General features: G+C 45.4%; 1 protein-coding gene across 3 annotated transcripts; it reads left to right on the plus strand.

Annotated features, from left to right (window-relative positions):
• The first annotated feature begins 37,002 nt into the window (after nt 1-37,002).
• Nucleotides 37,003-58,839, plus strand: RXRG (retinoid X receptor gamma). Of its 3 annotated transcripts, XM_007535278.3 has the most exons (10): nt 37,054-37,520; nt 44,925-45,166; nt 47,248-47,380; nt 49,397-49,576; nt 51,168-51,328; nt 51,461-51,590; nt 52,104-52,236; nt 54,125-54,216; nt 54,979-55,084; nt 58,401-58,839. In XM_007535278.3, exons 1-10 carry the CDS (start codon nt 37,472-37,474, stop codon nt 58,546-58,548), a joined length of 1,374 nt encoding a protein of 457 aa, XP_007535340.1. In that variant the 5' UTR covers nt 37,054-37,471; the 3' UTR covers nt 58,549-58,839. The 3 variants fall into 3 exon arrangements, with proteins under 3 accessions (XP_060054175.1, XP_060054174.1, XP_007535340.1); XM_060198191.1 differs by lacking the exon at nt 49,397-49,576 and having other exon boundaries at nt 37,052-37,520; XM_060198192.1 differs by lacking the exons at nt 52,104-52,236; nt 54,125-54,216 and having other exon boundaries at nt 37,003-37,520.
• The last annotated feature ends 12,913 nt before the right edge of the window (nt 58,840-71,752 follow it).

Below are 71,752 nucleotides of genomic sequence, written 5' to 3' on the forward strand. Positions count from 1 at the left end.
TGAACCAGGTCCTTGAACATGGTAACATGAGCTCTGGACAAAAGAAAAACCTTAAAGGTATCTAGGAGAAAGGTTTTCAATACCAAGATGGGAGCTCTGTTTAATAGGACTCACTATTTAGAGACTAATATCTTTATTTCTTTTTCTTTCATTTTTTTCTGGAGTGTTGGATTCTCAAGTGTTGGTCCCTTATCTCTGTCTCTTTCTCATTAATAAATAAATGACAATTTTTTGTAGAGATTTATTTATTTAGCAGGAAGAGGGAGGAAGAACATCACTATGGCTCATGTGATGACAGGGATTGAACTCAGTACCTCATGCTTGAGAGTCCAGTGCTCCATCCACTGTGTCACCTGTCAAGTAATGATATTAAATTTTATTATTGTTATTATTATTATTATTAAATAATGGTGGGGCAATGTTTAGGCCTTTCTGTCCTAGAAGTGGCTCTTATTTTGGAAAATCCTACCTTCAGTGGTGAGAAAACTTGGGCTGTTAGGATAACTCAGGTTTAAGCCTTACCCCACTGCATTGAGGGAAGCTGATGGTCTCTTTCTTCCTGTCTCTCTCCATCTCTATCTGAAAAATCTGGCTTGAAGGTATGAAGCCCCAGTGATGACAAAGTAAGAGCAAAAAAAAAAAAAAAGAAGAAGAAGAATTAGCACCAACATTTTTGGTGATGGAAGAGGACCAGTTTCTGACCCACAGAAGAGCAAGTTAATGGTGATTTCAAGGAGATGAATGATCTGGAAACATTTTCAAAGAAATTCTGGCTGTGCTGAATTTGCTGAAAGCCTTTGCCTTTGGGGTTCAAGGAGGCAGAAAGCCAGGAAGCTGTCTGTCATAGCACTAAGGGAGTTATACCCCAAAGTTGCTGAGGACTCATTTCTAGGGCCTCAGCCCAGCTGGTTGTGTGTGTGTGTGTGTGTGTGTGTGTGTGTGTGTGTATGTGTGTGTGTGTGTGTGTGTGTGTGTGTGTGTTTATGTACTTCTGTCTGGCATTGAACCTTGAGCTGCCAGGGAGAGCCAGATGGCCCTAGGAGCTTGCTAGGAGCTGGTGGGGGGGAAGAAGAAAGGGGCTGCAGTTTCCCAATGTGTCCTGACTGCCCCTGTCCAGGGAACCCCCAGCTCTGCTTTGAGTTCACAGAGTGCAGCTGAGGACTGGGAGGAATTGGGTCAAGGGTCAAGATTCTGGGATTCAACTGAGGTGGGGGAAGGGGGCAGCTCTAGCAATGCTTTTTGGGCTTGGGATCCCAAGATATTTTGGCCTTCTTCCTCCTCCCTCCTTCTCCCCCTGCTTCTCCTCCTTTCTCCTCTCCCTGCCTTCTTCTTTCTCTTCTTCCCTTTTCCTATCTCTTCTTCCTCCTCCTCTTCCCTCTCTTTCCTCCTCTTTCCCTCTTCTCTTCTTTTTCCTTCTTCTACCCCCTTATCCTCCCTCCTCTCCTGCATCCTGAGGCTGCAGAGGCTCTGAAACCTAGAGCCTAAATTCCAAGCCAGCCCCCTCAGCTGCCAGTAAACCTCAGGAACCTTGTCCAGAGGTTGCACCCTGGACCTGCACCCCAGCCAGCCCTCAGCTGCAGGTGTGGGGGCCAGACAACGGTGAAGGGGCCTGCAGGGAGCTGCAATGGAGTCAGCAAAGTGGGGTGGAGAAAAGTCACAGGGGACTCATGCAGAAACCCCCCCTACTCCACAGCTGTAGCTGCCGCCAGCAGGGGGTACTGTGGGTGGAGGTGGGAAGTGGAGCTTTGGGAGGCTGAGTTCAGGTTCCAGCTCAATGTGTGCTACACAAAGGATGCTCTGAATCTCTTTCTTTGTCTCTAATAAATAGGACATCCTCCTGGGCATAAAGGCCTCAGTTCAATCCCCCCTGTGCCACATGTGTTAGTGATGTTTTGTCTCTTGCTTTGGCTCTCCTCTCAGTCTACCAGTGGTGACATAAATACAATAAATCTTAAAAAGAAAAGAGTCAGAGCTGTTTCTAAGGAGCCTGCAGTGTCCTCTCAGAGCCCTGTCTTCACTTGTCCTTGCTGTCAACCTGAGGGGAAGGTGAGTGACCTTCCTCGAGTCTGAGGTCAGCTGTGAACCCTGTGGGTTTGGACAGGAAGAAAGGCCTCCACCAGCCTGCTGCTCCCCCAGGAGATTTACTCAGGTATTTTCTAAAAAATATTTTCATTTACTTACTTATTTATAAAGACAGAAATTGAAAGGGAAGGGGAGATAAGGAGGGAGAGAGAAAGGCACCTACAGTACTGCTTCACCACTCCTGAAGTTTCCCCCTGCAGGTGGGGGCCAGGGGCTTGAATCCAGGTCCTTGCACATAGTAACATGTGTACCACTGCCTCACTCAGGTATTTAATGATCCTTATTGTTCTGGCCCCAGGTCCAAGGCCATAGGGCAGAAACCTGTTCAGATAGTTTCCTGAGGATGAATTGACAAGTATTCCTCCTCCTCTTCCTCCTCCTCCTCCTCCTTTTCTTCCTCCTCCTCCTCCTTCTCTCTTTCTCTCTCTTTGCCACCAGGTTTATGTTGAGGCTCAGTGCCTGTGTGACTCCCCTTGATACTTTTTCTCTTCTTTGGATAGGAGGTGAGAGACAGAGAAAAGTAAAACGTAATAGAGACAGACACTTGCAGCATTACTTCACCACTCATGAAGCTTTCCCCTGTGGGTGGGGGACTGAGGACTTGGACCTGGGTCTTTGTGCATGATAACATGTGTGTGCCACTGCCCTGCCCCTAGGGAGGGAGGGAGAAAAGTAAAAGTCAGGGGCAATCTTAATGGTTTCTATCTTCTTCCAGGAGACTGTTCTCTGCACCAGAACCTGGAGGGCTTTGGGACCAGTGTGGGGATGGGCAGGACTCAGGGTGCAGGCCTGGGTAGCTAGGCCCCCAGGGCTATAGCAGTAGCTCCCTGCCCTTGCCCCTTTGCTTCCTGGGCTCTGTGCCCTCAGTGTCTGTAGGGAAAGGGAAGCCTTCATTGCTGCCCAGCTGGGCACTTGGCACCTCCTGGTCACTGTGGATACACCTCCCCAGAGGAGGGGGAAGCAGGGGAAAGGAGGGCAGGGACCCAGCTTAGATGAGAGGGGTCAGTGAAGAGAGGTGAGAGGGACAGGAGGACTGAGGGACTGAGAGTTCTAAGGCTTTGCTGAGGGTAGGTGCATGAGCAGCAGAAAGAAGATGCATTCCAGTCTCCTTGCTGCTCCAGTTGTCTTTCCCCCACCACACCCAGTGTACCACCACCCAGACCCCAATTTTTATTTTTTATTAGTAATTTAATAGTGATCAACAAGATAACAAGATTGTGGGATAAGAGGGGTACAATCCCATATAATTCCCAGCACCAGAGTTCTGTATAATATCCCCTCCATTGGAAGCTTCCCTATTCTTTATCCCTCTGGGAGTATGGACCAAAGATCTTTATGGGGTGCAGAAGGTGGAAGGTCTGGCTTCTGTAATTGCTTCTCTGCTGGGCATAGGTGCTGGCAGGTTGATCCATACCCCCAGCTTGTTTCTATCTTTCCCTTGTTGGGTAAGGCTCTGGGGAAATGAGGTTCTAGGACATCTTGGTGAGGTTGTCTGCCCAGGAAAGTTGAGTGGCGTCATGGCAGTATCTACAACTTGGTGGCTGAAGAGCATTAGATATAAAGCAAGACAAACTGTTTAATATTCAGGAATCTAAAGGTAATAATATAGCAGATAAGATTTGTGGTTTTCATGTTGGGAGAAGCTAGGAAGTTTGTTTAAGGTATATTCCAAGGGGCCCATGACTTTACTTATTTTGCCTGGGCCTGACAGCTAACATGTAAGGACGTACTACTCTTTAAATGCTTGATGCCCAGCCTGAGGGGAAGATTTTTGTTTTTTGCTTTGTGATTTTTTATTAGTGATTTATTTATTTTCTTATTTCTTTATTAGGGAATTAATGTTTTACATTCGACAGTAAATACAGTAGCTTTTATTAGTGATTTACTAATGATTAACAAGACTGTAAGATAACAGGGGTACAATTCCACACAGTTCCCACTTTTCCAGCACCAGAGTTCCATATCTGATCCCGTCCATTGGAAGCTTTCCTATCATTTATCCCTTGCTGGGAATATGGACCAATATTCTTTACTGCAGTACAAAATTTTATGGGGTACAGAAGGTGGAATGTCTGGCTTCTTTAATTGCTTCTTCACTGAAGGGAGATGATCTTTATTATTATTATTTATTCCATTTGTTGCCCTTGTTTTTATTGTTGTAGTTATTATTGTTGTTGTTGTTGGATAAGACAAAGAGAAATGGAGAGAGAAGGGGAAGACCGAGAGGCAGAGAGAAAGATAGACACCTGCAGACCTGCTTCACCACTTGTGAAGCGACCCTCCTGCAGGTGGGGAGCCAGGGGCTTGAACCAGCATAATAATGCTGGTCCTTGTGCTTTTCGCCACCTGCACTTAACCCACTGCTCTACCACCTGACTCCCTGGGAGAAGATCTTTTTGAGACATGAACCAACCATCTTGCCAGGTTTACTAGCACCTATTAAATTTGCTTTTCTGTACCAACTCTTTTTTTTTTCTTTTCTTTTTTTACTAACTCCAGCCCGGCCTTTCAGCCAATACAACTCTCACCAAAATTTAACCCCTCTGAGGCCAGGCAGTGATACACCCAGACATTACCAATCCCAAGGACTCATGGTCTAGCCTCTGCATCCCACCTGGGGCGGGGGAGAGCAAACAATTAACTGCTATGAAGCAAGCCTGCAGGTGTTATCTTTCTCATACTCTTTTTTTTTATTTAAGAAAAGATAAATTAACAAAATTATAGGGTAGGAGGGGTACAACTCCACACAATTCCCACCACCCAATCTCCATATCTCCCTCCCCTGATAGCTTCCCCACTCTCTATCCCTCTGGGAGCATGGACATTGTGGGTTGTAGAAGGTGGAAGGTCTGGCTTCTGTAACTGCTTCCCTGCTGAACATGGGCATTGACTGGTCGGTCCATACTCCCAGTCTGCCTCTCTCTTTCCCTAGTAGGTTGGGTCTCTGGGGAAGCGGAGCTCCAGTTTCTATGAGAGTGAGCATATGTTCACACGTATCCATACTCCTTTTAAAAAATTGCCACTAGTTATCACTGGGGCTTGTCTGCACTAACTCTTTTACTTATTTATTTATTTTGTATTTTTGCCATCAGGGTAATGGCTGGAGCTTGGTGGCTGCATAGCTCCACCATTCCTGGTGACTCTTTATGCTTTTTTCTTTCTACTGGGTAGAGGATGAGAGAGAAATAAAGAAGAGACAGAGAGACACCTGCAGCACTGCTTCACCACTTGTGAAGCTTCTGTTTACTCTGCAGGTGGGGATCAGGGGCTTGAACCCAGGTCCTTGTGCATGGTAATGTGTGACTGATTAAGCACATGGTGCACTTTAATATGAGAGGGAAGTCCCAAAGAGATTGAGAGAGAGGTTTGCCATCCTTCAATCTGGGTGGCTGGGGACACTGATTCACATGCACATATGACCAGACAGAGGGCTCTCAGGTTGCTGGGACAGGGCACAGTGGTTGCCAGTGGCATCTTTCTTTTCTTTTCTTTTCTTTTCTTTTCTCTTCTACTCTTTTCTTTTTATTTGTGATTAAATATTGATTTACAAAATTACATGTCAATAGGGGTATAATTCCACACCATTCCTACCACCAGAGTTCTGAATCTCTCTGATCCCTTTATTGCAGTCCACCATAGTTCTCCCAAGGTTGCAGACATGAGTTATCCATCATTTCTACAACTGTCTCCCTACATTTGTATACAATTTCCCCCTTTTTCTTCCAGGTCCAATACTCTGTTTCCCTCCAAGCCACACATAACCTTATTACTATATCCAAATATCCATCCCCTTTTCCTCTCCTCTCTCCATGTGCTAATGGATTTGGAGTTCAGAGTCCTCTTATCTTCTTCCTCTCATCACTTCTCCCTGACTGGGGTTATGGATCAAGATTGTTTTGGGCTGCAGAAGGTAGGAGTTCTGGATTCTATAAGCCCTTCTCCACTGGACATTGGTTTTGGCAGATTGATCCATACCCCAAACCTGTTTTCTATCTTTCCCTTGTGGGGTAGAGCTCTGGAGAGGCAAGGTTTCAGGTCATCTTGGTGAGCTTGTCTACCCAGAGAAGTTAGGATGGAATCACAGTAGCCTCTGAAACTTGATGTCTGAAAGGTGGAAAGACACAAAGTGATACAAAATGGTTAATGAACAGGAACCAAAAAGTAGGAACAGAACAGATGAGATTAGGGATATTAGGGTGGAAGAAAGCTCAGAAGTCCATTTTAGGTATGTTTCTAGGAGTCCATGACTATGGTAGTTTTTGCTTGAGTTTGATAGCTAAAAAAAAGTTGGATAAAAATATTGTCTGAGGGGAGCCAGGTAGTAGCATAACAGGATAAGCTCAGGTGGCACAAAGCACAAGGACCAGAGTGAATATTCCGGTTCGAGCCTCTGGCGCCTCACCTGCAGGGGAGTCGCTTCACAAGCAGTGAAGCAGGTCTGCAGGTTTTTATCTTTCTCTCCCCCTCTCTGTCTTCCCCTCCTCTCTCCATTTCTCTCTGTCCTATCTAAGAATGATGATATCAGTAACAACTATAATAATAACTACAACAATAAAATAATAAGGGCAACAAAAGAGAATAAATATTTAAAAATAAAAAAATATTGTCTGAGAAAATGGTTTCAGAGCAGAGAAAAGGGCTAGAAAGTTGGGCTAGGGCAGCGAGTAGTTCCCATTCTTGAAAAAAAAAAATTCTGGATAGAATTATTTACTTCCCTCCACTTAACTCAGGGCATGCATATATATATAGAGAGAGCCTGAGTAGCCTGTGTAGCCTCTGAGTCCTTCTTGGTCTGAGACTGAAGCTCATGGTCATAGCTGGAAACATTACAGGCTGCCCTCATTTTAGGACCAGTCTTCCTCAAGTGGCAGGGCAGGGTACCCCAGCCTCCCCTTAGGAGACTGGGACAGTCCCTACTATAGCTACTTTATGGTAAGGGCAAGGTCCTGCGAAGGACCACAAGAGGGCTTGTGATGATGTTCCTGATAGAAGTGATCAGTGGTGGTGCAGAGAGGGGTCCCTTAGATGTCTAGGTCCATCATATTTGTGTGGGAATCCAAGGATTCCCTGACTAGGGCCCCAGATGATGAGGTGGTGTGATATTGACCAGAAGGTCCATTATTAAGTGAGCCAGTCTCTTGCAGTGGCATCACTTTTCCAAAGAAGAAGGACAGGAACTAATGAAGGAGCCCTGTGTCCTGGAGATGGTGCTCAGGAAGGCAGCCCAGCACCTGAATCAATAAAGACACTGAGTTTGTGTCACACAGGGTGGCCCCTTCCATGGGGGCATGTGAACTATCCTCAGCTTTGGACTCTTTGGGTATATTGTTGGCCCTGGGGGTGCTGGGCTTGGTGAGGGACACCAGTTGAAGGTGGAGTGCCCCCATTACAAAGACAAAACCCCACCTGCCTCTCCTTTTTAGGTAGCCAGCTTTCCATTTCACATGGGTCAGCATTTGTTCTCATGGAGAGATAGGATCTTCAGAGACATTTTGCATTCCTGTGTGCACAACACACACAAGCACATGTATGTGTGTACACATTCATAGGCACACATATGTGCTCACACAAGAGCACACACACACACACACACACAACTGTGTTCTTTACTGCAACAAGGAACAGAGACAACTCCACTTGGGTCCTGCCATGTGTCCTGGGGGCCGGAGCCACTCCTCATCCGGGAGGACATTGTCCCCTTTTGAGGCCACTCTTGTCTGGGAAACCCACAATTCAGATCTTTGTGACCATAGAAGAATCAATGCTTGTCCCTGTCCCCTTGTGCCCCTCCCTATGAACACCCCCCCAAAGGTCAGCAACAGTGATGTCATGGAAAACCTTTGCTTGGGGGAAAGAGCTGGGAGCCAGGGAGGATCCCCTTACAGTTGCCTCTACTAGCTTCCCAGCCCACAGCCAGGGAGGGAGAGCAGTGGGGGAGGGTGCATCACAGGGGCCTGAGTGCCCTTGAGGGGTGCTGTATTGACCTTGGATCACATCTTCTCTGCCATCCACAGGGGACCTCATGGCTTCCCCTAGGCTGCAGTCTTCCCACTCCCTCTGCCTGCAGGGCTGTCTCCACTCCACCTCCCAGTGTCCCTTTCATCACCTTCTCCCATCTCCTGCCATTAGCAGTGCTCATAGTTACACACACACATTTCTACTCACACCCATACATATACACAGAGACACATTAACACATGAAAACACACAGAGACACACATTCCCACTCACACCCATAAATGGACACACACACTAATAGACACACAAAGACACAGATGCACACTCCACTCATACACAATGTCACATACATGCAAACACTCACAGATATACATGGACATACAAATACCCTCACCCCCACACTCACACTAATGCTCTCACACATGTACGCACTCCAAACATATGTACATGTACTCATAGAACACGCACAGTAACATACATCAGATGCATAATCATACATACAGACATAGTTACACATACATTCACACTAAGAGACACATGATCACATTCACATGCCTGTACAGCCATGCAAGCACATGCGCTAACAGGCAACACTTACACACTCACATAGGCAAACACTCACAGTCACACAAATTTACACACAGGAACACACTTACATTTCAGACATACAACACACACACACAAAGACATCCACAGTCACATATGCACAGGGATACATGCACACCCTCCCATTCATACACATGTGCACTCACACCGTCTTACCCCTCTGAGATAGAAACATGTTGAGGAGGCCCAGAAGCACCCACCTGTGTCCCTGAAGATTGTGGGTACAGAATGTGTGGGTTCTCTGGGGAGTTTGGGGGTACTTCTTGCCTTGTGGCCTGCCCCAGGGTGTGCTCAGTCTGCAGGAAGGGGCCAGATGGGTGGGGAGGTTGAGCCCACCTGGGTGTGGCTAGAACCCCAGGCTTCTGTCCTCAGCTGTGTCCCAGAGGCCTGACAGGCCAGGGAGGACTGCCTATGAGGGGAAGCAGTGTTCAGTGTGTGTGGGGGGGGGGGCAGGCAGAGTGGGGACCTTATATGTGGTAGTGCACAGCTGCCATCCTTGGGGTACTTTTTCCTCCTCCTCAAGATGGGCCTTCACAGCTCCTTGTCACCAAATCCACTCACACTCTTTGTACCCCCAGAGCAAGGGTCAGAGATGTCTGCCTTGGTCCACTGACCACTTCCCTTCCCATCATCGCTTCACCACCCTGATGTCCCTGTCCTTGCCCCTCAGATGTCCCTGGCCCTGCCCCTGCCCCCTTGACATCCCCATCACTGTTTTAAAACATCTCTATCATTGACTGTCAGTTGTCTCTGTCTCTGTTTCTCAAAGATTCTTGTCATTGAATACCAGTTGTCCTTGTCTCTCCTTCAATTGTTCCTGTCACTATCCCTCAGTTGTCCCTTTCTCTCTCTTTAATCCCTCTAATTGTTTTTCAGACATTCCTATCATTGACTGTCAGTTATGCCTGTCCTTCCAAGTCTCTAGCACTGTCCCTCAGACACCCATGCCTTCCCCATTCCCACCCTTGGTGGTGACTATCTCTTTGACACCACTCCAACCCTCACATTGGTGACTAATGTGATCTCCTGAGTCCCAACTGGTGACATTTCCCCAGACACTTCTTTGGCCCATCCACACAAGATTGTGCCCCTCGAAGCCCTCTCTGGTTAGAACTAGGGACAATTGCTGTGGATTGAGACAGGTTGAAATCAGGCCTGAGATGGGTGGGTTCTCCAGGCTGGGGAGATAGTCTGGAGGTGATTCTGACCCTAGGTTCCACCCTGAGAGTCAGCCAGACTGGCAGGGGACTGTTCTAATAGACCCCGGGAAGACCCTTCACCCCTTCACCCCATCCTGTCAGAACTGTGGCAGTCTTCAGATTGCTCAAAAGGCAGGACTCTAAAAATAGAAAGCTTTCTCATTGTCAATTCTATTTCCTTCCACCCACATGGTTTGAAACATGCAGGAAGAAAGTGGGGTGAGCAGGTGGGAAGGGCTGGGGTTAGGAGGGCAGCTTGCAGGGTGGGGGTTGTGGAGCACTCAGTGTGTTCTGATTTTGCACCCACAGATATGGGAACAATCAAGCTGTCCCCATGCCTGGCCACCACTGGAGCTGGAGGAGGGCAGGAATGGAAGGAACCAAGCCCTCAGCTCTCAAAGGTGTGCCTGCCACCTGTCTCTTCTTTCCTCTCCTTTCCTCTCCTCTCCTTCCCTCTCCTCTCTTTTCCTCCCCTCTCCTCTCCTCTCCTCTCCTCTCCTCTCCTCTCCTCTCCTCTCCTCTCCTCTCCTCTCCTCTCCTCTCCTCTCCTCTCCTCTCCTCTCCTCTCCTCTCTCTCCTCTCCTTTCCTCTCCTCTCCTCTCCCCCCAAGTCAGCAGTGCTGTGCTGGTGGGGAGGGTTGCCATGGAGCTTATGGAGTCACCTGAGACAGCAAATCAAAGGAAGAGGTAGCATTTGTGTAATTGTATTAATTTATTAAAACATAACACACAAATATACTGGCGATATCTCACCCAGTAAAGCAGGCACCTTATCATGTACACATGTTCAAGTCCTGACACCATATTTGTTATTATTGTTGTTGTCATTGCTGTTGTTGTTGTTGGACAGGACAGAGAGAAATTGAGAGAGTAGGGGAGACAAAGAGGAGGAGAGAGAGATGGACACCTGTAGATCTGCTTCACCACTTGTGAAGCGACCCCCCCTGTAGGAGGTGGGAAGCCTGGGCTGGAACCAGGACCCTTATGCCAGTCCTTGCGCTTAGTGCCATGTGTGCTTAACCCGCTGCGCTACCACTTGACCCCTGATTTTAAATACTCTTTATAGATTTATGTGTGAGACACACACACACACACACACACACACACAGAGAGAGAGAGAGAGAGAGAGAGAGAGAGAGAGAGAGAGAACAGAAAATTAAAGCATGACTCAGAAATCAATGCTTTAACTTACAAGTTCTCATTTTACAATGTAAAAAAAGAAATCTGAGTCATTTTTAGGTGTTTCTGGAAACTTGTGCTTCCAAAAGCCTTCACCCTCATTCAGCAGGAAATGCATCTGTCCTTGCAGTCAGCATGCAAACGGACCATCTCAGCCAGTCAGCTTTGAGAAGAGAGGTATCAGCACCTCTCTCTGATGCATGGATGGAATTAGAAGGCTCATGGTAAAAGAAAATGCCTCCAATAAAGAAAAAATACAGAGGCTCTCCCTCACAGGTAGGATCTAGAGAAACAAAGCAAAGACCCAGGCTCAATTCCCAGCACAATCCTCATCCAGAGCTAAGCAGAGCTCTGGTCAAAACAATACATTAAAATAAAATCCCTGAGCCCCCGGCTCCCCACCTGCGGGTGAGTCGCTTCACAGGCGGTAAAGCAGGTCTGCAGGTGTCTGTCTCTCCCCATCTCTGTCTTCCCCTCCTCTCTCCATTTCTCTCTGTCCTATCCAACAATGACAACATCAATAACAACAGCAACAATAAAACCACAAGGGCAACTAAAGGGAAAATAAATAAATATATTAAAAAAGGAAGAAAAATAAAATCCTAAGGTTTTTTTTTTTTTGGTATTGCTAAAAGGCCAGGGGATAGCACAATGGTAATGCAAAGGAGCCTTTTTCTGCCTGAGGCCCAAGGTCTCAAGTTCAATCTCCAGCACCACCAGAATCCAGAGCTAAGCTGGATGACAATGATGATGATGATAATAATGATAAAAATAATATCCTTGTATTAAAGTTTATTCCTTTCTAAACTTAGTCACAAATACAGTTTAGCTGTGTAGAGCAAAAAAAAAAAAAAAAAAAACATATTGCCAGGCAGGGGCATGATATTATTTATATACAAGTTTATTGTGCCAGAGACTCTGAATGCAGTAGCTATTAAACTCTTACTACTAAATTGAGATTGAGAAAGAGAGAGAGAGAGAGAGAGAGAGAGATCCTGAAAGTATAGAGAGGACTCAACCTTTGATGGAGGGGAATTGGTATATAGGTGGTAAATCTTAAACTGTAGCCCCCCTCTGCCCACCAGAGCATGCAGCTTTTGCAAACCTTTGCCATCTCAGGGAACAATTCAAAAATAAGGAAGCATGAAGGTTTGGGTGTTCTGGTGTATGGGAGTAGAAAAGGACCCAAGCTGGGAGTTGAGAGTGTTATGTAGATCACTATCACAGGGAGGTGAGAAATTGTAGTCCAGTGCTGTCCAGTAAAACATTAGCCCCCAATAAAATTATAGAATAGGCAAGAAAATGCAGTGATTCCAGCTGTCATTTGGTCATTGATACAACATAGTTGTTCAACAAATATTAAAGTAGGGTGATTTCACTCACTGGTGGAACCTATAAAACAAAGCAAAGGACAATGCAGGGTGACTCATCAGCGGACTGGGGGCTGTAACAGCAGATCTGGGGACTTGGAAGGGGGAAGGGGGAGCATTAAGAGGAGGATTTGGGTGTCAGTCCCTGCGGTGGAGCAAAATGGGGTTTGGTGGCTGGTGGAAATGCTCTGATAACTACCTTGGAGAGATAAGTAATGTATCCTCAGGAGAACAAACCTTGCATAAGTCAGAATTTCCTCAATAGTTTTTTTCTTTTTTTTCCAGAAGATGGTGGACTGAGAAGCTGCTAGTGGCTTCAGCTCCGACCACATCGACTAGGAAGGGTAGAATTTTCTGCCTTTAGTAGGCCAGTCAATACGGGGTCCTAGCGGTAACACCAAGGAGATGACTATAACTTAATTTGGGTTAAAAAATAGAGTAAAGAGAAAGGGAAAATATTTTTTTTCTTCTAAATTATTATTCCCAAAGCGCACCCCCTCCCTCTTCCCCCCCATAACCAGTCCCTGGGGACCAGAGATCTGCTCCTAGCAAACTCCCCTGCTGAGCTTCTTTCTTTACCAAGATGCCTGTCCCACCAGGAGATGTCATTCATTCTAAGTCTATTCCCTTCTGAAACCTTTGACCTTTTTTCTTTCTAAGTAGCCAACCAGCTGCCTCTGCTCAGGGGGCCTGAGGCAATCTGGAGCCATCCAAGCTGAAGACAGGATAGGTTTTTTGCTCTGTTCTATTTTATTATTAATACAAGATAAACACATACCCCTTTCACCCTCTCCTTCAGATTGACCAGAATTAACTCTTAGTGTATTTTCCATTGCTGGGGGACCCGGTGTCTTATTCACTGCTAAAATAACTTGTCTCACTTTTACTACAACCCTTACGCATTCTGTCCCCCCCCCATAGCTAATTAAATAATAAAAAATAAATAAGTAAATAACTCTTTCCTTTCACTGCTCTTTTATTACTGTCCTTTTTCTTATCTTTCTTTTTTCGTTCTCTCTTTCTTTTTTTCTTCTTTTTCTCATTCTTGTCATCCTTTCTTCCTTAATCCTTCAGCTTTCTGAATTCACTAATACACGTTTGGGAATTATTTGGGGGAAGAAATATGACTCAGAGTGGACTCTCTCTGCATGTATCTCTGCTCAACTTCCCTTTCTCCTTTAGCTACCCCTAGAATATACAGTGGATAGTAGATTTGCATAACTGTCTATTCCTGCTATTCTTGTCTAGTCCTGAGGTGTTTTTTTTTTTTTTCTTTCTTAACAATCAGCTGCCTCTGCTCAGGAGGCTTGAGGCAATCTGGGACAGGGTTTTTTACCCTGATTTATTTTATTATTAATATTATATAAAGGCATATATCTGCCCCCCCTTAGATTGACCAGAATTAACTCTTAGGGTATCTTTCATTGCTAGGGTGGTGGGCATCTTATCTATTGTGAGAGGAACTTGTCTCGTTACTCCTACCTCCTCTACAGACTCTCCCCTTCTTCCTCTTCCTAGCTAATTAAAAAAATAAAATAAATATAAAATAAAGTAATCATTTAAAAAACTTTCCTTTCACTGCTCTTTAATTACAGCTCTTGTTCTTATCTTTTTTCTTTTCTATTTCTTGTTTCTCTTTTTTTATCTTGTCATACATTTCTTCCTTCCTTCTTCTTTGTATTTCTGAATTTGTGAATTATTTTGGGGAATATATCTAACTCAGAGTGGACTCTCTATGTGTGTATCTCTGTTCTATTTCCCTTTCTCCTCTTACTACCCCTAGAATATACAGAGGATAGTAGATTTGCATAACTGTCTATTCTTGCTATCCCTTCTTTCCTTTCTCTTTCTTCTTCACTAGGACTTGGTTGCTATTTTTTCACGGACTGGAGACATTGTTTGGCTAACTGGTAGTGGTTAAACTGCTTCAATCCTTGCTTCAGTTGCTATTGTAATTCCTGAGGTTGGTGATTGCATTTGTCATAAAGGTATTTAATACAGTGTTGCTTGTACTCAAGACACAACAACTGAGGAACAACAGAGCATAAAAATAAGAAACACATAAATCAAAAAAATGGGTAGATAAAAAACAAATAAAACTTGGAGTCGGGCTGTAGTACAGCAGGCTAAGTGCAGGTGGTGCAAAGCACAAAGACCGGCATAAGGATCCTGGTTCAAACCCCGGCTCCCCACCTGCAGGGGAGTCGCTTCACAGGTGGTAAAGCAGGTCTGTAGGTGTCTATCTTTCTCTCCTCTTCTCTGTATTCCCCTCCCTCTCTCCATTTCTCTCTGTACTATCCAACAGCAACAACAACAATAATAACTACAACAATAAAACAAGAAGGGCAACAAAAGGGAAAAATAAATTAAAATTAAAATTAAAAAGCAAACAAATAAAACGGCTACTCCAATGAATGAAGACAAGAGCCCAGAAGAAACTACAAATCAGCCAGAAGTAACCATAGTTAAGAAAAGTATGCAAGCAATAATAAACTTATTAATCACAGAAATGAAAACATTGGAGGAAAGGAATGGCAGTATTAGGGAAACAACAGTTGAGACCCCCAAAGAAAATACTGATTATCTTGAGGCAATTAGAGAACTGAAAGCTGAAATAGCTGAACTGAAGAAAGAAGTTGAGGGAAGGGAAACAGACTAACAGAAGCAGAAAACAGAATTAGTCAGACAGAGGATGAGATAGAGAAAACTAAGAAAGAGGTGAAAGAGCTCAAAAAGAGATTGAGAGACACTGAAAACAACAACAGAGACATATGGGATGATCTCCAAAGTAGTAACATTCGTATAATTGGCCTGCCAGAGGAAGAGAGGAAGGGGAAGCAAACATTCTAGAGAAAATAATAGAAGAAAACTTCCCAGACCTGAATAACAGAAAGAACATCAAGATTCAAGAGACCCAGAGAGTACCAAACAGAATCAACCCAGACCTGAAAACACCAAGAAACATCATAGACACAATGAGAAGAAGTAAAAATAAAGAAAGAATCCTAAAGGCTGCAAGAGAGAAACAAAAAGTCACATACAGGGGAAAACCCATAAGATTATCTGCAGACTTCTCCACTCAAACTCTAAAAGCCAGAAGAGAATGGCAAGATATCTATCGAGCCCTGAATGAAAAAGGGTCTCAACTAAGGATAATATATCCTGCTAGACTTTCATTCAAACTAGATAGAGGGATCAAAACCTTATTATATAAACAACAGTTAAAGGAGGCAACCATCACCAAGCAGGCCCTGAAAGAGGTTCTAAAAGACCTCTTATAAACAAGAACATCACTATAATACTTACAATATATCAGAGCAAACAAAATTTTTTTTTGGAACAATGGCACAACAATACATTAAATCCATAATATCAATAAATGTCAGTGGCTTAAACTCACCCATCAAAAGGCACAGAGCTAGGGGATAGATCAGAAAACATAACCCAACCATATGCTGCTTGCAAGAATCCCATCTGTCACAACAAGATAAACACAGACTTAAAGTGAAAGGATGGAAAACTATCATACAGGTAAACAGACCACAAAAAAGGGCAGGAACAGCCATTCTCATCTCAGACACGATAGATTTTAAATTAAATAAAGTAATAAAAGATAGGCAAGGACATTACATAATGATTAGAGGATCAATCAGCCAAGAAGACTTAACAATTATTAACATCTATGCACCCAATGAAGGACCATCTAAATACATCAAGAACTTACTGAAAGAATTTCAAAAATACATAAATAGTAATACAATAATAGTGGGAGACTTCAATACCCCACTCTCACACTTAGACAGATAAACAAAGCAGAGAATCAACAAAGATACAAGAGAATTGAATGAAGAGATTGACAGACTGGACCACTTGGACGTTTTCAGAGTCCTTCACCCCAAAAAACTGGAATACACCTTCTTTTCAAATCCACATAACACATAATCAAGGATAGACCACATGTTAGGCCAAAGAGACAGTATCAATCAATTCAAGAGCATTGAAATCATCCCAAGTATCTTCTCAGACCACAGTGGAGTAAAACTAACATTTAACAACAAACATAAAATTATTAAAAGTCACAAAATTTGGAAACTAAACAACATACTCCTTAAAAACCACTGGGTCAGAGACTCACTCAAGCAGGAAATTCAAATGTTCATGGAAACAAATGAAAATGAAGACAGAAACTATCAAAATATTTGGGACACAGCTAAAGCAGTACTGAGAAGGAAACTTATAGCCATACAATCACATATTAAACACCAAGAAGAAGCTCAAATGAATGACCTTACTGCACACCTCAAGGACTTAGAGGAAGAGAAACAAAGGAACCCTAAAGCAACCAGAAGGACAGAAATCACTAAAGTTCGAGCAGAAATAAACAACATTGAAAATAAAAGAACCATACAAAAGATCAATAAAGCCAAATGTTGGTTCTTTGAAAGATTAAATAAAACTGACAAACCCCTAGCCAGACTCACCAAACAAAAAAGAGAAAAGACTCAAATTAATAGAATTGTAAACGATGGAGGAGATATCACAACTGACACCACAGAAATACAGAGAATCCTGTGAAACTTCTATAAAGAACAATACGCCACCAAGCTAGAGAATCTGGAAGAAATGGAACAATTCCTAGAAGCATATGCCCTTCCAAAACTGAACCAAGAAGAACTACAAAATCTAAATGCACCAATCACAGACAAAGAAATTGAAACCGTTATTAAGAATCTCCACAACAACAAATGTCCTGGACCAGACAGCTTCTCAAACGAATTCTACAAAACTTTCAGGAAACAGTTAGTTCCCATACCTCTTAAGATTTTCCATAAGATTGAAGAAATAGGAATACTCCCTTCCACCTTCTATGAAGACAACATCACCCTGATACCGAAAGCTGATAGGGACAGAAAAAAAAAAGGAAAACTACAGACCAATATCTCTGATGAACATAGATGCCAAAATATTAAACAAGATCTTGGCCAACTGGATACAGCAGCAAATCAAAAAGATTGTTCATCACGACCAAGTGGAATTCATCCCAGGAATGCAAGGCTGGTTCAACATCTGTAAGTCAATCAATGTCATTCAACACATCAATAAAAGCGAAGCCAAAAACCACATGATTATCTCAAAAGATGGAGAGAAAGCCTTTGACAAAATCCAACACCCATTTATGCTCAAACCTCTACACAAAATGGGAATAGATGGGAAATTCCTCAAGAGAGTGGAGTCTATATAGAGCAAACCTACAGCCAACATCATACTCAATGGACAGAAGCTGAAAGCATTCCCCCTCAGATCGGGGACTAGACAGGGCTGTCCACTGTCACTGTTACTCTTCAACATAGTATTGGAAGTTCTTGCCATAGCAAGCAGGCAAGAGAAAGAAATCAAAGGAATACAGATTGGAAGGGAAGAAGTCAAGCTCTCACTATTTGCAGATAATATGATAGTATACAGAAAAACCTAAAGAATCCAGCAGAAAACTACTGGAAGTTATTAGGCAATATAGCAAGGTATCAGGCTACAAAATCGATGTACAAAAATCAGTGGCACTTCTTAATGCAAACACTAAATCTGAAGAAGAAGACATCCAGAAATCACTCCCATTTACTGTTTGAGCAAAATCAATCAAATACCTAGGAATACAGTTGACTAAGAAGTGAAAGACTTGTATATTGAAAACTATGAGTCACTACTCAGGGAAATAGAAGCTGATACCAAGAAATGGAAAGATATCCCATGCTCATGGACTGGAAGAATAAATATCATCAAAATGAATATTCTCCCCAGAGCCATATACAAATTTAATGCAATACCCATCAAAGTTCCACCAAGCTTCTTTAAGAGAATAGAACAAACACTACAATCATTTATCTGGAACCTGAAAACACCTAGAATTGCCAAAACCATCTTAAGGAAAAGAAACAGAAATGGAGGCATCACACTTCCAGACTCTAAACTATATTATAAAGCCATCATCATCAAAACAGCATGATACTGGAACAAAAATAGGCACACAGACCAGTGGAACAGAATTGAAAGCCTAGAAATAAATCCCCACACCTATGGACATCTAATCTTTGATAAGGGGGCCCAAAGTATTAAATGGAAAAAGGAGGCTCTCTTCAATAAATGGTGCTGGTAAAAATGGGTTGTAACATGAAGAAGAATGAAATTGAACCACTTTATCTCACCAGAAACAAAAATCAACTCCAAATGGATCAAAGACCTAGATTTCAGACCAGAAACAATTAAATACTTAGAGGAAAACATTGGTAAAACACTTTCCCACCTACATCTCAAGGACATCTTTGATGAATCAAACCCAATTGCAAGGAAGACTAAAGCAGAAACAAACCAATGGGACTACATCAAATTGAAAAGCTTCTGCACATCCAAAGAAACTATTAAACAAACAAAGAGACCCATCACAGAATGGGAGATCTTCTCATGCCATACATCAGACAAGAAACTAATCACCAAATATATAAAGAGCTCAGCAAACTTAGCACCAAAAAAGCAAATGCCCCCATCCAAAAATGGGCAGAGAATATGAACAAAACATTCACCTCAGAGGAGATCCAAAAGGCTAACAAACATATGAAAAACTGCTCAAGGTCACTGATTATCAGAGAAATGCAAATTAAGACAACATTAAGATACCACCTCACTCCTGTAGGAATGGCATACATCAAAAAGGACAGCAGCAACAAATGCTGGAGAGGCTGTGGGTACAGAGGAACCCTTTTGCATTGCTGGTGGGAATGTAAATTGGTACAGCCTCTGTGGAGAGCAGTCTGGAAAACTCTCACAAGGCTAGACATGGACCTTCCATGTGATCCAGTAATTCCTCTCCTGGGGTTATACCCCAAGGACTCCATAACAACCAACCAAAAAGAGGTGTGTACGCCGATGTTCATAGCAGCACAATTCTTAATAGCTAAAACCTGGAAGCAACCCAGGTGCCCAACAACAGATGAGTGGCTGAGAAAGTTGTGGTATATATACACCATGGAATACTATGCAGTTATCAAGAACAATGAACCCACCTTCTCTGACCCATCTTGGACAGAGCTAGAAGGAATTATGTTAAGTGAGCTAAGTCAGAAAGATTAAGATGAGTATGGGATGATCCCACTCATCAACAGAAATTGAGTAAGAGGATCTGAAAGGGAAACTAAAAGCAGGACCTGACCAAATTGAAAGTAGGGCACCAAAGTAAAAACCCTGTGGTGAGGCGTAGACATGCAGCTTCCTGGGCCAGTGGGGGGTGGGAGTGGGTGGGAGGGATGGGTCACAGTCTTTTGGTGGTGGGAATGGTATTTATGTACACTCCTAGTAAAGTGTAGTCATATAAATCACTAGTTAATTAATATGAGAGGGGGAAAATTAATTGTATGTCTTGAAATTTTTAAAACAAGACTGAGTCTTTTTAATATATAGGCTGTGTATTTGATATGCAGACTCTCTCAAAAGCCTAGACCAAGTAGATCAGAAGCATCCAATAGCACAGCTATATACAAGATACTGGGTACTGTACAGCAAACCATAACAAAAGGACTTTTCAAAGTTAACCCAATTACCAAATAATGTGATGATAACAGTAACTATCGATTGTCTTTTTGAACCCTAAGACAGCAGGAACCTCACATCTCCACTATAGAGCCTCTACTTCGCCCAATCCTGGAACCTTTGGATAGGGCCCACTTTCCCATATGCCTCTCCCAATCCATATCAAATAATGTTGCATCTGCCAATTGCAACCTAATCAACGCGACGATTGCCACCTCAACATGCTTGAGCTCAGACTGTGTCCAGAGACTTTACGTGTGGAATGACAACCCTTCAGCTTCATTACTCTGTTGAGACCTTTCCTTTCATAGTATTCTCTAATTCCATCCCAGGTGGTTCACTTTATAACAAAGTCCCCAAACCTAGATATACACCAGTTTCTGTGAGAGAGAGCATATGTTCACATGTATCCATAAACTACTGCAAAATATATACCTGAAAGCAGAAGTACACTACAGTTTGCAGTGAGTATCCCCCTAACACTTCCTCTCCACTATTCCAAGCTTTGGGTCCATGATTGCTCAACAATATGTTTGGCTTTGTATGTCAACTCTCTTTTCAGCCACCAGGTTCCAGATGCCATCAGGATGCTGGCCAGGCTTCCCTGGACTGAAGACTCCACCAGTGTTTCCTGGAGCTCTGCTTCCCCAGAGACCCACCCTACTATGGAAAGAGAAAGGCAGACTGGGAGTATGGACTGACCAGTCAACGCCCATGTTCAGCGGGGAAGCAATTACAGAAGCCAGACCTTCCACCATGCTCCCAGAGGGATAGAAAATGGGAAAGCTATCAGGGGAGGGGGTGGGATATGGATATTGGGTGGTGGGAATTGTACCCCTCCTACCCTATGGATTTGTTATTTTTGCCTTTATTAAATAAAAATAAATAAATAAGAATTTTCTCAATAAAGTGATATTGGAATTAGGGAAAAAGAAACTTATTTCTCTCCAAAAGGACAGCAATCTTGCATAACATCATTATTACAATGAAAGAAAGGAGCAGGAAGGAATGCTTGGCTAAGGACATATTCACATTGTTGACATGACTGCTCCTATGTTTCCCCTACTTCCCAGGAAGTGGGGGTTGGGGAGAGGGAGAAAACAACCTCAGTGATGAATGGGGACAGAGTCTCAGTTTTGTGAATAGAGTGGTTTAAGAGGCTGATGGTCCCACAACACTATAAAATGGCATTCTTCAAATGGTCATGGTAAATTTTCTGATTTTTAAAAAATGATTAATTAAAGATACAGACAGAAATCGACAAAGAAGGAGAAGATAGGGAGTGGGGTGGTAGCGCAGTGGGTTAAGTGCACGTGGCACAAAACGCAAGGACCAGCAAAAGGATCCTTGTTTGAGCCATCGACTCCCCACTTGCAGGGGAGTCGATCCACAAGTGGTGAAGCACGTCTGCAGGTGTCTGTCTTTCTCTCCCCCTTCTGTCTTCCCCTCCTCTCTCCATTTCTCTCTGTCCTATTTAACAATGACAACATCAATAACAAAACAGTAATAACTACAATAACAATAGAAAATAACAAGGGCAACAAAAGGGAAAATAATTTTTTAAAAAAACCTAAAGAAGGAGAAGACAGGGAGGGAGGGAAGGAGGGAGAGAGAGACAGAGACAGAGACACACAGAGAGAGACCTGCAGCATGTTTCACCACTCCTGAAGCTTCCTCCATGCAAGTCAGGACCGAGGGCTTGAACCTAGGCCCTTGTGCATGGTAATTTGCACTAAACCAGCTGCACCATTATCTGGCCCAAATTTTGGGTATCTCCACTGCTCTTTGTGGTCATCTCCCCTTTCTTTATTTTTTTTTAAATTATTTAATTAACTTACTTATTGGAGAAAGAGAAATTTAGGGGGGAGGGGAAAATAGAGAAGAAGGGAGAAAGATAGACATCGTCTATCTTGATTTGAAGCTTCTCCCCTGCAGGTGGATAGCAGGGGCCTGGACCTGGGTCCTTGCATATGGTAACATGTGCACTCAATCTGGTGCACCATTGCCCAGCCCCTTCTTTCTTTTTCTTAGAGACAGAGTAAAATGGAGAGAAAAAAAAGAGACTCCAATGTCTCAATGTTGCAGGTGTGCAATATATATCAAACTCTATTTCTGAATGCTTATTCCTGGTTCAGGGGTTACTTAATACATCATAGTCAGGGAAGGATAAACACTTCAACTGAAAAGTAAACCTTTGGAGTCAGGTGACCGCACAGCGGGTTAAGCACAGGTGGCACAAAGAGCAAGGACTGGAGTAAAGATCCCAGTTTGAGTCCCCCCCCCCTGCTCCCCACCTGCAGGGGAGTCGCTTCACAAGCAGTGAAGCAGGTCTGCAGGTGTCTATCTTCCTCTCCCCCTCTCTGTCTTCCCCTCCTCTCTCCATTTCTCTCTGTCCTATCCGACAACTACGACATCAATAACTACAACAATAAAACAACAAGGACAACAAAAGGGAATAAATACATAAATAATAAAAAAAGAAAAGTAAACCTGCTCCCTCTCCCTTGTCTGTGTCTTTAACTCATTATTTCTAGTTCTAGTTTTGGGAATTAATTCAGTGCTTTAACTACCTGAGCACTGACATACAAGTTCTGCTTGCCTCTTCCACTATGTGTAACATTTATTGGTTTCTCCCTGTGAAAAAAGGTGATTCTGTTGCAACAACTGCCCCCCATCTCCTAATTCCTAATTATGTTATTGTTCTTTACCTACATGAATTATAATTAAGATAATATCTTGATGTATGTGTGTCTTTGTGTGTTGTCACTGGGACTTCACAATTCTGGGCTGATATTTTCAAATGGAGAGAGTGAAAGAGACAGAGACACGAGATAGGAGATAGGGAAAGACATCACAGCATGGAAGGGTGGGGGCTAGCCTCAAATCTGGGTTGCATGCACAGTAAAGTAGGGACACTATTCTACCAGCTCAACTATTTATTTATTTGTTTACCAGAACACAGCATAGTTCTGGCTTCTGGTGATGCTGCAGATTGAATTTGAGACCTTTGATGCCTTGGGTTCATATGAAAGTCTTTTTGCATAACCATTAAGCTACCTCCCAGCCTTTATATTTTTTAATAAAAAATTGTTTTGGAGGAGCCAGGATTATGTATATAAGTGACCACAATATTGAAGCCCTCCCCCCTCCCCACCCATATGGAGCTCCCAGATGCTGTGAGGGCTGGAACCCAGGCCATGCATACACCAAAGCACCTGTTCCAGTGGCTATCCCACTGGCCCAACTTTATGTTTTTCAGTGATTCCACACTCACTCCCTTAAGACAGTATTTCCTGAAGCACTTAATTGTATTTGAATCCTGACTTCCTTCAGTTCCTTGGCCACATGTGCACTACTCCTTGTAAATATTTGCATTCTGTTCTGGAATCGCCAGTGGGGCCCTCTGAGTTTTCAGCAAAACACGTCTTGTTTATTGATCCCCCAACTGACAGGCAAATGACCGATCAGCCTGCCTTCTGCTTACATGTGGGTTTCAGTCATGGAAAGATCCAGGCCTGTTTCCCTCAGGGTGATGTCAGAATCTCCCTCCACTGCCTTTGAAGCCAGTGGGGTGATTGTACCCCAGAAAAGATGGATACCTGCCTAGGAAACGATGAGCCAAGGAGATCAACAGACAATGCAGCTGTAATACAGGCACAGATAGTAGTCCTGTGTCCTCAACATGTGAACTTGGAGCTGATAGGACATTATTTAGGATGTCGTCCTAAATAAATCAATTACAAAATTTACCATGGCCATTTGAAGAATGCCATTTCACAGTGTTGTGGGACTATCAGCCTCCTAAACTGCCCTGGTCACAAAACTGAGGATGTTGAAAAGAAAGGATCTGCAAAGGGACAGAAAAACTTTCCTGGATCAGGTGGGGACAGAAATGAGTACCCAGCCTTTTTTCTCCCTACTTCTCTGTCTGCCCCAGGAAGCCCCTCCTCAGCTCAAACATCCCGGGTTTCATGGACCGGGAAGACACCATAATGGCTCTATAAATAAACTCTCATGCCTGAGTCTCCAAGGGCCCAGGTTTAATCCTCAGTGCCACTAGAAACCAGAGCTGAGTAGTGCTCTGGTAAAAATAAATAAATACATAAATGAATAAAAATAAATCAAACAATAAAACCCCAATCTCTAGCTTTGGGGTCAGTGTTCATTCAGGGACATATTTCAAGCATGTAGTGTGCCTCAGCTTAGCCTTTTAACACTGAGTTGATGAAACTCCCCTGTATTATTTTTATTATTATTGTTTACACTTTTGTTTGTTTTATAACTGATAGGACAGAGAGAAGTTGAGAGAAGTTGGGGAGATAAAGAGAAATACAGACACCTGCAGCACTGCTTTTACCATTTATGAAACCTCCCCCCTGTAGGCGGGGATTAGGAGCTTGAACCCAGATCCTTATGTACGGTAGCTATTTGCTTAAACAGGTGCGCCTCCACCTGGCCCCTACCTGAGATTTCTTACGTAGCTGTTTGCTCATTTCCTCCCTGCTTCCCTGCCTCCCTCCTCCTTTTGTTTGATAGAGGCAGAGAAACAAAGGAAGAAGAAAGAGAGATAATCTAAAGAATCACTCTACCACTCATGAGGCTTCCCTCTCTACAGGTGAGTACTGGGGGCTTAGACCTGGGTCCTTGTGCATGGTAAAGTATGTAATCTACAGAGTTCTGGTGGTAGAGTGCACACTTTACCATGCACAGGTCCAAGCCTCCAGTCCAACCCTCTACTCCTATGGCTTTGTCAATGTTTCCTTTTTTATAAATAGAAAAATAAAGTAAAAAGAAAAAAAAAGTATGCACCCTACAAAGTGATTCAGCATCTGATCTCAAGGCCTCAAATTCTATCCCCAGGATCATATATGTCAGAGCCAGTATTATGACCACTGTCTATCAACTCTCTCTCTTTAGATAAATCTTAGACAACACTACTATCTAAAAAAAGTCTTTGGAAAAGGGAGCAAAAATAGGATGGAGGTAGATAGCATAATAATTATACAAAGAGTTTCTCATCCTTGGGACTCCAAAGCCACAGGTTCAGTCCCTTGCACCACTATAATATATATATATATATATATATTAGCTGAGAAGCAGATCACATAGTTATGCATCCAAAGCTTCTCTGTCTATCCAATTGCATAGGGAGGTGTGGACTATGGTTTAGTATCTTTGCAAATACTCCCTCCGAGTCCTCTTAGTGTCCTTCTAACTAGTTGAGCTACCAACGAGGAGACAGCATAGCAATGATTCAAGAAGACTTTCCTGCTTGAGGCTTGAAGGTCCCAGGTAATCCTCAGAACTACCAGAAGCCAGAGCTGCACAGCGCTCTGATAAAAAGGAGACTAGGGAAAGGGAAAGGGGTTGGTGAGGATGAAGGTGAAGAAGAAGGAGGAGGAGGAGAAAGAGAAGGAGGAAGAAGAAAACATATGCGGGGAGGGTGCAATGTATGATATGCCCATGACAAAATCAAGCAGCAAGGGAATATTCCCTTTAAAAATTACTAATATTAAATTTATTTTGATTGTCATAAATAGGCTAGGTCTGACAGGCAATAAGTAAATGCAAGCAGGAACTTGTAAAATCCTGAGAAGTCTACTAAAAACTGGTAAAATCCTCAGAGGTAACTAGTAGCTCCACAGCTCCAGGCCTGGAGTTCACCAGCCTTTATATCAGCCTGGACAGTATTTCTGAGATATCCCAAGCAGCTTTAAATTTCCATGAAATATTTAAAGAAATTGCAGGCAGCTCCTTCTTGTCCCTGTGGGCATATTTGTTCTTTAACTAATGGAAAAAATGGAAGAATCTTGCTTTGTTGAAGCTGTTGTTTACTTTTTTTTTTTTTTTTTTTTAGTGAAGAACATTCTTAGCTATGGATGACTGAAGCAGCTGCTCATAAAAAGGTAGGTGCTGCCTGTTGGGGATCCTGGGGATAGAGATGGGTAAATGGGTTGAATTGGAACCTCACAATCCATCCAGTAAAGCCTCAGCAGAGAGGAATTACAGAATCCCTCCCACCTCTGCACTTCATACAGATCTTTGGTCCATAGTCCTTTAGGGATAAAGAACAGAAAATGGAGGGGATGGGATACAGAACTCTGGTGGTGGGAAATATATGTAATTGTACCCCTCTTATCTCACAGTCTTGTCAATCATTATTAAATCACTAATAATAATAATAATAATACCCATTATGTGGATAGTTCTAGGAGGAGGTTTGAAGAGCCCTGGCCTCGGAGATAGAAATAATTGTGAAATGTAAAAGACTTGAGGGGCATTTACTCTCTCCTGACTACCCAAAATCCAACTCCTGGCTTTCCCATCCTCCCTCTTCCAGTATCCAAGGTGGATACTCCACTAAAGGTACATAATGATTTAGTTAACAGGCTCCAGTCTCTGAGAATAGATTTGCATGGGAATAGAGCAATTTTGTTTCCTGAAAAAACTGGAGTCACAGTCTGGCTTTTTGGGACCCTGGCAGTGAGTGCTCATTCTACTTCAGAACATTCCAGGGGACCACACCCACCTTGCAGCAGGGAGTAGCTTCAGCCTCCAGTAACCTCTCCTCTGCACCTGCCTCAGCATCTCTGCTCAGTAAACATAGCACTAGCTTGGTATTACTTAGCTTTGAAGCAACAGCTGTCATAAGGTCAGACAAAACTAGGAAGGGACTAAACTGTCACACTACTAGGTTGTTACTTTTGCTTCAGAATTCTAAAGAATTAAAGTGGGTCACTTGAGATAGAAAAAAATACATTTCCCAGAATTCCTGGTTCCAAGCAACAAAGAAAAGTGTGCCAGAGGAAGAAGGCAAGGGAAATGACAGGATAGGAGGAGTGGGCTTAGAATCTGACCTTGGACTCAGCCATGGATCCCAGGAGACAAAGGACTGAGAAGGAAGGAGAAGTTGGAAAGGAAGCAGCAACATGGAAAAAGAACTGGAGATGTACTTGGCACTGAGAACAAGGAGCTGAGCAGAGCTGAACTGAGGACATGTGAGGGCTAGACACCAAGGGGAGAAACAGTGATGAGAGAATGGTCATCACAGACATTTATTTTCTGTCTCTACTGTCTCTAGTTTCAGACAATAAAACAGCATTTTCATTCAGTTCATCAATATATTTGTTTCTTTTTTATAGTGTTTTTTATTAAATATTTTATTAATTTTATTTTTGAGAGAGATGCAGAGAGAGAGAGAGAAACACCAGAGCACTACTCAGCTCTGGTTTATGGTGGTACGGGGGATTGAACCTGGAACTTTTGGAGCTTCAGGCATGAGAGTCTGCATAATCATTATGCTATCTCTCCCAATGATATATGCTGCTTTTATGGTAGCCCCTTATAGGTATTAGATTTGAATCCATAATTTCTTTCTTTTTGCCTCTAGGTTTATTGCTGTGACTTTGTGCCAGCACTACAAATCCACTGCTGCTGGAGGCCATTTTTCCCTTTTATTGGATAGGACAGAGAGAAATTGAGAGAGAAGGAGGAGATAGAGAAACAGAGAAAGATAGGCACTTGCAGACCTGTTTGGCAGCTTGCAAAGCTTCCCCCCTGCAGGTGGGGAGCAGAGACTTGAACCTGAATCATTATATGGGTCCTTGTGCTTAGGACTATGTGAATGGACTAATGCAGGCAAAAGCCCTCTATTAATTTAGGGGCTGTGAGATCTCCACATAAGGAGAGGAGAGGGGGAGGAGGAGAGGAAAGAGAAAGAGGAGGAGGAGGAGGAAGAGGAGGAATGGAGGAGGGGAAGGAAACTGCATTAATCTGAACACTTTCTCTCATCAGATATGTTCCCTGGCAATTCAAGGCCTTTTGTTCTGTGTGCATGTCCTCAGAGGCCAGGCATTTATTTGTTAATAAGAGAGGAGGAGAGAAAGAAGCAGAGCGTCATTCTGGTACATGCAGTGCTAGGATAGAACTCAGGACCTCATGCTTAGTCACTGCACCCAATCCCAGGCTTTTCAAACATGTTTTAAGGGTAGTGGAGTCAGTCCTGAGGAAACCAGTGCCAGCCCTGGTCCTTCTTACAGGAAGCACACACCTTCTTGCCTCCAGCCTGGTGGGACCCTCAGCCAAGAGGCCTCACCAAACTGAGCCCCAGGAGACTGTTGGACAGGTCTCTGGTCATATAGTCCTAGCCAAACAATGCTCCTCTGTTTTTGAAAAGCACAACCTGTTTTTAATTCGGATTTTTGTTCGAGTCTTTAAAAAAAAAAATGGGGCTGCCAGCAGTATAACACAAGTTTCTGAGTAGCGACTATAACTGAGTCTCTGGAGAGGTTGGGGTCCCCCTAGCTGACTGGCAAGACCCTCAGGCTCACCCTATGAAGTCTGTCCTTGTCTGCCTCCCCCATCCTGCTGTCTGAGTCTCCACCCCCTCCAGACTGTCTGCTGGCTCCCCTTTCTCACTCAGAGCTCCTGTAATGCCCGTTGCCATGGCAGCAGGGTACTCTGCTTTATTAAGACAATCTCCTTATTAGGGAGGCTGCCCGCCTAGGCAACACCCCAGGAAGCTCCATGCACTGATGAACCTGCCTTTGGGGATTGAGGGGGGATTTTCTAGGGGTTAGGGCAGCTGGGACCCTCCTTGTGGTTCCCCAGTCACAGGAAGAGGGACTGAGGTCCTTTCCATGCAACCCAACTTTCTGCCTTCATCTCCTCCTCAGGTTCTCAGCACACCTCACACATAGCCAGTCCTGGCTTGATCCATACTTCCTGGAGCTCCCCCAACTACTGTGTGTGGTGCTGGGTCTGGACCCCCATGTGGTAAGGCACACTCTCTGCCAGGTAAGCAGTCTGCCTCCCCTACCTCCAATGCTACTTCTCTGGCACAGCTTTTTGGCTACCCTGGGAACCAAGAAGTCTGTGCTCCTGCTGCAGGCAGAGGGGACTGACACACAAGGAGGGTGGGATGGGGTAGGAGGGAAGCAAGGCCAGAAGCTTCCATGAGTGCTGCCAGCATGTCTTTTGTTATAGACAGACACTCAGACAGAAAGGCACACAGATGCACATTCAGACAGACAGGTAGGCAGGCACATTGAGGATCAGACACACACAGAGACAGACACACACAAAGAACACAGACAGACACTCAGACAGAAAGATACTCAGACAGGCACTCAGAAACACAGACAGAGAGCAGAGACAGTCAAGCAGGCCCTCAGAGGACACCTGTGCCATTCTGCATAACAGGTACATAGACTCTGTGTTAATGGCAGGACCCAAAGTCTGCTAGTGGCTCCAATGTGATGTCACTGACCCACTGTCACTGCTCTGCTCTGAGCTCCTTTCATAGTTGTGGCTTCCACAACCCCTCCAGGAGTTATGGCCATCTGCTCTGGCTCAGTGTCCTTTCCCAGTAACCATAGATAACATTGCTCAGGAAAGAATCCAGCTGAGAGGGTGAAGGAAAAAGCAAGTGCTCCAGGACCTGCTTCCCTTACACATTGTTTCACTTAAAAAGCACAGTTTCTAAAAACTGATCCATGATACTAAGGAAATACTTTCTTTCTCTTTCTTCCTTTTTCTTTTTTGAGTACTTGTAATGAGAGAGACTGTGTGGGATGTCTTTGGGAGTACAAAGGATGTTCTAGAATGTCTGACACACCTGTATTCTTTCTTTCTTTTTAATAAATCTTTTTAACCTTTTATTTATTTATTATTAGATAGAGACAGAAAAGTTGAGGGGGGAGATAGAGAGGGAAAGAGACAGAAAGATACCTGCAGCTCTGCTTCACCACTTGTGAAGCTTTTCCCTGGCAGGTGGGAACAAGGGGCTTGAACCTGGGTCCTTGTGCACTGCAATATGAGTGTTTAATCAGGTATGCCACCACCTGGACCCTCTTTTTTTCTTCTATTTTTCCCATTTTAAGATTCTTTTTTATTAGTGATTTAATATTGATTTACAAAATTTTAAGATAATAGGGGTATAATTCCATACAGTTCCCACCACCGGAGTACACAGTCCTATTCCCTCCACTGGAAACTACAGTAGTTCTCCCAAGGTCACTGATATGGGCTGATTCTATATTTATCTATATCCATTTTTTTTTTCGATAGTCCTGCCTTCATTTCCTTTCTAGTTTATCCCTACACCTATTACCATTTCCACGTGTCTTCCCTTTTTTCCTCTACACCCTCAGATAAGCAAAGCTTCCTCTGGTGTTTGCCAGAAGCCCTTGTGACCTGCCCAGGGGTTGCTGGGAAGGAGATCAAACAAGGGTGCAAGGCTGGGGGCTGAAGTTCTTGGGTCAGAGATACCTCTGTGCTCCATATGCTCAGTGCTCAGTCCACCTTCCAAAATATGCACTGGGCCAGAGCCTGGGCTTTTTATTCATCAGAATTGGAAGGGAGGGCTAGATTTGTGTGTTCAAACTCAGTCCAAGGGTCTGATTGGGAAGGGCTGGCAGAGTTGTGCCATCAGGGTCACTGCTGAGGCTCAGTGCCTACAAGGTTCCACGGCTCCCAGTGGCCATTTTTTCTTTTTTCCTCTAGATAGACAATGAGAGACAGAGAAGGAAGAGAGAACAAGAGAAAGCTGCAGCACCACTCCACAACTCATTAAGCTTCCCCATGCAGGTATTCCCATGTGGTGGCCCGGGCACTTGAACCCAGGTCCTCTCATATAGCAGCATGTGCTGTGTTCTATTGGGTGTGCCACTTGCCAGCTCCCAACATTTTGACTTTAAGGCTTTCCTTGAACTGAGCCTTGCCCTCTCCCCAACTGTCCCTTTAACATTTCTGTTCATTCCTTCAAGTTACCTGATTGCTGCTTGCTATGTGGCCCTACCCCCCACCCCCACCAGGAATTCCTTCTAAAAGGAAACACTTTCTGTCCTTTGGAGAGCAGTTGCCTGCAAATAGGAGGGGCCATGAAGTTTCTGGCTTTTGGCAGGAAGAGAACTAAGTCTTGGCTGAACCCCAACTCTAAAGGTCATCCCCCTTAGAGAATCATTGCATGAGATTCACAGTCAATTTTCTCTCTTCATTTCTCTTTCCTTCCTTCCTTCCTTTCTTCATTTATTCATTCTTTCTTTTCCTTTTTTATTTTTATTTTTAACCAGAGCCACTTCTTGGCCCCACCACCAGCCAGAGCTGAGCAGTGTTCTGGTTTGAGAGAAAAGAATAGAAACAAAAGCCAATGGTTATAGAGGAAACATCTCTCTGTGTCAGAGACCAGAAGCCCCCAGAAGTTCTAGGTTCAATCCCTGACAACAATGTATGTCAGGATTCCCCTTGACCCTCATCATAAAATAAACAGATATATTTTTAAGTGACTAATAATTGGGCTGGTGAAATAGTGCTCAGACCAGGTATAAGCCTAGTCCTCAATGTATTGACAAAGCCTTGGGGCTGTGGTGTCTCTTTATTTATTTAGCCTTTTGTTGTCCTTGTTTTTTTTGTTTTGTTGTTGTTGTGGTGGTTATTGTTGTTGTCATTGATGTCATCCTTGGATAGGACAGAAATGGAGAGAGGAAGAAAAGACAGAGAGGAGGAGAGAAAGACAGACACCTGCAGACCTGTTTCACCGCCTGTGAAGCGACTCCCCTGGAGGTGGGGAGCCAGGCCCTCAAACTGGAATCCTCACGCCGATCCTTGCACTTTGTGCCACGTGCCCTTAACCCGCTGTGCTACCACCTGACTCCCTTGTGGTGTCTCTTTGTCTCTCTCCCTCTGTCTCTTCTTCTATGCCTTCTCTGTCTCTACCTTTAAAAAATTAATAAGTTAAGGGCTATGTGGTGGTGCATACAGTAGAATGCACATGTTACCATACTCAAGGACCTGACTTCAGGGCAGGGACAAGCTTCTTGAGTGGTGAAGTAGGGATACAGATGTCACTACTATCTCTCTGCTTCTATCTCCCGGGATCCCCCTCTTAGTTTATTTCCCTCTATTCAATAAAAAATATTTTAAAAATGAATAAAGTAAACAATTATGATAAAACTGGTGGTGAAATTATATCTTTTAACCTCCAGAGTGACTGGAAGAGGCACCTGCTGGCTTGGTCACATTCTCATGGGAACATGAGCTTGTCTTTTGCCCCATTACCCAGCACTGCACTGAAGAGGTTGAGATAAAGTGCCTCAGCAAGATGTCCTCCCAGAAACCTGATAAATGAGGTGATGATGCCACCCCCTCTGGACTGGAGCATTTGGTCTCTCCTCGGATATCCCAGAGAGAACCACGACAGCTGGGCAGGGACAGCCATCTGTCTGGAGAGGGCTTAGGCCAGGATAATGCGCTTCTAGCCACAGTGTCTCAGATAAGACGCTGGAGCCAAATAGGGGACCAGGCAGGGCATAAAAACCATGTTTTTCTCTTTTCTTTACAACTTTCAACTAAATTTGTGACTTGTTGTGGCATGTAAGACCATGTGAAAGGAAGCACAAAGGACAGCCTGCTGGGGGGTGGTTTTGGCATAAGCATATTAAGGGTTTTTTTTTAAACAAATTCTTTCTTTTTTAATTTTATTAGTGCCTTAATATCTATTTACAAAATTATAAGACAATAGGTATAATTCCACACTGTTCCTACCAACAGAGTAGGAATTCCTTCCTATTCTGAGTTCTGTATTCCTATTTCCTCCATTGTAAGCTACTGTAGTTCTCTCAAGATCACAGATGACCTTGACTAATATTTCTATATCTATCTATCTGTATTTATATATTTTTCCTATTTTTCCATGGTCCTGTGCTCTCTCCCTTTCTAAGTCACACCTACACTTACTATTACTTGTTAATGTTCTTCTTTTTTCCTTTTCTCTCTCTGGGTTATGATGGAGTTGGAGTTCAGAGCCCTCTGATCATCTTCCCCTTATCAATTTTCCCCCACTGGGTATATGGACCAAAATTCTTTTTTAGGGTACACAAGGGGGGAGTTCTGGCTTCTATAATTGCTTCTCCACTGGACATGAGCATGGCAGGTCAATCCATACCCCCAGACTGTTTCTGTCTTTACCTAGTTGGGTAGGGCTCTGGAGAAGTGAGTTTCTAGGATACATTGGTGAGGTCATCTGCACAGGGAAGTCAGGTTGGAATCATCATAGCATCTACAACTTGGTGGCTGAAAGGTGGTAAGATATAAATCAGGACAAAATGGTAATAAAGAGGAACCAAAAAGTAAGAACAGAGCAGACCAAAATAAGGATCTTAGGGTGGGATAAAGTGAGAATAGTTATGTTTCTAGAGGCCTATAACTTTTGTAGTTTTTGCTTGAGTTTGATAGCTAACATGGAGTTGGATCAACATATTGTCTGAGAGGATGGTGTCAGAATTGAGAATAGGGCTAGAAAATAAGATTAGGGCAGAGAGTAACTCCAAATCTTGAAGAAAATCTATGAATAAAAGGAACTATTTACTCCATCCACCTTACTCAGGGCCCATATATGTTTATATTTATCACAGGAGCCTGTGTAACCTCTGAATTCCTGTCAGTCTGAGCTCTCAGTTCATGGTCACAGCTCGGAGCATTCTAGGCTGCACTCATTTCAGGAGTGGCAGGGTTTTTTGGTTTTTTTTTTAAGATAGAGACAGACAAGACAGAGAGAGAAAGAGAGAGTGAGCATAGCACTGAAGCTTCCTCCAGTGTGGTAGAGGCTGAGTTCAAACCTGGACTGTGCATATAGCAAAGCAGTGCATTATCCAGGTGAGCTTTTTTGCTGGCCTCAAACTAAGCATTTTTCTTCACTGATTGACTATATTTATTTGTTTTTACTCACCAGGGTGGTAACTAGGGCTTGGAACCTGCACAACTACACCACTGCTCCAAGTGGCCATTATTATTATTTTTGAGACACACACACACACACACACACACACACACAGGAGGGAGGAGGGGAGAAACACACACACACAAACACACACAGGAGGGGGGAGGGGAGGAATCATAGCATTGCTTCACCACTCTTGAGGAATGTCTCTTATAGGCCTTCCCATGTAGTGGCCTGGGACATGGTAGTGTGTGTTCTATTAGGATGCAAACAAGATTGCTTTTGTGTTGATCTGGAGGTAGTGCAGTAGATGAAGTGTTGGGCTCTTAAGCATGAAGTTTTGAGCTTGGCCCCTGGCATTGCATGTGCCAGAATGATGCTCTGGTTCTCTCCCTTTCTCTGCTTCATCAATCAATAAATAAAATATTAAAAAACAAAGTCACACAAAAATATTTTATTTATTCTGGTGAGAGAGATACAGAGAGAAAGATAAGAGAGGGGGAGAGAGAGAGAGAGAAGGAGAGAGAGGGGGGGGAGAGAGAGAGAGGGAACAGAGCACTGCTCAGCTCTGGCTTATGGTGGTGCAGATGATTAAACCTGGAACTTCAGAGTCTAAGACGTGAAAGTCTTTTGTAGAACCATTATGCTACCTCCTCAGCCCCAATACTATGTGTGTATAGAGCTTCATAGTGGGAAACTAATGAAAAACTGACCCCTCTCTGCCCAGGAACACCTCAGAGCAAGACACATGTACAATTATAATGGCATGTGAGCTACAAATCCCAGGGTAGCATATTGTAGCTGGGATGTCTTCCTTAGAGTCAGCAGGTCTGACCAAGTTCATCCTACATGGAGGGGCTCTCTCCTCTGGCCCCTGGGACTGCTGGCTAGCACCCAAGGGTGATTAATCAAGGTGCAATGGTTAAGCCTCTCCATGCCAGGCTACGAAACCTGGCTTTTATTCTTCATGGAGAAGTAGAGTGTGTTGAGCCCTGTTGGAGGGGACAAGGGCCCACAGACCGCCTAGGGAGCATCTTGACACTAACCAAGGATAAGCTCTGAGAGAACTTTGTAAAGGATGGCTTTCGAGTACTTTACAGAGCCTTTAGCTGGCACTGGTTGACTACATAGCCAAAGCTGTTGGAATATCTCTTTTCCTTCTTTGAGAAGTACAGGGACATTCATAGGCAAGGCGGTGGGCTCCCTGGTATTGTGATTTATTTATTTATTTATTTTGTTTTATATTTATGTGATTCTGGAGAATGAACCCTAAGACTCACACATGCATAACACTGCTGGACAATCTCCTATATCCAATTAAATACAAAACAAAACAAAAAAACTACTAATGAGACAGCTTAGACCCTTTATCCAAGAGGTCTTGGGTATATTCCCAGACCTGTTTTCTGTTTTGTTTTCTTTCCTCTTTCTTTCTGCCTTTCTTTCTCTCTTTCTCTCTTACTTTTTTCCTTCCTTTCTCCCTTCCTCCCCCTCCCCTTTTTCTTCTTTCAGTTTCTTTTCTTTTCTTTTTTTCACTAGGACATGTTTTATCTCTGGCTTATTGTGGTTCCTGGGAATCTGAAATTTTGGAGCCTCAGATGTGAAGGTCTTTTGCATAAAGATGGTGCTCCTTTCCATCTCTGCATTAAAAAAAAAAGTATGAGGGGAGGGGGTTACTTAAAGTCAAGAAGTTTCCTCCCTCATTGTGTGTGTGTGAGTGTTTAAGGCCTTTTACTGCTCTAGTTTATGTTTATTACCAAATGATCTGCATTTCTCTGAAAGACCACTTGGGATGGTTTCACCTACAGGTGCAATACAAAGAACTGAAACACATAATTTTTTTTGGGGGGCAGGAGTAATCAAAGTGTTGATATAACTGTGAAAATTATGATAGTTACCCTTGGGGATGGGGAGAATTGGCAGTAGAGGTTTGATGAGGAGGCACACAACAGTGGTGGTAGGTATGGTGTGAAAACTGTAATCTTATAATCTTGTAAATCATCATTAAATCACAATAAAAATAAATTTAAGTTTAAAAAAAACTTAATTTAAAGAGAGATGAGAGGGGTGAGGAGAGACACCACAGCAGTGCTCACACCCTCACCTTTGGTACTATCCATGACAGTGAGCTCAAAGCCAGTGCCTCAGGCATGGTGCTCTGTGAACTTTATTGGTTAAACTATTTCCTGGTTCCTCTGTTGGATTTTTTTAGTTGAAGGGGTTCTTTGGACTCTCCTAGCTCTGCTCCATTCTTTTACAAAGGAACAAAAGGAAAGCAGGGGTCCTGGGTCTCCCTTGAGTCCATTGTCAGTGTCATCATTGTCAGCTCATTAAGTCTTTACAAGCCAGGAAATGGGTGGGTGTGGGTGTGGCAGTGGACAAAGGAAGAATGGGCTCCCTAAAGATATGTAGAGAGGAATGTACCCATATATTCAGAGGTACACAACACTGACCTTGTTGGTCCAAGAATGGGGTGATAGATGTACAGGAGAGTGAGTACAACTTGAGGGGCATATGGAAAGAAGGGCTTGGTGGGGGTACCCCTGAATCAACAATGGGGCTCCCAGAAACCAAAGTATATTGATTGGCAAGCTGCCCTCCTGCTAGCTCTGATGCCCACCATGTTAGCTCTCTGCTGGGCTCTGACACTCACTAACAGCCTGAGGCTGCAAGAAGATTCTGCCCAATCACAGATAGGTCTCCCTTTCTGCTGCATTTGCTTTTATCCTGATCCCAAGCTTCCTGGCCTCTCCTCACAACATGATTTTGTTCTCAGCTTGTGCTCAGAGTTCTCTTGGCATGTGACCTTGACTGTGCCACAGGATTGCCTGCATTTATAAGCCACACAGCACCAGGAGAAGCCCCTCTTAGGTTCAGCACGTGGGCAGGAAAGAGGCCACCAGACTATCCAGGGAGAAGGGTTTCTGGATTTGCAAAAGACCCCTGTAGGCTTCCCCTCTGTGACCCCCCCCCCCATCCCCATACAGCTTAGCTCCAGAGGGCAGACGCTGTGGGGGAGGAGCAGATGTCAGTTCCTTATTGAAAGAAAGCTTCTTGGTGGAAGGTGATGTCCGCTGGGTGGGGTTGGCAGTGAGCAACCCTTGTGCGAAGGGAGGGAGCCACAGGAAAGCTGTGGCAGAGCTGAGCGTCAGAAGGTAGCTTCAGCTCTGATGGGGCGGGGGGGGGGGGGGGTTGTCAGTTTCCTCTCTCCATAGTGGGTGCCAAGTGGAACCTTTTGAGTGGTACCCCGCCTAAATCTGAGCGCTGCTTTATTGGGAGGTTAACTCGGCTGGGGGTGGAATCTGATCTGATCTCTCTGCCCCGCCCCTTCTTTCTCAGTTGGGACCCCTCCAGCGGGACTGGGTTTCCATCCAGCCCGGTGTATTGATTATTGATTCCTGTCCTCTTTCCCCTGCCGCCCCGCCCCGCCTCGCCGCCGTCTAGACCTGCTGGGCGGTCAGGCCGCCTAGACTGGCTCCCGAGGCCTTGTGTCCACTACGCCGGGACTCGGAGGGCAGGCCGGCTGGAGTCGCCCGCCCGCACTCGCTAGGCGACCTTAGCAGCTGTCTGCCCTGCAGGCTGCGACAGTGATTGGCAGGCGCAGCTGCGGCTCCCGGCGCGCTGCTGGGCAGGCAGATCCGGCTGATCCCGGAGGGCGGGGGCTAACTGGGGGCCAGGGGCGGGGGCCGTGCCCGGGAGCCCTGAGCGCCCCAGCCCAGGCGGCGGGACACCCGGAGCCCTAGCTGGCCTGGCGGGAACACTGAGCACGGGACCTGCAGCGACATGTATGGAAATTACTCTCACTTGATGAAGTTTCCCTCCAGCTTCAGCGGTAAGTCCTGCACTTAGAGTTCCTGGGGATTTGGGAAGACTATCTTCAGGGACTTGAAGCATGAGGGGGAACTCTGGGGATGTTGGGTGCTCAGAACTGGAGGGGTCCATGTGCATGTGCACTTCTGCATGTGTGTGTGCATGGAAGGTACGGGGTGGCATGCAAAGGTGCTCAGAGGCTTGCATAGCATAGCGCACCATTAAATGAGCAGATCCAGGATGAGCGTGAGAAGAAAAAAAAAACTGAGACAGATAGAGCTTTGTTTCAAGTCTGGCATGTTTGTGTGGGTGTGCAGAGTGGAGGAGTTCTGTGGAAATTACTACCAGTCGCTGGTTAGCCAGTTTTTAAGGAGGCACAGAAAAGACTGGGTCTGCGTGGCCAGCAGGAAGGGTTCAAGATGAGAGTTTCAAGTCTTCAACCCTCAAGGACTTTTTGCAAAGGCAGTGTTTTTTTTCTTTGCCAGCTGGCTCTTTTCGTTTTTGATTTGCCAATAGCGTATGTGCCCAATCGAGCTCCTGATTGGGATGGGGGGTTGCTTTCCCTGGGGGTCAGGGTTGGCCGGCCAGAAAGGCTTCTTGAAGTCAGATTTGGGATGGCCCCACTTCCCCTGGCAAACTCCTTGAAGGGGGTGTGGGTAGGCTCAGCTGCCAGCCTGGAGAAAATGGAAGTGACAGCTGATTCCTGGGTTCTAACTTGTCAGCTGGGTTCCTGGGAGCTCCCAGAGGAGTATTGGCCCCCAGCTAGTGGCCAGACAAAGCCGAAATTCTGCTGGAAGCTTGAGAACCCAGAGGTCCCTATGTCTCTGCTTGCCTGCCCTCAGTGCCACAGACTGCCCATTCATTCCAGGCATGGAGGGAGGTGCATGCTGAGTGGGCTGCTAAGGGGGTGGCACACAGAGTATCTGGGTCTTCACAGGAGGTGCCAGCTGGGGCCTGGCTCACTTATCTGAGAGTCTTGAGACCTTTTTTCCCCCTGAGTCTTGTGGTGGTCAGGCTGGGGAGCCCCCGGAATGGAACCGACTGTCACTTCAAGTTATTGGAGCTGGGCAGGTGACAGGAGCCAGTGGATTGTGGCTTTGGATGTGGTGGAACATCTATGTGCCAGTATTTTTTTTAATTTACTTTATGTAGTGATGAACGAAAGAGAGAGAGAAGCAGAGTATCACCTTGGCACATGTGGTGTGGATCAAACTCAGGAACTCATTCTTGACAGTTCACAGCTTTATTGATTGCACTATCTCCTGGGCCACTAACTTGCTTTTCTTCTCCTTTAAAAATCATTTATTTTTTATTGAAATCTATAATATGTTGTTGATTTGTAATTAATCTTTTAATAATAAAGGGGAAAATGAGAAAGAGTTAAGACATCACTCTGTAACATGAGATACTGGAAGTCAAACTAGGTACCTCATACTTGAGAGTCCAGTGCTTTATCCGCCTCCTGGGCCACAGAAAAGGTGCAGATTTTATTTATTTATTTATTTATTTATTTATTTATTGAATAGAGGCAGAGAGAAATTGAGAGGGGAGGGATAGAGAATCACTGTTTCACTGCTTATGAAGCTTTCCCCCTGCAGGTGGGGACCAGAGGCTTGAACTTGGATCCTTGCACACTGTAATGTATGCACTTAACCAGGTGTAGCACCTGTCAGTCCCCAAGATGCAGACTTTCATTAAGTGCCAAATATGTGGACTTTGCTCTGGAGTTGCTTATTTGCTCCTTGCCACAAGTAATTCTCTCACTACTGAGGATGGGATGATAAACACTCAGACAGGTTAAATCTTTTGCCCCAAGTCATTTATCAAATGAGTGAAAAAACAAGGACGTAGATTCAGTGCCTCTTCTCAGTCTCTTACTCCTTTCCTTATTCTTAGAGACAGAGACAGAGGCAGAAAAGGAAAGTAGAAGACAAGGAGAATTGGAGAGAGAGAAATGTGAACAAAGCATTGTAGTTTTAGCAATGAGGTCCAGAGTTTGATTTCCAGCATTGATGTATCAGAGGGATGTTCTGATTTGTGTTTTCTCTTTCTCATAAATCATTAAATTAAGTTTTAAAAGAAATTATTATTATTTTTTAATAAAAAGAGCAAGCTAGTGGCCCAGGATGTAGTGCAGTAGATAAAGTATTGAACTTTCAAGCATAAAGTCTCAAGTTTGATCCCAGCATTTTATGTCAGAGTGATGTTCTGATTCTCTTTCCCCCTTTTATAATAAGACAATAAATAACTAACAATAATAAACTATAAATTAAAAAATTTTATATTTACTTATTTTCCCTTTTGTTGCCCTGTTGTTTTATTGTTGTAGTTATTATTGTTGTTCTTGATGCCATCGTTGTTGGATAGGACAGAGAGAAATGGAGAGAGGAGGGGATGACAGAGAGGGGGAGAGAAAGATAGACACTTACAAACCTGCTTCACTACTGTGAAGCGACTCCCCTACAGGTGGGGAGCCGGGGCTCAAACCAGGATCCTTATGCTGGTCCTTGCACTTTGTGCCATGTGCGCTTAACCCTCTGTGCTACCGCCGGACTCCCTAAATTAAAATTTTATTAATGATTTAATATTGATTTACAAAATTATAAGATAACAAGGGTATAATTCCACAGCTTTCTCACCAGTCTGATGTCCTCATTTCTTTTTTATTCATTATTTTATTTTAATTTTATTTATTTATTTTTAAAATTTTATTTATAAAAAGGAAACACTGACAAAAACCATAGCATAAGAGGGGTACAACTCCACACAATTCCCACCACCAGGATGCCATATCCACATGCCTCTGTCTCTAAGAATATGGAAAGAAGACTGAGAAGAGGCAATGAAAGAAGAGTTAACATATAAAACCAAACAAATTGTTGACTAATCATGAACCTAAAGGCTGGAATAGTGTAGATGAAGATTTTGGGGTCTCCGTTTTGTAGTTAGTAGGCCTATTTTAATTACATTCCAAAGGGTCTATGACTATACTTTTTTTTTTTTTCTGAGCCTGACATCTGATATTCAGGTGGATCCAAGTTATTGTCTGGGGAGATGATGTCATGGCTGGAAAAAGGACCAGAAAGCTGGATCAGGGAAGAGTAGCTCCCAAATATGGGAAAGGTGTATAAATATTGTTGACTGATGTCCTCATTTCTATAACTATCTATCTATATTTATATATTTACCCACTTTGTCTGTAGTCCTGCCATCTCTTCCTAAGTCACACCTACTACATCTGAGTGTCTCCCCACCCCCTTTGTTTTTCCTCTTCTCTCTCAGGGTCCTGATGGAATTGAAGTTCAGAGCCCTCTTCCCCTAACATTTCTCCCCTTTTGGAAGATTGGACCAAAATTCTTAATGGAGTACAGAAGGTAGAAGGTCTAGCATCTGTAATTGCTTCTCTGTTGGATATGGCAGGTTGATCCATACCCCCATCCTGACAAACTATAAACTTAATATTTTATTTATTTATTTATTATTGAATAGAGACAGTGAAAAATTGAGAGGAAGGAGAGAGACATCTGCAGCCCTGCTTCACTACTCATGAAGCTTTCCCCCTGCAGGTAGGGACCAGGGGCTTGAACCTGAGTCCTTGTGCACTGTTATGTGAACTCTTAATCACGTGTGCCACCACCTGGCCCCCAAAGTATACATTTAATAATAAGCAAATAAATTATTTTTAAAGAAGAAAAACAAGTTAGTAGCCTGGGAGGAGGTGCAGTAAAAGGCACTGATCTCTTTAAGTATCAGGTCCTGAGTTTGATCCCCACATCACATGTAGTCTTGCTCTCATGATTAAATACACAAATAAAAATAACACTATGTACTTGCACCAGTGTGAACAAGCAGATACATTTAAGCATCAGCATTAGAATCCAGAAGGAGGTTTACACCATTAAGAAAAACCTCCCAACACAAGTTCACTCTCAGATACTTTGATGAAGTAGATTTCCATATTGTGGGGGCTCTGCAGTTTTCTAGAATCACCTGAATCCAGAGCTGAGCAGTACTTATTAAATTAAGTTAAAAAAAAAAAAAAACACAACTTGAACACAGAGCTATTCAAATGTAAGTCATGCAAATTGGAATATCCTATCAGAGTTCACAGGAATAGAGTCATGCTGAGTGAGTGAGTCCGGAATAGAATCCATCCTGTGGGCAGGTAAAATAGCTTCCCTGGATAGTGTGTTGCTTTGCCATGTGCTTGTCCCAGGTTCTAACCCAGCCTCCACTGTGTTGTAAGAGACTTTGGTGCTGTAGTCTCTTTTATTCTCTCTCTTTGTCTCTGCTCTTTCTTCCTGTCTCTGTCTTTATCTGAAAAAGTTATCCAGGAGTGGTGAAAGAGAAAAAAAAAAAACGGAAAGTGTTCACACTTGCAAGTTTCACATAGATTCAGGTGCCACCTATGCTATCCATTGGCCCTGCTCCCTTGGGCAAGTGCTTTGCTCCTCTGTCCCTTTCCCCAGTTTTGCATTTTGGGCCAGCGTTAAACTTACAGGACCAAGGATATGAAAGGATTTTGAGCATGTTGAGCCTGCTACATGTTGGTTCAGCTGGAGGGGTGGCTTTAAAGGGTTGAAGTGCCTTCAGGTGGCAGCCCCTGTGGGTAGGTGGGTGAGTGTCTCCAAGAGTAGGGAGTCCAGCCTAGTATCTCAGTGCTCTGAGATTCCTTCCCTTTCCTCAGAGGCAAGGAGGAGGCAGGGCTGGGCAAGGAGCAGAGGGGGTGCATGCAGAGATCTCTGCAAAGTGGGGCATCCTTTCTCTTAGAAACAGCCACCTGCAGCCCTGCTGCCTTCCTAGGGCAGACACTGGCTTTTACCCCAGAATTCAGGGAAAGCTTCAGTCTTTCCCTAAGAGATGTGCTGGAGTGGCAGCACTTCTCATCCCTGCACCACTAAGGAGAAGCAGCAACACCACTGGCTGCCTGTAAAATACACACACACACACACACACACACACACACACACACACACACACAAAACTGAGAGATCTGGATTTTGATATACATCAGGAACATTGATTTCTCTCTTTTCTTATTTTATTTTATTTTTTTTAGATAGAGGTGTAGAGAAAGTGAAAGAGACCACAACCCAGATGCTTCCTGCAGTGCGGTGGGGGCCTGGCTGGATCTTGGGTTGTGTTCATGGCAAAGCAGTAGACTATCCAAGTGAGCTATCTTGCTGGCCCCAGGCCAGTGTTTTTTTTTTTTTTAAATTTTTTATTTAAGAAAGGATTAGTGAACAAAAGCATAAGGTAGGAGGGGTACACAATTTCTTTGCATACCATGATTGTCAAGATCTACTGATCAAGTAGTGCCTTTTTGAGAAAACTGTCCTCTAAATTAACTTTCTTTTCTTTCTTTTTTTTTTCTTTTATATAGGTTAACTTTCTTCCTCCCCCACACCACTGAAATTTAATCAGCTGCTTTTAGGAAAATTCTTTCACACCCAAATGGAAAATCCATCTATTTGTTTTGAACAGAAAGACTCTAAAAGCAACTGGCAGGGCTGACATAATAGCTCACCTGGATAGTTCTGCTTTGCCCTGCATGACCCATGTTTGAGCCCAGCCCCCAATGAAGAAAGTTCCAGTGCTGTAGAGGGTCTCCCTCCTCCTCCTCCTCTCCTTCTTCTCCTCATCCTCTATCTCTCTACCTCTTATCTTAAAAAATAAAAAAAAGCAATCAGCAAGAGATTATCATTATGGAAAAAAATGCATGCATGCTACTGGGAAGGTGGGTTGGGCCCTAGCTGGTGGCACTCCTCAGTTGGTGGATGTGGGAATCCTCATGTTCCTATGGGTACCCAGTCCTGGGTTAGTGTCAGGCCTTTCCCTGAGGACATAGAAATGAAGTGGCATGGGTTGATCTGAGAGTCTCCCAAGAGAGAAATTGAAGGCATAGTTGTTGGGCCTTTTTGGTCTGTTTGTGGAGTGATGCAGAATGCAAGTGGACTTTCTGTAGAGGGGCTTAGAGGTGTGTGTGTGTGTGTGTGTGTGTGTGTGTGTGTGTGTGTGTAGGGGATTGCTATCACGCTAGGGGATATCAGAGCTGGCTCTGAACATCCCCATCACTTACCATCTTGGAAGCAAACTCCAGGAGTATATTTTACCTCTTTAAGCATCACTGCCTTTCAGGGTCAGGGAACAGCTTATCTAACAACATTCTTTCCAGGTTGGAGAGATTTGGGGATCCTCAGGCTGGGGCTCTTGGGCTATACTCTTTCAATTGGACATTCAGTTCTAGACATCTTTAAAATTGAGTGCCTTTGTGCCTCGGGGTTGGGGTGCTGTCCATGACAATTCACACAGAGCTCCCTGTCCTCTAACCTGGGTCCTGCCTAGTGTCACACCAGGGACAGGGGACACAGGGAGGGAACTGCTTTCCCACCCCCACCACATGGATGTAGACAGAGGTGCCACTATTTGAATCAGCACAGCAAAAATCATCAAGCCAGACCAGTAACATCAAAGGCTTCACAGAGGGGGGTGACACAACTTAGGCCTCGAAGGGTAAATAGCCATGTTCCAGATGATGGAGGATGTAGCTGAGTCCCTGATGCTAAACTCCACCTTCTTCCTTCTTCTGTTTCTTTCTCTTCTTCCCCTCTTCTACCTCCTCTTTTTCTTTCTTCTTGGTTGACTAGGTCAATCACTTTTATTTTATTTACTGTACTGAGACAGAGAAATTGCAAAGGGAAGGAGATATAGACAGGATGAAAGAAAGGGAGAGACACCTGCAGCCCTATTTCACTGGTCATGAAGATTTCCCCCTGTAGGTGGGGACTGGGGACTTGAACCCAGGTCCTGGTGCATGGTGACATGTATTCTCAACTGGGAGTGCTACTGCCTAGCCTACTTTTCTTTCTCTTCCTCCCTCCCTTCCTTCTTTCCCTCCTTCCTTCCTTCCTTCCTTCCTTCCTTCCTCCCTTCTTTCCTTCCTCCCTTTGTTTCTTTCTCTCTTTCTTTCTTGATGTATTTTTTTTAAGTCTTGTTCATTTATTAATGAGAATGAGAGAGTGGCAAAGAGAACCAGAGCATTACTCTGACATGTTATGTTGAGGACCTTGAGCCTGAGAGTTCAATGCTATTATGCTACCTCCTGGGCTGCTCTGAGTGTTTTTATAGAACATTCTGAGGGATTCTGGAGCTCTGTGCTGGAAAAGGGAAGGAGACCAAGTGAGTAATGTTAGAGCTGGCCTGTCTTGGGCACCTTGAGGCAGGTCTCTGGTGGCCTGTACCCTTAGAACTGTGACCCAGGCTGAGTAGCTGAGAGCTAGCTCACCAGTGGGGATGTCTGCCCCACCCCACTTTGTCTCTTCTTTTTCTAGATGTAGGCAGGTACCCCGAGTTGGCAGGTATGCCAAGGGACAGAAGCAGAGACAGTGCCCCTCACCACAGCCCTGAATCCTGACTGTCCTTACAGGCTCCCCCAGCCACTCAGGCACCATGTCCCTGAGCCCATCGACTGCTTTATCCTCGGGGAAGCCCATGGATTGCCACTCAGCCTACAGTGACACCCCAGGGAATGCCCCACGGACCCTGAGCTCAATGGGGACCCCCCTCAGTGCCCTGGCCTCTCCTTACCGCATCATTACGTCTGCCATGGGTCCCACCTCCGGGACATTGGCTGGGAGCCTCCACCTAGGGGCACCACCCAGCTTGCAGGTAGGTGTCCCTTCTCTTTCTTCTGCTCCTGCTCCTCCTCCTCCTCCACCTCCCCCACCTCTTTCCTCCACCACCTCCTCCCCCATCTTCCTCTCCCACCCATGGGATTGTGAGCAACCTTGTATGCTGGGGGCAGGGTGTGTGTGGCCCAAGACTGAACACCCTCACTCTCCAGGACACAATAACTCATCAGGGCTCAGTTCATCATGTCACCAGATCTTCTCATGCCCCTTGGAACACAGGAAGAAAGATCAGATCCTCAGACGGATGGCATGGGAGCACCATGGAGGGCACCCAGTGGTGGATGGGGGTGGGGCAGTGCTGTGGTGGCTTTTCCCCTTTCTCTCTCTCTCAATATATATATATATAGATAGATAGATATAGATAGATATAGATATAGATATAGATATAGATATAGATATAGATATAGATATAGATATAGATATAGATATAGATATATTCTCACTCCCAGTTGAGAATACATGTCACCATGCACCAGGACCTGGGTTCAAGTCCCCAGTCCCCACCTGCAGGGGGAAATCTTCATGACCAGTGAAATAGGGCTGCAGGTGTCTCTCCCTTTCTTTCATCCTGTCTATATCTCCCTCCCTTTGCAATTTCTCTGTCTCAGTACAATAAATAAAATAAAAGTGATTGACCTAGTCAACCAAGCAGAAAGAATATATATATATATATATGTAGAGAGAGAATATATATATATATATATGTAGAGAAAGAGAGAGAAAAGAAGAAGAAGGAGGAGGAGGAGGAGGAGGAGGAAGAGGAAGAGGAGGAGGAGGAAGAGGAGGAGGAGAAAGAGAAGAAGAAGAAGAAGAAGAAGAGGAAGAAGAAGGAGAAGAAGAAGAAGAAGAGGAAGAATGGGAGGAAAAGAAAGGGGGAAGGTAGAGAGGTCAGGGAAGAAAATGAGTGAATGAGAAAAAGGATAAGAGACAGCATAATAATTATGCAATAAACATGTTCATGTCCAAGGTACCAAAGGTCCCACATTCAATCCCTAGCACCACCATAAGCCAGGACTGAGCTGTGCTCTGCTAAACAAAAACAAAGCAAAACAAAACAAACATACAAACAAAAAAGAAAGAAAGAGTAAAGAAACTAGATTATGGTTACTACTATTAATCAAGTATTAAATTAATTAAACAAATAAATGGGCTGGTCAGTGGTGTACCCAGTTGAGTGCACACATTGCCATGCCCAGGAATCTGGATTTAAACCCTCAGTCCTCACCTGCTGGGGGGAAAGCTTCACAAGTAGTGAAGCAGTGCTCATGTGTCTCTCCTGTCTTCTCCTCTATCAGTTTCTCTCTATCCTAGCAAGTAAGAAAACAAACAGACAAAAAAATAAGGCCACTTGGAGCAGTTGATTCTTTGTGCAGTCACTGAACTCCAGTGATAACCCTGGTAGAAAAAAAAAATGAATAAGGCCAGAAGTTGGCTCACCCAATCAAATGCACATATTACCATGTATGTGGGTTTGGGTTCGAACCCCAGGCCACCTCATGGGAGCACTTGTATGGGGGAAACTTCACAAGGGGTGGAGTGGTACTGCAGGTGTCTCTCATTTTCTTTCTCTCTTTTTAACAATCAAGCCCCCCCTTTTATTTCATTTGATAAGACAGAAAGAAAAATTTTATTGTCTAGGACATAGGACTGGGGACTAGAACCCAGATCCTTTCACATGGTAAAATGTGCATTCACTTGCACCACTGCCTGACTCCTCTCCTTCTCTTTCTGCCTCTCTCTCTCCCTCTCTCTGTCTCTCACTATCTATCTAGAACAAATAATAAAAAGAAACATGAAAAGAAAAGAAAAAGATGACCACAAGGATTAGTAGAGTTGTGCAGGCACCAAGTACCAGAGGTAACACTTGTAGCCAAAAACAAATGAGGAAAAACATAAAAAAAAAAAAAACATAAATGAAAATAAAGTTGTATTTAAAATATTTTATTTATTGCATAGAGACAGAGAGAAATCTGGGTCGAGCACATGGTAAATCAGTGCAGTGTCTGGGTGAATTATCTTAACTCTGTGTTTTCAAGGTCTTGTCTCCCTATATCACAGCTCAATGCCGGCATCTCTGAGGACATCAAGCCCTTGCCAGGCCTGCCTGGAGTGGGGGGCATGAGCTACCCATCAGCCAGCCCTAGCTCTCTGGTCAAGCATATCTGTGCCATCTGTGGGGACAGGTCCTCAGGTGGGTACAGAGCTGGTGTCTGGCATGCCTGATGTTTGGGACAGTGAGAGAAGGGGTTTTCCGATCCCCCCCCCCCATATATCTGAGCATTTAGTTTCTCCAGGAGAGCTGGGAACTCCTTTTGGTGGTTCACTGCTGGTGCTGGCACTGCTGCCACTATGGATTTTATTGAGGCATGAAATCTTTAGACTTCATCTCAGCACCCCTTCTGTGTTGTTTTTGTGTGTGGATGGGGCTGTAGCTAGAAGGCAAGTAGCCCTTTCTAGCACTTCAAAAATATGATTTCAGAGTAGAATCCAGAAAGGGGGGCGGGCTCAGAAGAAAGCTCAAAAAGATCTCCTCAAGCAAGACCAGCTTTTCATGTTCCTGTCAGTAGATTCGAGTTTTGGGTGGATTTTCCCACTAGAGTGCGTACACATGAATGGACCTGGGTTTAAACTCCTGGCTGCCACATGGGATTACCTGCAGGGGGCAGTTCAGCAGGTGCTGGAGGTGTCTCTCTCTCTCTCTCTCTGTTTCTCCTAGTCTCTCACATTCTCTCTCTCTTAAAAAAAACACCACTGGGAAAGGAATTGTGAAAAGAACCTCAGCACTAGCCCTAGTGGCAAACAAATACACCAATAATGATAGAATCACAGTTATTTATGCTTTTGTTCTAAATATTTCATCTATGTAATTTTAATCTCTCTCATACACACACAGAGAGAGAGAGAGAGAGGGAGAGGGAGAAGGAGAGGGAGAAGGGAGAAAGCTAGAGCTCTGGTTTCTGGGATCTCAGAGCCTCAGGCATGAAAATCTTTTACAGAACCATTATCTGTCTGTCTGTGTGTCTATCAGTCTATCAATCTATCAGCCTATCATCTAATCTTTCAGTGCTCTCTTCTGTATGTGACCCCGCTATTCTGGACTGCCTTCCTTACCGCTTTCATTTCAGAGAGGGAGCTAGGCAGAGAGGAAGCAACAGCATGATAGTGTTCCACTATCCCTGGAGCTTCCCCCAGAGCGATAGGTTCTCTAGAGTAGTGTCAAGGTTTCAAACCTGGGGTTTCACACTTGCAACAATGTGCACTCAGCCACATGGGCTATTTCCTAGCCCCATTTGGAAATCTTTTAAGTTACTGTGGATATTAAGGTTTGCAACAAAAACAGAACTTTTTTTTTCCCTCCAGGGTTATCATTGGGGCTCAGTGCCTGCACTGCGAATCCATTGCTCCTGGAGCCCATTTTTCTGATTTTGTTGCACTTGTTATTGTTGCCATTGCTATTGTTGTTCTTGGATAGGACAGAGAGAAATTGAGAGAGGAGGGGAAGACAGGGAGAAAGATAGACACTTGCAGACCTGCTTCACTGATTGTGAAGTGACCCCACACACACACAGGTGGGGAGCCAGGGGCTTGAACTGGGGTACTTATGACGATCCTTGCACTTCATGCCATGTGCACTTAACCTGCTAAGCTACCTCCTGGCCCCTGAAAACAGAACTTTTAATTTAGCCAAATTATGGAGCTGCTTTGATGAAGTGTCAGCAAAATTTTAAATCCCAAATTCTATTTCCCTTTTCCTTCTTTTCTTTTCCCTCTTCCTCTCTTTCTTTGTTTCTCTCTCCCCCCCCCCTCTCTTTTCTTTTCTCCTCTTTTCTTTTCTCTTCATTTTCTTTCTTACCACCATATCACTGGGGTTCCTTACCTATCCTGGTAGTCATTTTCTCCTTTTTATCTTATAGGACAGAGAAAATTTGAGAGAGAAGGGGGAGGGAGAGAGTAAAAGAGATACCTGCAGCACTGCTCCACCACTCCCCACCCACAGATGGGGACTGGGGGCTTGAACCTGGGTCTGGTACATGGTAATGGGTACACTGAACCAGATACACCATCGCTTGACTCCGGATCAGGTATTTTCTTCAGTGCTGCCTGGATGGAGTGATTTTAGAAGCTTCCATGGGGAATGTGTAGGGCAAGGCTCGTGGGCTTCAGGGGGCCAGCTCTAGCTCAAATACGCATTCTCACCCGTGGCCAGGCAAGCACTATGGTGTGTACAGCTGTGAGGGCTGCAAGGGCTTTTTTAAGAGAACCATCCGGAAGGATCTGGTCTATACCTGCCGCGACAACAAGGACTGCCTGATTGACAAACGCCAGCGCAACCGCTGCCAGTACTGCCGCTACCAGAAGTGCCTGGCCATGGGCATGCGGCGGGAAGGTGAGCCCCTTCTGCACACCAGGACTTAGAGGATGGACATGGGAGGGGAATGTGGGGGGTGAGGGGAAGACTCCTCAGGGTCCAGTCACAAAGGATCTCCAGCCTTCCCCAGCAGGAGAAACTGTTGGGGCAAGAGCAGGTGCCCTTGGTCTTTTAAAAAAATTTTTTCTTAAATTATCTTTATTGAATAGAGACAGCCAGAAAATGAGAGGGAAGGAGGTGATAGAGAGGGAGAGAGAGACACCTGCGGTATTGCTTCACCACTCGCAAAGCTTCCCCCAGCAGGTGGGGACCAGGGGCTTAAACCTGGGTTCTTGCACATTGTAACATGTGCACTCAGCCAGGTGTGCCACCATCCTACCCCTGGTGTCCTTGGTTTTGACTAGAACTTGTCCCAGGGGATTGCCTGTCTTTCCAGTGCAGGGGATGTGCTCTGACCCTGGGAGTTAAAAGATGAAGCATGCAGTGGTAGGTTCTTATGTCTAGCTTCTGGGTCTCAAAAGAGGGGGGGGGGCTTCACATACAATGAGGACAGCAACCCCCTTCTAAACCACAGACCCTGAAGAGTTGGATGCAAACCTGATTGGGGGACTGAGCCCCTTCCAGAGCACACTGCCTTTGTTCCCCACCTCTACCCCCAGGAGTACTGGTTCCAAAATGTCACCTGAGTGACTCTCTACTCTCTTCCTTAGCTTCATGAGCCATCTCCTGGCACCCTGATGGCATATCTCCATGAAGACTGTCTTCAACAGGCATTGGGAACCTGATAGAGGGGCATCAAAGAGGTGTCCCTTAGCCTCTGCATGCCTGCGACTTGTCAGAGGTGGAGTGGGTATGACGAGTACTGAAAGAGCAGAGTAGGGAGATAGTACTGAGATTCTGTGAGGTGCCAGTTTCAAACTGATAACCAGAGATGAGCAGAAAAATAAATGGTGGAGGGAAGGAAGACAGGGAGGAAGAAAAAGGGCTAGGTGATGGGGTCACCCAGTAGAGCGTATACCTTACCTTGAGCACTGCTGCAAGTGTTTCTCCTTCTTTCTGTCTCCTCTGTATCTATCCTTGTTTCTCACCCCTATAAATAAGTGAGAATAGGATGGTGAGAATGGTGGAACTGTGCAGCAATGAGGGAGGAAGGAAGGGAGAGGAAGAAATAAAGGAAGGAAGAAGAGGGGAAAAGAGATAACTAAATCTGAGGTTACTAAAGCTGTCAGAGGTTATTAAAGCTTTAGTGCAAATTTCTTAGCTCAGCATCATAAACTGGGCAGAAGATGAACCAAGAAGTTGTTGGGGGTCAGGAGATGATTCACCTAGTGCAATATACATCCTGTCAACCACAGACCCATGGGTTAGAGCCCCAGTACAGTTTTTCAATACCACGGACATCACCCAGGGAGCCCCCATGGATGGTAGGGCAGGGCTGTGAGAGGTCTCTCCTCTCTCAGCATTATGAATAACACCCAGGGAGCTCTATGGATGGAGGAGCAGTGCTGATTCAGTAGCACATTGATTCCCATGTTGTAAATGAGGACACTGAGGCTCAGGAAGGGACTTGTGTGCCTGCACTCGAATCTATTTGTGTCCTTCCACACAGCTGTGCAGGAAGAGCGACAGCGCAGCAGGGAACGGGCAGAGAGTGAGGTGGAGTGTGGTGGTGGTGGCCACGAGGCCATGCCGGTGGAGAGGATTCTCGAGGCTGAGCTTGCTGTGGAACCAAAGACAGAATCCTATGATGACATGAACTTGGAGAACTCGGTGCGTAGTCTGGGATGGCCCCCCACCCAGGCTCCCATATTTCAGATGTGGGCTTGGGAGGTGCCGGGGCCAGAGGAGGGATCAGAGGATCTAGGATCCATCCCTCACAGCACCATGGTGTTTCTTCTGCAGACCAATGACCCTGTTACCAACATCTGCCATGCCGCGGATAAGCAGCTCTTTACACTGGTTGAGTGGGCCAAACGCATCCCACACTTCTCAGATCTCACCCTGGAAGACCAGGTCATTCTGCTTCGGGCAGGTAAAGGGTCCCAGGCCTGTTTTCTTGGTGAAATCCGGCTGTTTTGAAACCATTTTTTTATGCCATCAGGGTTATTTCTAGAGCTCAGTGCCTGTACATAAGTCCTCTCCTCCAGGAGGTCACTTTTTTTTTTTTTGATAGAGAGAAAGGGAGAGAAGAAACACATGCAGCCCTACTCCACCACTTGTGAAACTCTCCCCCTACAGGTGGGAACAAGAGGCTTGAAGTCAGGTCCTTCCACTTGGTGATGTGTGTGCTCTATTGGGTGAGCCACCACTGGGTCCCTATTTTGAAAACTTTGAAAGTACCCATGAGAGCCCCCAAGTAGGTGACCTGATAGGACAGCTACATTTTCACACCATGCCCCCTTCCATGCTGGGCTGGCTACCAGAGGCCAGAGCAGTGTACTCTGCCAACTCAAGGCTGCATGTGGTGTGTGGGGGCCAGGGCACAGGTGCATGGGGGCAAGGGCAGGTGTGTGTCCAGCACCCTCATCCTACCTCCTCCTCTCAGGCTGGAACGAGCTGCTCATCGCCTCCTTCTCTCACCGCTCAGTCTCTGTGCAGGATGGCATCCTACTGGCCACAGGGCTGCATGTGCACCGCAGCAGTGCCCACAGTGCTGGTGTTGGCTCCATCTTCGACAGGTGCCTCCCTCCTCTTTATGTGTGTGCACCTATGCTCCCTGATCCTGGGTTTATGTGTATATGAGTGTGCAACTGTTGTGCACCTGTGCTGGTGTGTGCACAACTAGGCATGAACCTGCAGCAGGCCTGGGTGGAGGATGGAGCAACAGATGGTAGAGTGGACTTTAAGCTAGGAGCAGGTGACTCAGTGCACCAGAGGGATGGGCTGGAGGTTAGGAAGAACTTAGTGATAGTGCTGGTCTGAGCCCAGCAAAGGGTGCCAGGCTGTGGGGGACCCTGTCAGTTTTACAGGGCTCTAGAGAAGGGAGGGCATATCCTTGAATCCAGAAGTAAGGACAGAGGGGAATGCTTTTCCTGGTGGCAGGGATGGGAAGAGGCTCCAACATCTAATTATAAGAGCCTGGGGAACCCCACCAGGTCCTCAAGGAAGTGGGGAGCAGACCCACCTAGTAGGGTGGCCCTACCATCTAAGGATTTGTTGCCTTAGATGGAGCTGAAGGAAGATTCAGTCACAAAAGGTACTGACCAAGATAATCTAGTTAGCAAATAGACATTTATCTTAGTTATTTGGTTTTTGTCATCTCTGGGACTTCACTTTCAGATCAAGAGAATGATACAAAGGATATATATATATATATATATATATATATATATATATATATATATAGAGAGAGAGAGAGAGAGAGAGAGAGAGGGAGAGAGAGAGAGAGAGACTGAAGAACCAGAGGACCTGAGCTTCCTTCAATACGGTGAGGGCCAGGCTGGAATCTGGGTAATAATGCACATGGAAAAACATCACACTATCTAATTGAGGTTTTCTACAAACCTTGAACTTTTTTAAACTTTTAAATTAAATTAACTTATTTTTTTTTTTTTTTGGCAGAATGGGGGAATGAATCCAGAGTGTCATGCATACCCATTACTGCTTCCTTGGAAGATTTTTTCCATCTTTTTTTTTTCATTTCTTTTTCTTTATTGGAGGGGGGAGATGGAGAGGGAGAGAGAGAGAGAGAGAGCTGAAGTACTGCTTCACTGATTGTGAAGGTGGGGACCAGGGGATTGAACACAGTCCTTTTGCATTTTCATTGAACAGGGGGATTGAACCCAATCCTTTTGCATTTTCATGTGGGAAGGACTAACATGGTAGCACTGTTCCACCATCTGTGGAGGTGTCCACAGAGCTGTCCACAGTGTTGACATGAGGTGCCTGGAACCTCATGCACAGCAAGGTATATGAGTTACCAGATGATCCTTCCTCTCCAGTATGCAAGAATAGTTGATTGAGAAGGTTTTAGATCTGAGGCACAGTCCTCAGATGCCTCTGAGGTTTCATCACAAGCCAGGTCTCATTTCACATGGGTGAGCACCAAGCACATAAATAACACGCCCCAGCCAGCTTCTTATTAAAGAGGCCTCTGGTTGGTTTCCAGCAGCCTTGATTTACTAGAGGAGGCTGGAGTCCACCCTGCCCGACATTCTGGCATTCCTTTAAATTTTAATTAATTGATTAACTAATTAATTAATTAATTATTACCAGAGCTCTGCTCAGCTCTGACTGATGGTGGTGCTTGGAATTGAACCTGGGATCTTGAAGCCTCAGGCATGAGGGTCTTTTGCAGAACCATTATGTTTTCTCCCCATCACCATTTATTTATTTTTAGTGAAATATAGATAGGAATGCATGCACACCAGAGCCCTGCTCAGTTCTGGTTTACAGTGGTGCAGAACCATGATGCTGCCTCCCCAACCCCAATCTTTCCTTAAGGTTGGTCACACCCTATGCTTCTCTGGGAGATGGACATGTTTGAGCCTGTTTGGGTTGTGCTCCTCTCCCTCTGCCTCCTGCTCAGAACTGGCTCACTGCCTGCCTCTGCTTTCCCCTGAACAGGGTTCTCACTGAGCTGGTCTCCAAAATGAAGGACATGCAGATGGACAAGTCGGAGCTGGGCTGCCTGCGGGCTATCGTGCTGTTCAACCCTGGTGATCACTTGGGTCCCCAAGTTCTCTGACTTGCCTCAGAAGGGGAAGGCAGCACTGGGGGTGCAGGAGGGAGCGTACACATCTGGGTAGAAAGGGGACCTGGTCAGAGAACTGGGGTCATAGGGAGCAGAGGAAATGGCAGAACTGGTCAACTGGGCCAAACAGTGGTGCCCCTGGTAGAGTGTATACATTATCGTGCTCAAGGACCTGGGTTCCAGTTTCTGGTCCCCACCAGCAGAAGGAAACTTCTCAATCAGTGAAGCTGTGCTGCATCTCTTCATTTCTCCCTATCTTTATAACAAAAAGGGGTGTAGAGAATGGTGGCATTGTGCAGGCTCTGAGCCCCAGTGATACCTTTGCTGGCAAAAAAGATGGGATGTGAAAGCAAAAGGGGTGCTAAGTACAGTCCTGGAATTGGAGCTCTGTGCCTCACCTTACCACAGCTGGACTGTGGGATTTGCATCTGTGTAGTGGAACTGGGTGGGAAGGTAGAAACAGAACTTGGGATTTGCACCTTAAACTTTGAGAAGGAGCAGAGGTGGTATTGGGCAGCAACTAGTAGGATAATTCAGGGGTGCCAAGGAGAAGACGAGGTCCCTGTGAGTGACTCAGACAGGTGCACCCACCTAGGGGTTCAGGGAGAAGAACTGAGGGCACAACCAATGAGATCTGTGTGTTTTCCAATCACTCCCATCACGGGGGACTCCCTGTGGGTGGCATCCCTGAGGGTGCACCTAGAGACTGAGCCAGCATCTTTTGCAGATGCCAAGGGTCTGTCCAACCCCTCCGAGGTAGAGTGTCTGCGCGAGCAGGTGTATGCCACCTTGGAGGCATACACCAAGCACAAGTACCCTGACCAGCCCGGCAGGTGAGTGTGAAGGTGGGCCCTACTCACCTGGGACTGGGAGTTAGGGTGCCACATGACCCCTGGGTCTCCTACATTGCTTTTCTTTTCTTTTTTTGCCACCAAGGTTACCACTGGGCTCAGTGCCTACATGATTCCATTGGTTCCCTTTTTTTCGATAGAATGTGGCATACAGAGATAGAGAGGGAGACAGAGATACAGAGAAAGAGAGAGCACCACTTCATTGTTCATGAAGTTTCCCCCCCCCACAGGTGCTCCCACGTAGTGGCCAGGGGTCTTTACACTTGGTAACCTGGGTGCTCTACCAGCTGAACCACCTGCCAGCCCCCCATTGGTGAACTTTTTTTTAAAAGATTTTTTTATTGCAGGAGGGAGTGCACAACTCTGTTATATGTGATGCCAGGGATCTCCTCACTTCTACAATTCCTGTGCCCTAACCTCTGGCTGCCAGATATCATTTAGCTTCAACTTAAAATTGAAAGCCACAAAAAGCTTGGCCAAGAGGTAGCTGTCTCAGTCAAACTTGAGCCAGTGCATGCAGGAGGTCCTGGATTCAAGCTAAAGCACCATTTAAGAGCACTGGAACATGGATGGTAGAGTAGTGCTATGTGTGCTCTCCTCTCTCAGTACCATTGACAGTATTAAAAGGAGCTCCTGGGGGCTGAGTGGTAGCATAGCAGGTTAAGTGCACATGGCACAAAGCACTTTGAGCCCCCAGTTGCCCACCTGCAGGGGGATCACTTCACAAGTGGTGAAGCAGATCTGCAGGTGTCTCTTTTTCTTCCCCTCTCTGTCTTCACTGTCCTATCCAACAACAACAATAATAATAACAAAAGGGAAAAAATACCCTCCAGGAGCAGTAGATTCATAGTACAGGCACCAAGCCCCAGCAATGACCCTGAAGGCCTGGAGGCAAAAAAAAAAAAAAAAAAGGAGCTCCCTGGGTAATGGAGCAGGGTTGTAGTGTCTCTCTTCCCTCTTTATGTCTTGCTGTATTCTCTCTCTCTCTCTCTCTCTCTCATCCCCTTTGAGGATGTGGAGTGGAAAAGCAGGATCCAGACAGGCCTCTTGGTAGTATCAAACATGTATGAGACCCTCAGTTAATCCTCTAGTGCCATGTTTAAAAGAAAAAGATTGAGTCTGCAGAACCAGAACATGTTCAACATCAGAATTCAAAGCTGTTTCCAGTAGGCATCATGTGTCCCTAGGTGTCCAAGGACCCAGAAAATGAGCTCATCAATGCACCAATGTGGGGCCATTTTCCACAACTGGGGCCAAAACACTGAGGCTCAGGGAAGAGAAGGGACTTTACTCAAGTCGTGACTTCTTGTGGGGTGATGCTGTGGTCTAGGTACAGGTCTGGCTGACATGACAGTGGGGTACAACAGTCTTGAGGAGAATTCTTCAGCCCATCTTACCAGGGCTGAGGTAGTTCTTCTCAGATCTGTCTGGGGGTCAACCCAACCTAGACCTTTGGGGGCCAATTCTGTTGCATCCCCAGCTCTAAGTCACTGCTGAGCAGGACTTGAGCACAAAATACAGGCAGGGTGTTAACAGAACCTTTTTTTTTTTTTTTTTTTGAAAAGGCTCTGGTCCTGGCTATTTCTATTAGTGCTGAATGTGCCTATCCTTATGTCTGCCATTCTATCTCTCTATCTCTGTCCTTCACCTCTACTCAAAGAGATATAGATAGACAGACAGATAGGTGATAGATAAGAAATAACCACTGAGAATAATACTGACACCAAGCCCCAGAAACAGTCTTTGTGGAAGAAACAAAAACAGAACAAGATCTCTCTCTCTCTCTCTCTCTCCCTCCCTCCCTCCCTCTCTTTCTCTTTCTCTCTCTCTCTCTCTCTCTCCCCCCCCTTCACTCACACACGGAGAATAAGAAATAACAGCAAAGACCTCTTTCTTATCAGTATAAATATAAAGCATCCCTTGGCAGGAAATAAGGACATTCCTTGCAGTTTAAGTAAAGCCAGCAGGGACAGCTGATTGTAGATTTGGAGGCTGAGCTACCTTTGCATGCCTAGCTGGCTGCAGATACCTGCGTTTGCACTACAGAGATCCATTTACATGCAGGTTTCTTTTCTTACCTCTTTTTTTCTTTCCCTAGTTATTACTAGAGTTTAGTGCCTATGTGAAGAATTCTTTTGTTTTAATGATGATAGAGATAGAAATCAGTAGAGGAGAGAGGAAGAGAGAAAGGTACCTGCAGCTGTGCTCCTCCTCTCATGACCCCCCCCCCCGCCACTGCAGGTGGGGAGTAGGGGTTTAAACACAGGTCCTTGTACATGGTAATGTGTGCACTCTACTGGGTATGTTGCCACTGGCTTCCATGTTTTTTTTTTTTTTCTCAATACATATACCTGACCCTCCATCTGTGGGTTCTGCCTTTGTGGGCTTATTCAGCTGTGGAAGCTTGCTGTTGAACCTGGGCACACAAGCTGACAGGCAGAGAACCCACTCAAAAGGACCTGAGTCTCCATGGGGGTCCTGCTACCAAACACAGAGACACCAAAGAATAGCAGCTTAAAGTTTGGGAAAGGTGGAAGCCATACATAGATGTGATTGTGTGGGGGCTGGTGTTCTGAAGCCTGCTTCTACACCCACCCCCCCTGGCATTCTAGGATTGTAGCATTATTGGAAAGAATTCAGCCACTGTGTTTGAAGGGTTTGGGATTATTTAACAGTTTTTGTCCCTGCTTGGTGGTGTTTGGCGGCAGCTGAGGTTAGTTTGTATCTAAGAGGTGATTTTACAAACTGCAATGTTGCACTTTCCAGGGTGACACTGGGGACAGGTGACAAGATGACAGGTGTTTCTCGGTGCAAACAGAGCCTGTAGTGTGCGATGGTTGTCCTCTGCTAAACCCAAATGCTTTCTGGGAAGGGGTGAAGTCAGTGAATGCTCCTTTACCCACGACCCTGGGCTCATCAAGTAAGGCTGGGGCAGTGCAGCCCGTGCTATGGTCAGGTGCTGCCACCTGGTGGACACTGCGGCACAGGGTACAGGGACCCTGGAGCAGGCAGCTGGAAATCAGAGGAAAGTGCAGGAGGCTTAACGTCCTTTTCCTTCCTCTCATACATGCCTGTGCTTGGACATCCCCCTCCCCCGACACACACAATAGGCACCACCCAAAGTTGTGACCACACTATGCTGAGGGTGTGTCTCCAAATCTAGCAAGCACTTTGTCCTTGCCTGAGTCCCCACACAGTCACTTCCTGCCTGCATTGAAGACCCTCCCTGCCCCATTGGTGCTTGGGTTTCAGAAGCCAGCTCCTTGGCCTCTATGGCTCCCTTCCTCCTGCTCCACAGGTTCGCCAAGCTGCTGCTGCGCCTGCCAGCCCTGCGTTCCATCGGCCTCAAGTGCCTGGAGCACCTGTTCTTCTTCAAGCTCATAGGGGACACACCCATCGACACCTTCCTGCTGGAGATGCTTGAGGCTCCACTGCAGGGCACCTGACCCCCCCCAGGGGGCACCCTGAACCTGGGCCTGGGATCTGAACTCACCATTTGGACCCTAGCCCAAACCTGCAGTCTGGACCTGAAATTTCGGCTGACCAGGGCTGACCTGTGACCTGCCTGGGGTGCTCCACTGCCCAGTTGTCTGAGCCCCCCTCCATGAGGGGCTTCAGAACTTTCTGGAAGCTCTGGGGAGCCACACCAGCCTCTGGACACAGATGTGTTCTAAGTTATTTTTTTTACTTGGCATGGGCTGCCTGAGAGGAAGAATAAACCACCTTGTCACTTAAGAGCCAGTGTTACCTGGAGGGACCCCCAATTGTGTACCCTAAGGCCAGATGCCCCAGGTCCCAGCCTGGGGAAGCACTCAGCTACCATGGGTGGCTGAGACCTCTGTATTGGCTAGGGAGCCCTCTTGGGGGGTGAATTCCTGCAGAAAGACCACTCTGCTTATTTGCTCATTCTGGGCTGTGAGAGTCAAGCTCAAATCCCCTTCCTGCCACTTGCAGGATCTGGACCTGCACATACACAGAGCACATTGGGTGCTGGGACCGTGCAGGGTGCACACCACCACCCAGGCCTGCTCTACCTGCCTATTCTGTCCAAGTCCTGAGCCACACAGTGTGTGTGTGTGTGTGTGTGTGTGTGTGTGTGTGTGTGTGTGTGTGTGTGTGTTTGACGTGTTTCCTTCCCCAACTTCTGTCCAAACTCATGTTATGACTCTAGTCCACAAACACCCACCAGAAAGTGCTTTGGGCTCAGAATGCAGCTAGCCAGGATGTCTCACCCCCCAAGGCTAGGCCTAGAGCATGGAAACCCATAGGCCACTCATTTCCCATGTTTCCTCATACCCCAGGGTAACCCACTGAGTGCATATGCAGCCACCCTGAAGACCTCCCCACAGTAGCCACAGAGGCTTATAGAACCTTCTGGAGAGAGTGTATGCGCTCACCCCCCAGCATCACCTGCCATAGCAGTGAGGAGGGTTTTCATCTCCTTAAGGCAGGATTCACCCTGACTGTCTTAGATGCTTGACTAGCCAGGTGCAGCTGAGGTCCTGGGGTTCCTGAGAAAGGAATCAAGGGTTCTAAACCTAGCTCTGGGTTTAGCAGGGTCATGGATTGGCTTCTCTGGGTTTTCCGTCCCTGTTTTTTTTATTCACTTGGGGTCAAACCCAGGACTTCTCTCAAGTAAGTCCTGTGCACTGCCACAGTGCTATTTCTCCAGCCCTATAAGCTGCTGTGTGGCCCCTGTACAAAGGTGGATGGAAACCCCAACTCTGAGGTCCCTGATTCTCAGCTAGGGATTTGTGAAGGTTTGAGGTCATTAGAAGTGTAAGATCCTTCAAAATGGTTACCTCCATGATTTTACATAGCCATTTAAAAAGAAGACAGATAGATGGTGAGGTCCAGAGTGACAGAGAATGAGAGACACCCCAGCACCACTCCACCACTCATGAAGCTTACCCCTGCAGGTTTTTCCATATGGTGACTGGGTACTTAAACCTGGGTTCTTGTGTGCTCTACATGGTGCACCACTGCCAGGCCCCCAAGTGCCTGGGACTTTAGCACTTCCTTATTTAGAGCCAGATGCCACTAGAGTCACAGAGCCTCATGGGGTGACACACACTGCTGCCTCACAGCCCAGTATCTGCAGCTGATCCCAGAAATCCATGTCTTCCCTCTTCCCCTGCAGCTCCTCCTCCCCCCCACAGAGAACATGCCTTTGTTCCTCCCTCCAAGAACAGATTTGAGAAATTGTTATATATAACATCATCATCATAATCATCATCATGGCTTCATTGTTCTGGGCTGCCTTTTTTCAGATAGAATGTGAGAGAGAGAGAAAGAAAGACCACAACACCAAAGCTTCCTTCAGTGTGTTGGGGCTGGGCTCAAATCTGGGTTATGCACAAGGCAAAGCAGTGAACAACTATCACTGCCCCTGTCTCTGTCTCTGTCTCTCCCCACAAGCACCAGGACTGCCCAGTCCCAGTCCCTGGAGACTTGAGACACTTTGAGGCAAGTCACTGGTCAGATGGGAGTGCAAGATTGCTCCCCCCACACACACACACCTGCTGCCTTTGTCCTCTACCTTCTGAGGCTGCTAACCCTGTGGTCTTACTCTAGCTTCCTCAGAGAGGCCTCCAGGGTCACCAGCACCCTCTGCTGGATATCATCTCACATTTACTGGGTTTTGCTCCTGTTAGCTTTGCCAGCTTAACCCAAAATTTACACCTGACCTTTCTGACTGACAGTTTGTCATCACTGAGGACTCACAAGGCTGGGGAAGGGAGAGAAGTGAGTCACGATGGAGGGAACTTGAGGTAATTGTTCAGAGACATAGAATCCAGGTTTATGACATGGTAGAATGCACTGCCTCAGGAGTAGGGTGGTAGTACAGCGGGTTAAGTGCAGGTGGTGCAAAGCTCAAGGATCCCGGTTCGAGTCCAAAGCTTCCCACCTGCAGGGGAGTCACTTCACAGGTGGTGAAGCAGGTCTGCAGGTGTCTATATCTTTCTCTACCCATCTCTGTCTTCCCCTCCTCTCTCCATTTCTTTCTGTCCTATCCAGCAATGATGACATCAATAGCTACAACAATACAACAACAAGGGCAACAAAAGGGAATAAATAAATATTACGAAAGTATAAAGAATGCACTGCCTCTTCAATAAAAAAAAAGTGCCCCAGAGGACCTGGCAGTGGTACAGCTGGTTGAGTGCGCACATTGCCATGTATAAGGATGCAGGTTCAAGAGCCCAGTCCCTACCTGCAGAGGAAAGCCTTCATGAGCTGTGAAGTATTGCTGCAGGTGTCTCTCTCCCCCTTCCCTCTTGATTTATCTCTGTCTTCCCTCTTGATTTATCTTTTTATTTTATTTTTTAATAAAATGAAAAAATAAAATAAAATAAAAAATGCTCCAAAGTAAAGGACTTGGGGGAAGGAGGATGTGAGAGGGAGTGGGAGGCTTTGTGTTCCTGGTGCATAATGTTAAAGGGGCAGCAAGGTTAGGTGAGAGTGTTCTGTAAAGACATATCATGGGGAGATCTTGTTAGCATAGGTGCCTCTTCTGAGAAATTGTACCCATGTGTCAACAACTGTGCTGTAAACTATTAATCCCCTGATAATATAATCTAGAAGAATAAATAAAACAGACATTAAAATTCTATTTTAGGGCAAGGGTAGATAGCAGAATGTTTATGCAAAGAGACTCTCATGCCTGAGGCTCTGAGGTCCTAGGTTCAATTCTCTGCACTACCATAAGCCAGAGCTGAACAGTGCCCTGGTAAAAAAAAAAAAAAAAAAAAGCTATTTTATTTCATTTCATCATTTTATTTCTATTTTATTTTCTTGCCACCCACTTGACCATTCCAGAATTACTTTTTCAGATAGGCAGATGGATACCACCATCAATCTTCCTCCAGTGTGGTGGGGGTTGGACTTGAACCTGGATTATGCATGCAACAAACAGTATACTATCTAAATGAACTATTTCACCAACTATTTCACCATTTAGATAGTATAGACAGTATACTATCTAAATGAACTATTTCACTATTTAGATAGTATACTATCTAAATGAACTATTTCACCATTCACCAACTATTTCAGTAATAGACACTGAAGCTATTTACATTAATAATTTCATGTCCAAATTAAAGCAAACAAACAAACAGAATAATAATTAAATTTAAAAAACATCAGGACTCTAGCTCTGAGAGACTTGACCCCCAAATTATGTCATAATGTCCTTCCATAAAGCAGTGGTGGCCCCCACTTCCCTCACTCCCCCTGCCTCCTGACTGGCTTCAACCCAGACATGCCTCCTTGCCCTCAGAGACCCTTGGTGTCAGGCTTGTTAGCATAAGTGCCCTCTTTTTGCCTTGCTGGGCAGCACAGCACCGTGTGCGAGGGTGTCTATTGGCCCCATTCTCATACCTATGACAGGTCACCTCCCTGCCAGCAGAGGAGCAGGTGACAGGAGGAACAGGAGACTCAAGGGTTTCTTCCAGGACCATACTTCCCACAGAGAAGAGAAAACATTTAGGGTTGGGCAGTGGTGCAACTGGTTGAACACACACATTACAGTGCACAAGGACCAGGGTTCAAGCCCCTGCTCCCCATCATCAGGGGTGGGGAGCTTCACTAGCAGTGGAGCAGTGCTGCAGGTATCTCTCTCTCTGTCACTCATTCTCTATAAAAACAAACAAAAAATAAATAGGTAGGCACAAAAAATGGCCACCAGGAGTGGTAGAATTATGCATGTGCAGAGCTTCAGTGATAATCCTTGTGGAAAACAGGAGGAGGAGGAAGCAGAGGAAAAGAAAGAAGGAAGAGGAGGAGGAGGAGGAGGAGACAGAGAATGTGAGAAAAGAGAGGCCTCTCATCTGTGGGTTGGGACACGTACATAAATTCAGAAAACTGGTGATTCCTTTCATGGATAACCCAGATATCTGCACACTATAGGCTCAGAGAGATTGAGCAACTCACCCCTTGTCACATAGCACATCCTTCATCCAGGAGCCTGAGCCAGTCTCCAGAGCCTGTCTAGCCCTGGGGATAAGCTGATGGCTTTTTCAACAGCTGCAAATAGAAGCATGGACCCTGCTTCCTACCCACCCCTACTCCCAACCACAAACCTCTGGCTGGCGGCCACTTGTTACAGAGGTTTTTGTCTCATGGCTCAGAGCCTGGATAACCAGTGGGTGGATGAGGGGAAGCCAGAACTGCCCAGGAGCTGGGGGTGGGGTGTGAATGGAGGGGAGTTCCTAATATGAAAGCTTACGTGGCAATGAGCATTGGGAGATAAGGCATAGACCAAAGTGAAGATAGCTCACTCTCTGAGTTCAAGGACACCTGGGTATAAAAGGGAAACCCTTGACTTTGCCCAGGGGTCCAGGCTCCAGGCACGTGTTACTTACACAGGACCCCCCGTACAGAGAAGACATGGAGTCTTGTTGTGGTATGGGGAGGATGCTGAATGCAGGTTCCTGCACCAGAGAAAGAGAGGCATAAAGACAGAGAGACAGAATGGCTGAGATACTGATATAGAATTTTTCCACTGCAAAATCAAGCAGCAGAAGCTGTGAAACCCTTCTTCCTGGGGAAACAGAGGCAGGTATTCTATGAGTCAGGGAGGAGGAAGAGGAAAAAGAGAAGCCTCAAGGATGGAAGAAGGGAGGTGGGAAATTAAATAATGTCATCTTTCCTGCAAACACTGAGGGTCTTAACTAATAAATTGATCTGTAGACTCTACTGCTCTCTCTGGATATGAAGAAAGGGGATCTTGCATCACAGGAAAAAGTCAAGAAATGGGACTTCATTGATGTCGGTGCCATCAGCTCCCTCGGACCAGATCCCAAATACCCCAAATCCCATGATGGAAAGTTGCTGGCTTCCGCTGATGACTTTGGCAAAGTCCACCTGTTCAGCTACCCCTGCTGTCAGCCTCGAGCACTTAGCCACAAGTATGGTGGACACAGCAGCCACGTGACAAATGTGGCCTTCCTGTGGGATGACAGCATGGCCCTGACCACAGGGGGAAAGGATACCAGCGTGCTGCAGTGGCGGGTGGTCTGAGGGGAGGCTGGGGCTGGAGTTCTATTTTCGGGAGATGTCTATTGCCGAGTAGAGTAATATATACCCAGAGTTTGTCTATAGCAGAGAAAGTTATGGGGGTGGGAGGGCGGACTGTCAGGCTGTTTACCCAGGGAGGGAGGAAGGGTTGAAGTTACTTTGGGGGAGTCGTGAGAATATTTGCTTTGGTGTGGTTTCTTTTTAAGTTCCTTCTTTTATATCACCCAGAAATAAAGACACGTGCACTGAAAAAAAAAAAAAGAAATGGGACTTCATCACACTGAAAGAAAATTCCAGAAGGATAAATAGGTAACTTAACAATTGGTTGAGGATATCTATGAATCACACATCTGATAAAGGATGGATATCAAATATCTATAAAGGATACATATAGGCCCAGAAAAACAGGTCACTTGGATAGTGCAATGCTTTGCCTTGTGCACTTGTGCACTGCACAGGTTTGAGCTTGGCCACAGCACATTGGAGGAAATTTCAGTGCTGTGGTCTCTTTCACTCTTCCTGACTTTCTATATTCTCTGTCTCTATTATTAAAACAAACAAGAACAAAAATTCACACAGCTCAACAACAACAAAATAATCCAATAAAAGTAGGAAAAATATCTGAATAGATACTTTTCTAAAGAAGATATACACATGATCCACAGACATATGAAGAAATGCTTCACTTAGTGCTAGAGAAGCGGAAATTAAAATGACAGTGAGATGCCACCTCACACCTATGAGAATGGTTCATATTGACAAATCAAGAGATGATGTGTCAATGAGGTTATGAAGAAAAAGAAAATGCTATGCTGTTGATGGGGATGAAAACTGCATGGAGAGTACTTAAATAAAATTGGATTTGCCTTATGATCTAGCAATACCTCTCTTAGACATTTATCCAAAGAACTTGTAGAAACTAATTCAAAGAGGCATATGCAGCCCTCTGTTCATAGCTGCACTATTCACAATAGCCAAAGAGTGGAAGCAGCCTAAATGCCCATCAACAGATGACTGGCTAAAGAAGTTATGAGATATATACTCCATGGAATACTACTCTGCAATAAAAAGATGTCATTATGACCTTTGGAACAAAATGGATGGAACTGGAGATGACTGTGCTTAGTGAAATAAAGTGGTGAAAGACACCAGATGGTTTCAGTCATATGTGGAATCTAGAGATGTGATATGCATGAACTTGCAAACAAAACAAAACGAAACAAAATAGAAGCAAACAAACTGTTTCTAAGACTTTATGAGAACCACTGGTTATCTTTGGGAGGATGGGGGTACAGAAATTTGGTGGTGGGTGTGGTGTGGAACTATACCCTGTAATTTTACAATCTTGTAAAATAAATTATTGATTATAATTAATCACAAATAAAAAAATAATTGTTCAAAAAGAAGGCTCTGAGGGAGAAGTGGGCTCTTTATGGAATATTTACTTATAGTACTTGGTACAACATTCTAAGTGTGACCACAGCTGGTGCTGCTGGTCACTGCAGTTGATCATAGAATAAAGTTCTGATCAGATGTATTTCAAGAGTGAATTTACCAGCCATCTGTCAGTGGGCATCTAGGCTTCACCCACTATTTGTCTATTGTGAACAACATGAGTGTGCAAATTAATGATTGCATGTCTTTTGGAAAAATGCCTAAGAGTGGTATTGCTGGATAATAAGGTAATTCCATTTTTATTTGTTTAAGGACTCTCCATACGGTCTTCCAAAGAGTTTACAGCAGTTTGCATTCCCACCAACAATGTAGCAGAGTCCCCTTTTCTCCACAATCTTACCAACAGTTGTCACTTCCTGTTTTGTTGATGTAAGCCATTATCACAGGTGTGAGGGCATGCGTTTCTGTATGCATGTGTGTGTATGCTTGTGCATATGTGTCTTTGTGTATGCCTGTGTATGTACCTGTGTGCATGAGATGAGGGATAAGTGTCTTCTGCATGCATATGGTGTACATATGTGTGTGCACATAAGCACAAGATTTGGCACATGTGCCTGTGTGTGGTGTGCATGTTTATATCTATATACATGCATGCATGTGTGTGTGCATGTATGCACACACAAGTGTGTCTAAGCATAGACAGTCCTGAGAACAGATATACATTGTGAAGGGGACTTTACACTCAGTGCAGGAGCTCAGTGTGTCACTCAGAAGTAGGGAGCACAATGCCAAGGCCCAGAGACAGGGCATGGCTGCCTGAGGAGCCACAAGGAGGGGGCAGTGAACTGTGGAGTGGGAGGTCCTGATGTCCACAGGAATCATCCAGAGCCTACCCCTTCCACTGTGCAAGCACTGACCACTAGCTCCACGGTGCCCCTAGATTTTCATAGAGCCCCCCCAACATTTCATCACCTCCCCATTGAGCTCCAAGCCCTCAGTGGTCCTGAATCTATTTAGGAAAGGTTCCAGGCTCTTGGGAATTAAGGGATAGACAGGTATCACTCCCTGGTGGCACCCTTTTGAACCGAGTTGAACCCCAGAAGGGAATCCAGCTTCTTTTTTTATTATTATCTTTATTTATTTATTGGACAGAGACAGTCAGAAATTGAGAGAGAAAGGAGAGATAGAGAGGGTGAGAGACAGAGAGACACCTGCAGTACTGCTTCACCACTTGTGAACCTTTCCCCCTGCAGGTGGGGACCGGGAGCTCGAACCTAGGTCTTTGCACATTGTAACGTGTGCACCCAAGCAGGTGTGCCACCACCAGGCCCCGGCGGCACCCTTTTGATGGCATCTTCTGCGATTATCTTGTCAGACACTCAAGACTTGTGGACGAGCTGCTTTCCTCCCAATAAGCAGGTGGTTCCTCAATGGACATCAAGGGTGATGATGTCCTCTGAGTACCTGTGCTTTCCTTTCCTTTCAAAAGTAAAAGTTGAGGGGGACTTGAGAGAGGGGACTGAGATGGCACACACTCATGGCCTACTGGCCATACCAGAAGGGTCTCCTAGGGTATAAATCATAGAGACTGAATCTGGGCAATGGGGGAGGGGGAGGGCTGGAGCTGGGGAGAAGTCAGATGCCAATATCTGGAGAGATGCAAGTGTCACCTATGGATCCAACCAGAGCCCCAGCTACACAGGGCAAGTCTTGTAAGTGTGGTCATTCAAGCTTTCTCCCTACTTCCTTCTGTTTTGCTTGCTTTTTTGGTTACTGAAGCAGTGCTGGTCTCTAATATTCTAGAGGTTTCAGGACAGGAAAATAGCATACTGGTGATGCAAAAAGCTTTCATGCCTGAGAGGTCCCAGATCCAATCCCTGGAACCACTATAAGCCAGAGGTGACCAGTGCTCTGGTAAAATAACAATAATAATAAAAGGAAATTATAAAAGAAAAGAAAAAGAAAGAGAAATCTATAGGCATCAATCTTGTAAACCAATATCTGTATCTGCTATGTTAGCAGTTTGCGCCTCTAGTTTCCAACCTCACTCTGCAACCAGTCCTTTTCCCCTGTGTTGTTCCATGCTGTCCTCATAATGATCTAGCCTGGAAGATGTCATTATCACTGTAATATATGTGACAAAAGTGGGGCCCCTGAAAATTGAGTAAATGTACCTAAATCTGTAATGACTAAATCACATCACTAGGATTTGAATCTGAATCTGAGCAATTCAAATACCTATTTGCAGTCCCATAGTATTAATAATTAAGTATTTATTTATTCATGTATATATTGCCACCAGGGTATCATTACGGGTTTGTACCTATTTGATATCTTCACTCCTGGTGGACTCATCTTCTTTAGGGGGGGGGGAGGAGCATGCAAGAGAAATGGCACTGTACTGCTCCACTGTTTCTGAAACATCCTCCTGCAGGTGGTGGCTAAGGTCCTCACTCATAGTAAAGTGTGTACTCAACTGGGTGGGCCATCTCCCAACCTTGGAACCTCTGTAATATTCTTACTACTTAAGGATAACAACTGTATGATGAAGCTATGAAAAATTATGTGGGACACTTTAGTATGACAAAAAAAAACGTGTTAAGCAAAAAAGAAAGGAAGAAAGAAAGAAGTTATGAAAGACTGAACCTAATTTTCTGGGAGGACAAAGATCAGTTAAGTTGCCATGTGTTATGTATTCACACTGGAGTTGTGGATAATTTTTATTTTCTTATCTCAACTTTTGGTAGTTGAATATGCTTTCTAAATGTGTGTGTGTGTGTGTGTGTGTGTGTGTGTGTGTGTGTGTGTGTGTGTGTGTGTGTGTGTCTTGTTTAATCAGGAAAAACGTAAACATATCCCAAACCGGTTTGCTTTTCATTATAAAATGGATCTCTGGTCCGTACTGAAAATCTGGAAACTGCCTGAAAGAAGCAGGAAAGAAGAGCTGCTGAAGGCCAAACTTGGCAGCCAGAACAAGCAAAAAGCAACAAGCCAGGGGTCTGCTTGCTGCCGCCTGGCCTCCGAGTGGGCGTGGCCTGTGGCTGCCTCTCCAGGTGGGCGTGGCCTGTAGCAGTTGTGCTCAAGTCCGGGACTGCCTTGTTCCCATGACAACCGGGAACTGGACACTGATTCTCCCGCTGCCCACCTGACTGTGGACTGCCAAGGTGGGGGCCGCAGCTCTCTTCCTCCAGTTTGCAGGGGCGCCCCAGACTGCCTCAGCAGTCTGGGGTGACTGGGGAGTGGGGAGGGAGAAGCATGAAGCTTTGCAGAACCCTAGGAGAAGTTTGGCGCTGGAAGAGTTTTGAGGAAAAGGGGACAAGACAGAGGGGGCTTTGGGGGCCGGGGGAGCTTATAGTTCACATAGAAATTGAGTTGACATAGCAGTCCACTGGGACAGGCTGAGGTCTTCCAAGTGGGGGTGCTACAAGATCAAAACCGCAGAAGGGAAATGGGGTCCAGGCAGCTGGACCTGGCCATGGAGAGAAGGGGCTGCAGGGAGGGAGTGGGGCAGCTGATAGAAAGACAAGATGTAAGAGGGTAGGAAGCGCCTGGGGGGAGGGGAGCAGTGATTTGGGGAACCACTCCCCACCCCAGGGAGCTGAGTGAGATGCAGTGGGGGGGGGGGCTTAGGTTGAGCGCTGGAGAGCCCTCAGTGCCTGCCTGTAGAAAGTGCAGCGACCCCCCCCCCACCCCTCCACCTCCCGCTGTTGCTGCCTGCCTGCACAGAGGAACAAATTTGTGGCATGGCAGAGGTCCAGGCCTTCATCCATCACACACACACACACACACACACACACACACACACACACACGCCCCGCAGCCTCACCCTTTCTGAGAGAAAGTTCTGTAAGGCAGCCAGGGGGCTGCCCAAGGCAACCTGCCAGATTCCAGTCTTCCTTGAACTGAGCTTCCCACCGCTGTCCCCACCTACCTCCCAGACGCTCTGTCCCCTAGTTTTTAGAACTAGCAGCAGCACTGAGTTCCCAGTCCCTCCCTCTCCCTCCCCAGGGCTCCCTGTGGTTTGGCTGGGTCCATCTCTCTAAGTCCCAAATCCATGCCTGGCCTCCTTCCTGCAATTCCCCAGCTCCTGTGCCCCCAGAAGGGGAAGCTGGGCAGTGCTCTGGGCTGCTGTGGACTGAGGTGGGGCTGGAGTTCAAGGGCTTAGAGGCAAACCAGCCATAGTGTCCAGCTTCAAATCTTCCCAGCTGTGCAATGGGAGTGAGGGGCCCCTTCCCTGACAGGGCTTTTGCATACTCAGACCCTGGGACACAGGGGATGCTGGGCAGTGGAGGGCTGACTCAATGGAAAAGGTTCACCCAGTAGAGTGCATATGTTGCCATGCACAAGGACCCAGGTTTGATCCCCAAGCCACCAACTGGGAGTGGCTGCAGAGGGAAGCTTCATGAATTGTGGAGCAGTACTGTAGTGTCTCTGTTCTCTCTCTCTCCCTCCCTTTGGCAAGAAAGAGAGAGAGAGAGAGAGAGAGAGAGAGAAAAAGAAAAGAAAAGAAAAGGAAAAGAAAGGAAAAAGAGAATTCACTGGGAGTGAAGGAATCATGCAGATACAAAGCCTCAGTGATAACTCTGGGGGGAAAATCAGTAACATGCAAAATACTAGAAAGTCACATAAAATTAGAAAATTCCCTATGACAGGTAAAATGTCCCTGTGTGGATATGTCAGACATATCCGTGAGTAGTCAAATAGAGAAAAAAGACCAAGGAAAGGATTTAACTCAAAGTGCTTATGGGTGTTGTCAAAGATAACTCACTAGACGGTGTACTACTTTGCAATGTGATTGACATGGGTTTGAGCCTGGCCTCCACCACACTGGAGAAAGCTTTGATTCAGTGGTCTCCCTCTTTCACTCTCTCACCCCCACATTAATAGGCAATTACTTTTTTTCCTGGTAGAGGGAGAGGGAGAAAAAGAGAGAGAGAAGAGGCTGGGTGGTGGCACACCTGGTTGAGCGCACAAGTTACAATGTGCAAGGACCCAGGTTCAAGCCTGCCATCCACACCTGCAGGGGAAAAACTTTGCAAATGGTGAGGCAGTATTGCAGGTGTCTCTCTGACTCTCTCCCTCTTTATCACCCTCTTCCCTTTCGATTTCTGCTGTCTCTATCCAATAAATAAAAAAATAAATTTAAAAAACTTGAGAGGAAGCAGGAAAGATACCAGCAGCACTGCGCCACCACTTGTGAAGCTTCCCCCTGTAGGTGGGGACCAGGGACTTGAACCCAGGCCCTTATGAATGGTAACCTGTGCTGTGGGGGAAAGGGTTTCCCCTCTTTCTTCTTTCTCTTCAACCTAGAGGGTGACTGTAGCATCCAAGTTGGCAGGTAAGAAGAACTAGGAGATGGAACTTCACAGAGCCAGGACTGAAGTGATCAGGTCTGCTGTGATGGTGGCTTCACTTTCTGAAGTGTCTAACAGGTAGGAGTTCTAGGTTAGGGCTGAGGTTCCTCTCCGGGGCCCAGGTTGTGACATCTACCAGCTGACCACATTCAGGGGACCAGGAGCACTTCCTGGAACTGGAACACCCACCAGAGGTCCACTCCTACACACAGGACAAAACCCTGTGTCTGATCTTTGTGACTTATTCAGGGTGATGGAAAAGGGAATTTATAAAGTGCCTAAGAGAGTTCTGTGGAGGGTGCCAGAATTTTCCTGTGGTGACTGCCAGTCATACAGCTATCCATCTATCTAGCCATCCAGTGTGTGTGTTTCTGTGTGTATGTGTGGGGGGGATCTTTTTAGGGTAATGAAGGGGAGTGAAGCAAAATTGTGAAATGGGTGTGCAGAGCCTACTTCCCACATCCTAGCAACTGGGCCAGTTTGTTCCATGCTAATACCAACTTCTTCCATGTCAACACCAACTAACTCCTTCCATGTCCACATCAACTCCTTCCATGTAAATATCAACTCCTTTCTGCTGGGAAATTGTGCAGATGCAGTCACATCTGCCATGTTGCCTCCTCAGGCTATTGCTAGTTCCCACGAGAGTTGGGACATTCTCAGAAAGCCTGTTCCGCCATGTTGTGCCCTCAGGACATTGTCAATTCCCTGCCATAGTTGGAGTGCTTTGATTACTCCTCCCCTTTCCCATTGCTGTGAGAGTTATAATCCTACCCTGGAGTGCTATGGTTACTCCTCCCCCTTCTCATTCTCACGAGAGCTATTCCCATAAAAGCCCTTCTTCTTCCTTACCTCACTCTCTCTTGCCGGCCTTTCACTT

The sequence above is a fragment of the Erinaceus europaeus genome, chromosome 9 (genome assembly GCF_950295315.1).
Source record: "Erinaceus europaeus chromosome 9, mEriEur2.1, whole genome shotgun sequence".
Taxonomy (NCBI): Eukaryota; Metazoa; Chordata; class Mammalia; order Eulipotyphla; family Erinaceidae; genus Erinaceus; species Erinaceus europaeus.

What these genes read in the sequence shown, in the direction of transcription:
- RXRG (XM_007535278.3), top strand. Translation starts at nt 37,472, where the DNA reads ATGTATGGAAATTACTCTCACTTGATGAAGTTTCCCTCCAGCTTCAGC. An exon ending in ACATGAACTTGGAGAACTCG is followed by an intron (nt 51,329 to 51,460) that starts GTGCGTAGTCTG and finishes TTTCTTCTGCAG; the next exon opens with ACCAATGACCCTGTTACCAA. An exon ending in GTTGGCTCCATCTTCGACAG is followed by an intron (nt 52,237 to 54,124) that starts GTGCCTCCCTCC and finishes TCCCCTGAACAG; the next exon opens with GGTTCTCACTGAGCTGGTCT.